We start from the raw sequence: 72,089 nt of genomic DNA on the forward strand, positions 1-72,089 counted from the left end.
GAGACTTTCCTTCACGTTGGTGCTGCTCATATTTGTCGCTATAAAGGTTAAGGGTATGTCTTTAAATCTGAACAAGGAAGGGAACATCAGTTTAAATGTGCTGTTTTATGATGACTTAACTTCATAAACAGAAAAGTTGGAGCACCTGACCAGAGAACTCTTACAATAATACCACAAAACATCCATCCAGCATGAACTGTAGGCAGAGTCTTAAGTCATGTGACTTGCAATATGTATACTTGCTACTTTTTGAAGTGTAAATAGATGTCCATTATGACTAATAAATATATCAGGAGAAATATTTCTACATTGGCTTGAACACATTCATATGCAGGTGTAATTGAAGGTATTGAATATTAGGTGGCAACAATGCTAGGTCACTTGAAATCTATTCTGATACTGAAAGGCTCCTGTTGTAAAATAATGTAGTGCATGTCAGGTTATTCTGTGTGACAGGCAAAGCGGTAGTTCGCCAGTGTGTTTACAAATGAGAATCACCTGGGAAAATTTGGAAGCACTGATGCCCAGTCTTCACCCCAAAGGTTCTGCTTTGATTGTTGAACCATGGGGCCTACTAGTTTCTCAAGCTCCCTGTACAGGCAGGTGGAGAGTCAATGCAATGAGAAAATGAATATTCTCTAGGAAGTGACTGAGAGAACTGTTAGACTTGTATATTGAGTTTACAGAATTCTTTTCAGAAGCATGCTATCTTTATAGGAATAGAGTACTCAAAGCACTTAAGAAAAATAAGGCCAGGCGCGGTGGCTCACGCCTATAATCCTAGTACTTTGGGAGGCCAAGGTGGGCGGATTGCCTGAGCTCAGGAGTTGATACCAGCCTGGGCAACTTGGTGAAATCCCATCTCTACTAAAATACAAAAAATTCTCTGGGCGTGGTGGCACAAGCCCGTTGCCTCCCAGCTACTCGGGAGGCTAAGGCATGAGAATTGCTTGAACTCAGGAGGTGGAGGCTGCAGTTAGCCAAGATCAGGTCACTGCACTCCAGCCTGGGCGACAGAGTGAGACTGTGTATCCAAAAAAGAAGAAGAAGAAATATAAACAAAAGTCACATTTCTTTTCCAGGTATTTGCAACATGGAGATTTACAGACATTAGAATTTTGATAATAGAAATTCAATAATTTCAGCTTATTATAAAGACATTTGAACTATTCATGCCAGATAACATCCTCCTCAAGTAAGAAGTCACATTGCAAAGTCTGAGCCCTGAGGTAGATCCCAGAACACAGTAACCGACAAGATGTGCTGGCATGGTATCCCAGGTACAGGTATAGAATACCAGGTACAGGTATAGAATACCAGGTACAGGTATAGAAACCTAGGTTGAATTTCTCTTTTTTTTTTTTTTTTTTTTTTTTTGAGACGGAGTTTTTTTGCTCTTGTTGCCCGGGCTGGAGTGCAATGGCATGATCTTGGCTCACCGCAACCTCCACCTCCACCTCCCAGGTTCAAGTGATTCTCCTGCCTCAGCCTCCCGAGTAGCTGGGATTATAGGCGTGCACCACCAAGCCCAGCTAATTCTGTATTTTTAGTAGAGATGGGGTTTCTCCGTGTGGGTCAGGCTGGTCTCGAACTCCCGACCTCAGGTGATCCGCCCACCTCCGCCTCCCAAAGTGCTGGAGTTACAGGTGTGAGCCACCGCGCCCAGCCCCTAGGTTGAATTTCTAATTCTGTGACTTAGAAGGTGTGAACACTCATAGTTAACTTCTTTATCTATAAAATAAGAATCCCAAAACCTACTCAGAAGGACTTATAAGCAGAGCTATACAACCAGGGCAGTTACATGACCATGCAGATTCCCACACTCACATAAGCCTATGTTTAGGGTTTAATGCCCAGAGGCCACTACCTTAAAATTCTTAATTTTGTTTGACTTTGAATTTTGTAAGTGAAGTCCTGTGGGACATGGAGCAGGCACTGGAGGCTTGGAGGCTTGACTCACATGGGTCCTGCCTACACATCTCCCCAGGATGAGATCTCAAAGATGTTCTCTTCACCCAGCAACCGCTGGTGCCCTCCACCCCTAGCTGAGGCCTGTGCAGGGACACAGAGAGGGGCAGGGCCAGAGGTAAGCACTCTGCTTGCCAAGTATCAAGGCAGGGCTCTGGGTTCCTGTGAGGGTTTGCACTCATCCTGGAAGTAGTCCCATGCCAGGCAAACACAATATTAAATAACAAAATTTTTAAAATACTATGACTGGTAGAGAAAAAACTTCAGAAATAGGAAAAAGCATTTTTCCTGCTTTTGGAACAAGAGGCCTGTGTTTTCACTTTGCACCGGGCCCTGCAAATTACATAGCTGGCCCTGCTTGTGAAACACAGATTTTTATCATATGCAATTTTTGCGCACACATCAAAAAGGAAATATAAGACAAACAGATTGGTTCTGTCAGAGTGGCAAGTCTAGCATCTAGCATATATTAATTTCTCAAAATGTTAGTTAGCTTTCATCTCTATCATTATGTCTTTCCCTTTCAGCAAAGCAAGTTGTAAAACTACTAATGAGCATTTACTGAAAACTAAACTGTTTCTATTCAGATGAATCTAAGTAGTTAAAAAAAAAAAAAATCCTAGAACATATCCTGGGTGCTCTTCTAATGCTTTCTATTTTCTAGAATCTTTGGATCAGGACCAAGGTCAGTCCCTGCCATAGCAATTCAAGTCACAGGGCCCTGTCGTATAAGAACCAATTTCTATGAACACTTTTATAAACAACCGAACCAAGGGATTTGCTCTGTAAACCACTGAAAACGGCACTTCCCTCTAGGGAGACTTATATTCAGAACAATTAGAAGTTTCCACTCGACAATGATTTGAGATTTTGAACTATATTAAATCCTTTTTTTAGAAATAGATGGAACATAAATAAAAAATGAATGTAATCTCCGTTAGAGCCATCTGGTGTTGATATTTCTGCTGTACCTCTGGAGAACTCCTAAGAGCCAAAAGGAAGTCATAATTCTGTTCACTGCAGCTGCTGAAGTTGTCACCAACTTTTTTCCTACATTTACCTATAAATGAGAACCAGCAGTCAAATAACACATTTTCTTAGTATAAATGGTTATTAGTCAAATAGGGAATGATTTACATTGTTATAACCCAATACTAATGACTTTTGGTCCTTTAAAGTTCCTGGATTTAGACAATGTAATTTCTCAGGTGTGGGCTAATAATGGGAGAAAAAATAGAGGCCCAGAGTAGTTTTGGTAAAGAACTGGCTTATTCCTAGTTCATATTTTAACTGCAGCAAACACATTTTTCCCTTAATCTTCCCTTTGCAGAGTAAATACAGTATTCTCAAATCTTTTCATTTTTCATGAGAAAGGCTTTTACTCTAATCTATGCTTATTGTCACTGATGTCTGCAAAATCGCCTCCAATCTGGGTCTTCCTTGAGTTTGTTGACTTAGAAATTATGTGTATTTGTCTCATGAAGGCAAATAGGCTATTTTGTGACTACAAAGTCTCTGCTTATGCTACTACTCTTGTTTCACTTATCATGCAAAAGAAATACAGTGAATAAAACAGGCTCCTCTGGGGCTACTGTGTCCAGAAGACCCTAGGTGGGCTGCTTAGTCCCGGGCTGTTGACTATGTGGTAAAACAAAAATAAAAATCTTCCCAGCTCTCTAATAATAATACCCCATGAAGCACCAAGATGTGTGAAAGTGTTCAGTTAGGCTTCATTTCTTTGGTCAAGCTGATCTAGGGCTCTGTACGCACAAAAATCCAAATATGCTGAGATAGAATACTGAGTGATGCTACTGTCTTTCCTAACTCGCTTTAAATAAGTTGATCTGAATTTTTTTCTAAGAGCAGCTGTGTCCCTGTGTGTGGAGGAGTGGGTGGTAAGAGAGGGGGAAATAATGATTAGATGCCACCAACGGGATTTTCTAAATAGCAAAGAATTTATTCTACTTCATAGTTTTCACTAGGGCTCATCACGCTGATGATACATTGTAAATTATTTTCATCTGACTTTCTTTTAGAAACTATAAGAATGCAATTTAGAGGGAAATGAAAGCAAAGAATAAAATAGTAAGGACTAGATCAGCAAAGTCCTTATCTTATAATGTCAAATCTTCCATCATATAGAATCTAAGACATCATAATTGTAAAACATGCCATAATGTACTAATAAAAAAGAAAAAAACAAACTATGATAGAAGGCTTTCCTAACACTAAGAATATTCATTTACACTTATTTTAAAAGTTCTTTTGCACTTAATTATATGTATATTTTTATTATACATCATTGTGTGCACATACCAAAAAAATAAGGTAAATAAATTGGTTACTTTTTTTCTACAATTTTTTACATCAAAGTCTACCTTTTGGGCTCAGTCTCATGTTTTAATTTACTTCCACAAAATATCCTCTGTTACATTAACTGCACTGGTGACACAGCATTTCATAAAATAATCTACCAAAGAACCAAAAGCCATTGTTGCTACTTGAGACTATGTAAAGCTGGCTGACATCCCTTTGACTCCCAATGCAAGCACATTGCAAACACATGTGACTCACCACCTCCTGTACCTCCTCCACAGCCATTTTGTTCCTATGGTTTAGAAGAGTGCTCAATTAAGAAATGATGAGAAGAAAAAAGATATTTAAGTGAGCACAGAGTTTCTTCCTACATGATACATGTTAATTACCAAAGGAAAAATAGTAACTACAGTGTGGAGGAACCTAGTGACGTCATGTTAACCCAGTGATCAAAGTGATAAGACAAAATGACATCATCAGGTAACTCCTAATATGCTACACTGAAAATGGTATCTGTGATTTTCCTGCCCCACCTCTCCTCCACCAAAAAACGTATAACCTGAATCTAACCATGAAGAAACATCAGAACAAACTCAAATTAAGATACATTTACAAAATAACTGGCCTGTAATCTTCAAAAATGTTAGGTCATAAAAGAGAAGGAAAGATTGAAGAATTGTTCAGATTAAAGGAGATTAAAGAGACAAGACAATTGAATACAAAATGTGACCCTGATGAGAATTATTTCTTTTGCTTAAAAAGGGCATCTATGGGGCGGGGAGCAGTGACTCATGCCTGTAATTCCAGCACTCTGGGAGGCCAAGGCGGGCAGATCACTTGAGGTCAGAGGTTCGAGATCAGCCTGACTAACATGGCGAAACCCAGTCTCTACGAAAAATACAAAAACAATTAGAAGGCTAAGGTACAAGAATGGCTTGAACCCAGGAGCCCGAGGTTGCAGTGAACCAAGATGGGGCCACTGCACTCCAGCCTGGGTGACAGACAGAGCAAGACTCTCTAAAAAAAGGCAAGGGAAGGGGAAGTGGCATCTGCGGGACAATTGACAAAATTGGAATGTCTTTAGATAGAATATTTTATCAATGCTAATGGACTAATTTTGATGTCTGTACTATGGTTATGTTGAAAATGACCTTATTTTTAGAATATAAACATTTAAGTACAGTATTATTTAGGTGTAAAGGCATTGTGTCTGCATGCCCGAAACTTACTCCTAAATTATTCAGAAAAAAAACACCACCAATATATATTACCTAGATAGAGACAGAATGGTAAAACGTGGTAAAATGTTAATCTTTGTGGAATCTGGGTCCAGCTTATAAAGAAATTATTTGCATCTTTTTTTTTCTGAAAGTATGCAATTATTTCAAAACAAAATGGTTGCAATAGAGCTCCATGATTTTTTTTTTCTTTTTTTTGAGACAGAGTCTCGCTCAGTCACCCAGGCTGGAGTACAGTGGCACGATCTCGGCTCACTGCAAGCTCCGCCTCCTGGCTTCATGCCATTCTTCTGCCTCAGCCTCCCGAGTAGCTGGGACTACAGGTGCCCATCACCACCACGCCCAGCTAATTTTTTTTTTTTTTTTTTTTTTTTGTATTTTTAGTGGAGACGGGGTTTCACTGTGTGTGTGTCTCCTGACCTCGTAATCCACCCGCCTTGGCCTCCCAAAGTGCTGTGATTACAGGCATGAGCCACTACACCCAGCCAATTTTTTCCGACATTTTCTTTGAAATAGTTAACACTCATTCTGTAAGTTTTGCTGACAATGCTTCTAGGTTCCAAAAAGAAGGGTAATGCCACTACAGCACCTTTGCCATCTGACCAGTAGCAATTGTAAGATGTCATTGATTCTAAGATGCATCTCAATTTCCAAGAGGTTAAAATGAACAAAATACACCACTTAGGATAATAAACACCTTGTAGTTGGAACAGACACATTTGCAGACCAGATTTGAACAATGATTCTCCCATTTAGTATCCACATTTGTTTCTTATTGCTGCTATGACAAATTAACACAACTGTAATGGGTTAAAACAAGATAAAAGTGTTGTCTTATGGTTTTGGAAGTCAGAAGTTCAAAATGGATGCACAGGGAGGCTGGAAAGGAAAATGGTTTTTCTTGTCTTCCCCAGCTTCTAGAGGCTGCTTGCATCCTTGGCGTGAGGGCCCTCTCCGTTATTGTTTTCCACAGTATCCATGATAACAAAACCTACACCTAGCTCAGATATTACATGTGCTATTCCTGGATGTCTCAATATCTTGCTTAAAGAAATATTGCTGTGCAAATATGGTCTTGTAATAAAAGGAAATTGTGACTGGAAAAGAGAAAAAAAAAAGTTGCTGATAATAAAATGTTAGGAAAACCTGGTCTTGGGAAGACAGTTTGACATTTTGACACAAATGTTTCTTAATTATCATGGGAACTCTGTTTAGGTTATAAGACTCTATTGTTATTGATGTTATTGTGGATTTTCTGGGGCAATAAGAAAACATGTTATCAAGAATTAATTACGTTTTTGCTTTTTAATCATTTTCTTTTTAAAACATTGACTGAGAGATACAAATTCTAGAAATTCAGGAATTCCAGAATTTTAAAATTGGGTTAAATATACCCAGAGCTGATAAAAACACTATAGACTGGCCAAAAGAATACGCTGTTGGTAGTCCTCATAATCAATATGACTTCCTGTAACTGCATTAAATTAATTCTCACACACACATATATACATATATGTATATATTAGAAGAGTGCTTGACAATTATATGAGTTAGCTATTATTACTATCTATTTATATTTCTATTCTTATATAGCAATTATTATGATCTTTCTTGGCAAATATTACTACTAGTTTGCACTGAAATTGCAATAAAACCTGGATCATATATGGAAACATTTTTATTCAGATTCCCTAGGTTGATACATGAAGCAAAATATGAAAACACTCACTTATGTGGATATGTATATATTTGTCTGTACACATTATCTACTTCATTAGTTGTTGGAGAGATTAAGAGGGTAATGTATTTAAGGCAGTTTGCCCTTGGCTGGTACATTATTTTTAATAATAAGTGTTACTATTTCTCAACTTTGAGAAACTTTTTAAAGGGTCTAGACAATGCTGAGTTTGGAAATGAGATAAGAAAAACAAGAGAGAAAGATAGCATGTTAGGAAGTGAGTAGAAAATTACCTCCTTTAAGTGAGATAATTCCCGAATCAAAAATATTGCCTATGATATTGATAATAATAGCTAATGTTTTTTGAGCACATATTATGTTCTAGGTATCATGATAATCACTTTCTACATATCGTCTCGTTAAAGTGAATGTTGTATTATCCTTATTTTGCCTAGAGATTAAGTAATTTTCTTAATGTCACAAATTAAATATAATAGTGCTGAATGATATCAAACCCAAGCAGTCCAAACCCATGTTCTAAGACACTGTGCTATGCTCTCTCCACGATATATGATTCTTTACTCCACAGACCCTACTTCATACCAGATTATTTTGCCCATGTTCCCCCAATGCTTGCTAACTGTGCTTACATTTTCTGTGTTTTGTCTCTCTAACCATTGCTACACTCTTCAAAGGCAGAGAAAAAGCTTTCTATTTCTTTTTTATTAATCCAAAAGCTTATTATTAAGGGCAGAACACAGACTGTTTCTAAAGAGACACCCTAGGCTCATGGCAGAGAGCAATGCAGATAATAAACACCAGGAGTACTATCTAAAACCTAAGAAACATCAAAATTATTCCCCTTCCTCACTTTTCTTAATCAATACTTTCTATTTATTCAGAGCCAGCTTATGAAGGGTGAAGGTAGACTTGATGAAGAGCAAGCCCTCTGGCTACTGATGCTGACATCTCGAAAAATCACTATGCTTGGATTCAATATTCTGCACTATAGCTCCCTAATAGACTCAAACAAATGGCAATGGATACACTCAGCCTTTTCTGAGCTTCTAGAAAACATTCATCTATTGCATTTCTCTTTAACTTCTTTTATAATTATCTGACTGCCTCTTACCTGAGCCCAGTAGAATTTTAAATATGAGAAAGGAATCATCAGAGAATAGGCTTAAAATGAAAAAAAGAAACAGGAAATTGTATTTTATTTGACTTTTTAAAACTCATCTACTTTCAGATTGAATCAGTTTGCTAGCTAAAACAAGATTTTGGGGTGAATAACTTCTACTAGACATACAAAGTGCGTTTTAACAATGGTCTACATTCACAAGTGGCCACTATTCTTGTCCAAACACAGTTCAGCTGAGTGATCCTAGGCTACCAAACCCAGAACAAAACAGAACAAAAGAAAAATATACTATTTGAAGTGTCTTGCTTGTGCTTTTCTAATCTAAACAGACTGCTCCCATATTAAGAAAATTACTTTAAGTGCAAATGATACCTCAAAAAGAAGTAGATAGATACACGCTGATTCTTTTTGACATTATAATTTATATCTAAAATTAATTTTAGACTAATTTTCCTCTTACTTAGAGCAAAATATTGCTAAGGGAACAGCCTGTCTTCATCTGGCTTATAGTAAACATTTGCCACTTAGTATTCTGGAGCAAGCTGGCTTTTTTAATCTTTGGCGATAGACACTAACATATCTTTTATGAATTATGACAAGCCAATAGGCAGAGAGAAACCCAGAGGGTGTAAAAGGTCTAACAATCAACCAGGGAGTACAGTGGGAATTGGTAACCATCAACTGCATGCCCTGAAGGCAAATTTTCCACAGCCTTCCAGATGCTGCCGTGCTGCCTCCCTCACTCCAGCTTTTGCCTCAGCTCTCCAAACTCAGCCCTGGGGAGTTGGTTCATTCAATCCTTCAAAGAAGTGCAAGGATAAAGAAACAGGGAACTAATTACCTCATGGTGTGATAAGTACAGGATAATTCTACAGAAAGAACACCTAATGTAAACCTAGAAGATCAAAATAAGCTTCCCAGAGCAAAGTGATGTTCTGACCAAGAAAAGAAGAAAAGAGTTAGACACTTGGGCCAGGCATGGTGGCTCACACCTGTAATCCCAGCGCTTTGGGAAGCCGAGGCAGGAGGATCACTTAAGGTCAGGAATTTAAGACCAGCCTGGCCAACATGGTAAAACACCATCTCTACTAAAAATACAAAAAATTAGCAGGGTGTGGTGGTGTGCGCCTGTAGTCCTGGCTACTCAGGAGGCTGAGGCAGGAGAATTGCTTGAACCCAGGAGGCAGAGGTTGCAGTGAGCCAAGATCATGCCATTGTACTCCAGCCTGGGCGACAGAGCAAGACTCCATCTAAAAAAAAAACCATGAATAATAAGAAAGAAAAACAGCCTTATTGCTGATATGGAGAAAGGTTTTAGTGGTCTAGGCAGAAGACTAAATCAGATTTAAAAAAAAAAAAGGAAGAAAGAAAAAGAGACACTTGAAGAAGAGATGGAAAAGCAACCTAGAAAGAGTAAAGTATTTGCAAAGGATGACAGATAAGCATGACCAAGGAATGGAAAGAATTTCAGTTTAGCTGCAGCATTTAATGAACACAAACACTTAGGGATCCAGAGTAATGGAGACAACATCTCATATCTGCAACAATAGAAACATCTCACTTTCTTGACCACAGCAGGGGAACAGACATCTGAATGACTTTTATATACTTCAGTCTAGAAGTGACACACATCACTTCAACCCACAGTCTATTGGTCAGCACTAGTCATACGCTTCTCCCACTCCACCCCCAAAATTATAATGACCTAGAAAATGTAGGGGCAGATGTAATGTTTAATGCATACCACTGTCTCAGGTGTAGGCATGATATTAATGGCTGTCTTACGCTATTTGTGTTGCTATGAAGGAATATCTGAGGCTGAGTAATTTATAAAGAAAATAGGTTTATTTGGCTTATGGTTCTGCAGACTGTACAGGAAGCATGGCACCAGCATTGGCTTGTGGTGACGATTTCAGGCCACTTCCACTCATGGGGAAGGCGACGGAAAGCCACATGCACACAGATCGCACGTGAGAGAGGAGGCCAGAGAGAAAGAGGAGGGAGGTGCCAGGCTCTTTTTGAATAACCAACTCTTTGGGAACTAATAAAAGTGAGAACTCACACAACCCCCACGCCATGCTGAGAGAGCATTAATCTATTCATGAGAGATATGCCCCCATGACCCCAACACCTCTCACCAGTCCCCACCTCCGATGCTAGGAATCAATGTCAACATGTGATTTGGGGGGACAATATTCAAACTATAGCAATTACTTTGTAAGTCATGTTTAAGGAGTTTGCTTTATTCTGAGGGCATCAAAGAGCCAATGAAGAATTTTAAGCAAGATAATTAAAGGACTGGATTCAGAGTTTTTTGCAGCTCATCAGGGTTTCCTCCCCTATTACTTCTCCTCACCTCTAAGTGGATAGGGAGTCTTTCAGAAAACTATCCATGAAAATAATGCTGTTAACAAATACGAGATAGTTAAAATCAACAGAATGATCCCTTGTCGCCCCCATCCCTCAATTAAAAGCATGTGCTTTTTTGAGTGCCTCATAGAGCAAATGCCCCCCTTCTCCTTCTTCTTTTTAAAAGCTCCTAGTTATGGTGTAGCAGCCTTGAGGAAGATGGATCATTCAGGCATAGTCAGGCAATGATATGTTTTAATAAACAGAACCAAGAGAAGCGGGTACCATGAGGCCTGAGCATTGAGAATGAGGAGACACTGCTGTTACTGGCACATCCTTTCATTCCTTCTAGACACAAGCCTCAGCAGACATCCAGTGCCATCAGATCACTCTTAAAGAAGGGCCTCAGCATAGCATCCACAGCTAGTCACAACTTCCTCAGGGATGACTTGCACCTGGGAGGAAAAATAGGAGAAAGGTGGAAGTACAGTTGATGCTATTTCTTTCTTTATCTGTATTGCCGATAAAATTGCCTTTTCAATTTCTCTCAGTGATTAATATCTGTATGATGTGTGTGCATCAAAACAGACTATAGCAGGTCCTCTTTGACGACCCTTGCTCCAGTGGTCAATAACTCAATGATTAGCAGAAGGACCTCAGAAGCTTGTTAAAAATACAGAGTCTTAGTTCATGCATTCAAGTTACTTAATCAAACTCTCTGGAGTAGGATCCATGAAGCTAGTTTTAGTTGTTTTTGTTTTTTACAAAAATTTTACAGGCTTGTAAAATGTTGCTGTGGTTAATGTAGAAGAAATCTGCCATAAATTTTTTTCTTTTTTTTTTTTTTTTTTTTTGAGATGCAGTCTTGCTCTTGTTGCCCAGGCTAGAGTGTAATGGCGCAATCTCAGCTTACTGCAACCTCCACCTCCCAGGTTCAAGCAATTCTCCTACCTCAGCCTCCCAAGTAGTTGGGATTACAGGCACCTACCACCACACCCAACTAATTTTTTTGTATTTTAGTAGAGTCGGGGTTTCACTATGTTGGGCAGGCTGGTCTCGAACTCCTGACCTCAGGTGATCCACCCGCCTCAGCCTCCCAAAGTGCTGGGATTAGAAGCGTGAGCCATCACACCCAGCCTCATAAAGTTATTTTCTAGCTAAAGATCTACTATGGCTTTTAGTCATTTGCAGGGTTTTGTTTTGCATTATTTAAATGTGTCTGTTTCAACACATCTCTCTCAAAAAAAGTTTTCAAAAAACCAGAGACCTTGTCTTCCTGCTGTTGAATTTCTGTGCCACTTTACACATTGGTAGGTACTTGGCAGACATCTAAAAAATAGAGAATAGAAAGCAATAAAATCAATGTGAATTGGTATTCTTGATGGAGATGAGTCTGCAGACGCATATTACAGGAAAGGAAACGGCATTCCTCCCTAGGGCACAGACCTATTTTTATGTTCAAGCTGCTCCCTTTTGGTAGACAGCGTCATAAGCATCACCAACTTAAATCTGCTGTTTGACAGGTGGAGTCTTATGTGATTGACTTGGTAACATTCACTTTCTGAACACATTTTTTTTTCAGCCTTCATAGAGAAGTTATGGAAGGAGCATTTTTATTGCCATGTTGCAGGTTAGCCAACAGGATAAAATTGTGTTCATTGTCGCATCAAAATAAAAAAATAGCTCTTTTCTTTCTTTCCTAAATTTTTGTGCTCTTTATCCTCACTCTAGATGCCATGAGTTGTATTTGCCTTTTATATGCATGTTTTTGCTTTGTATTTAACACAGGTTTGAATATTTCAGAAACTTTACAGAAATATGGAAACCCTATTCGGAATTCGATTTTAATTTGCAGAAGGAAAGTTCAGGAAAAAAAAATTTTTTTCAGTTAAGAGACAAGCAAATACCTATTAAAAGCGATGGGCCAGGCATGGTAGCTCATGGCTGTAATCCCAGCACTTTGAGATGCCAAGGCAGGTAGATCGCTTGAGCCCAGGAGTTTGAGATCAGCCTGGGCAACATGGCAAAACCCTATCTCTAAAAAACAAAATACAAAAAAATTAGCCAGGCGTAGTGGTGCACACCTGTAGTCTCAGCTACCCAGGAGACTGAGGTGGGAGGATCACCTGAGCCCAGGAGGTCGAGGCTGCAGTGAGTCATAATTGTGCCACTGCACTCCAGCCTGGGCGACAGAGTGAGACCCTGTCTCAAAGAAAGAAGAAAAAAATTTGAGAGAGAACAGCTTATGATGCAAAATAAAACATATGGATGTCAATTAATTTCAACTTTTCTGTAATCTGTATGCCAGTTTCATAAGGAAATAGTTCAAATCAGGGCACCCGAAGGAAGAAAGTAGTTGGTTGATGAAATTTCTTCCTCTGCTCAAAATTTAACCACCGCCCTTAAATTTCATCATGAAATACTTGACCTTGGTACTGAAAGAAAAGGGTAGTACTAAGAAAAGCTTTTTCTTCTTCTGTATATCTTACCCTTCTTGAAAATAACTTCTTATGAAAAGTAATATCAAATAGGCTAGCATTTCCATCATAAAAATTATCCAGTAGAAAGCCTTCTCAGTACAACTGGTTAATACCATTTAAAGTTATTGTTTCTGAAAGACCATGAATATCACAACTTACCTCATCACCACAAGTTTGCAAATTAACCCATTCATCTGGAAAAACTAAGTTAGATCAAAATGGCCATGATAACTATAATTACAATAAGAAATTATAATAAAATGCAGGTGGCTGCTTGATATTGCCGTTTCATCTTGTCCAACTCCAGACCCAGCAAGCAATGGAGCTCAGAAATTGCCCTGAGTATGGCATTATTCCTAAAAGCATAGTACCCTCTAAGGAAACTGAAATGTTTCTCTGTCATTAGTTGAATGTCAGCAAACAGTCACTAAGGGATAATATTGTTTCTTTAATTCCAAAGAAAATGTTCCTTCCTGACAACATGACAACTCTTAGTTAAACACTGTATCGCATTTGCACACTCATGCTGAACCTACTAGCACACGTATTAAATTTCCTGATAACTTAAAAATAAAAGCAATCCCCCAGGTGCTATTCTTCTTCAATCATTAAGGCTTCTCATTTTTAAGAGAAAACAGAAAGCTTAAAATAGGACCCTTGAATATTGTATTTCCTCTGCAAAATATATTATACTTCATAAGCAAGCATTTTAAAATAGAGAGAATGCCATCCAACTGAAGAGAACTTATGTTTTTATATAGACTTAAATATCTCTTTACTATAAATACTTAGTAGTAATAATATTTGTTTTAACAATAAAACCCTAGTTAACCAAAATTATTGGTGTATGTCTATAGTACATTGGATATGTCTTTATGCATCCTTTTAGACCTTCACCTCACCTGTCTTGCATTCTGGCTGCAGGTGAGGCAACCAGTCTGTGCACCTCCAACCACTTTAGTATAGGTTCCCCTTTACAGCACCTTGCCTCAGATCAGTCCCCAAGAGCCTCTCTTCTTCTGCCCAGGTGTTCTCTGTTGACCCCACTATGTGAGATGACACAGAAGCATGTTTTGCACCCATGCATGTGTTACCCAGGAGGGTAAAGCCAATCATTTGACCATTGAGAGGTAAAGGTTTCTCACTGTCTCAGAAAGACAGTCCTAAGACACATTTTATATGCCTGGGTGATTGAGAAGCTAGTTACCTGTAGAGATATACACTTAATAATACATTGTCATTTTGCATCTCTCTTCTGTTTGGCTCACCTTTGATCCCTGGACTCATACTTCACAATAAAGTGTTTTAAAACAAGACTTTGTCTCAAGCTGTGATTCCTGGCAAACCCAAGCTAAGATATAACTGTACAACATACACAAATATAATAAGAATTACGGTTGTCACATACTGTTAAGTTACAACAGTTCAAGAATGGGTAAAAGTCAATACTATTACCATTATTAGCCATGAAAAACACAAAAGAGATTATCTGGCTCAATGATCTTTCTAAGTTTATGTAAGACCCACATTCTAATTAATTAAATAGCTACAGGCATATGTATCTCAAATTCAAGAGACTGCTTAACCTTTCCTGCTTTTGTTCATATGAAGAAGGAAAACCTTAAGCACCTTTAAAAAGAGCAGATTTATTTATTTGTTTGTTTTTATAGAGACAGGGTATAGCTATGTTGCCCAGGCTGGTCTCAAACTCCTGAGCTCAAGCAATTCTCCTTCCTCAGCCTCCCAAAGTACTGGAATTACAGGTGTGAGCCACCATATCCAACCAAGAGTGGATTTTTTTTAAACTTTCCCAGTGACAGAAGGGAAGTCAACCAACTCATAGGTTCATACCCACACAAAATAGCACATAAACCTTGGTTAACCATTACACATACACATACACACACACTTGCATGAACATACACAGACCCAGGGGATCAATAGCATATTCACACAGGGATAAGAATATACCAGAACAGAATAGACTAAAACTTACAGATAAACCTTTTGAACAGGGCGTTTTTTTAATCCAGGTAATTACCTGATGATCATAGTGCAAATTACACCCTCATAAATAAAAATAAGACACAAAACAGATTATAGAAATTTTAAGTCTTTACTGAACTAACTTTCTCAAATTGTGCTGGACACAGATAAGTCATATACTAGATTCAATACTGTTAATTATATATTATAATAGTTTCTAACATCCATGTATTACTTTATATTTTAATAACTTTTTCACTGAGTTGTCTTATTTAATCCTCCAAATCTGTGAAATAATTGACTTTATCATTCTCATTTTACAAATAAAGATCAGAGAGGGTAAATAACTCATAGAGGATACAGTATATTGCCTGCACTGCAAAGTCAGAATTTATAGAACTATTTATTGAGCCGCTCTTTCAAACTCATTTTATCTCTCATTATCCATTAGTATTGTCTCCCATATACCAGCTTCTCTGCTAACCACTTCTCTAACTTGACATTCTAAAAGGATCTTAAATGTCTGGTTTCATTTCCCTAGATTTCACCACTACTTAGTGTATTTAAGATGGTCTCCTCTGCTTCTAAACATTTAGACCAACCCAAATCACCCATAAATCACAAACCTATGATGATTGTGCACACCAGTTGGCTGACTTCCTAGCAGTCCTCCCCAGTTTCTTCCATGCCTGAAGGGCCCTGATTTCATTTGATGCCTACCTCTCTTCCTGCTACAGAACCAAGGAGGGGTTACCCCATTTTCAGTTCCAAGAGTAAATCTTGATAGACCTATGCCAATAATTATGACCCCAGTTCTTTTTCTAAGGATTGGTGTAAGCATGATCACATGACCTAATTCTGCACAATGAGACACGAGGGGAGATGATATGGGAGAAACTTATGGAAAGGTTTTCTACTACCGTTATGAGCAGAATTATGTTGAATTCATATGTTGAAGCTCTAACTCCCAGGACCTTAGAATATGAATGCCTTTGGAAATAATGCCTTTTTAATTAATTTATTTATTTATTTAATTTATTTGTTTGTTTGTTTGTTTGTTTTTTTTATTTTCGAGATGTAGTTTCGCTCTTGTTGCCCAGGTTGGAGTGCAATGGCGCAATCTCGGCTCACTACAACCTCCGCCTCCCAGGTTCAAGTGATTCTCCTGCCTCAGCCTTCCAGGTAGCTGGGACTACAGGTATGCGCTACTACGCTCAGCTAATTTTGTATTTTTAGTAGAGACGGGGTTTCACCATGTTGGTCAGGCTAGCTCATCTCAAACTCTTTACCTCAGGTGATCCTGCCTCAGCCTCCCAAAGTGCTGGGATTACAGGCATGAGCCACTGAACCCAGCCAAGATAATGTCTATAAAGAGGTAACTAAAATTAAATGAGGTTATATGGGAAGTCCCTAATCTAATTTGACTGATGTCCTTTTCAGAGGAACTGTGGACACCTGAAAAGACACCAGGGATAAGTCAACAGAAGAAAGACCATGTGGGGACACAGAGAATGTGGCCATCTGCAAGTCAAGGAGGATGACCTTAGAAAAAAACAAACCTGTGATATCTTGGTGTTGAACTTTGAGCCTGCAGACTATGAGAAAATAAATTTCTGTTTTTTTGGAAACCCAGTCTGTGGTATTTTGTTATGGCAGCCCTAGAAATTTAATACAGTCATTTAAAAATGACATATAAATGAATTTTAAAATAACGACACCAGGAAGGAAGCACCCTTTCTGTTACTGGACATTTTGATTTCTGATTATGAAGATGGAACTGCTTTAGCCATCTTACACCTGTACAGAGAATCCATCTGAGAACTGGTTTCCATGTTGAGTATGGCAGATCTACAAAAATATATATAAAACAAAAATCTGTTTCTTAATGATGCTGCTGAACCACCGAATTAACTAAACTTGGATCACTCTGTCTTCAAATGTCCTCTTATATGAAAATATGTTTCCCTGATTTCTTTAAGCCGTGGTTTTCTATAAATTATAGCCAAAATCATCCTACTGATACAATCAATTGGATAAAGTTTAGCTATTGACAAGCTAACGCTGTTTCAGCAGTTACTCTAGACTTTACTCCTTCATTCCTCATCAGTTCTTAGTCTTCTTCCATTTCCAACTCTATACTCTTGGCTCTTTGCCTCCAACCTGTCTCAGAGCTTTTAACTTATCTCTAACTTATCCATAGTTTTCTAAGCATTAGACTCTCAATTGTCCGCTATAAACTTGCTTAGTTTCTCTTAGGTAGGAATTACAATCTTGGATCTATCCACTTAAAATGAAGTCCAAGGTCAGTTCCAAAATGTAGGCAAATTCAGAAAGATAAGCTAATAACCTATCTTTTAGTTGACATGGTCAACCCAATACATATATCTGTGTTATGCTGTTTATAAGTAATGGCAAATTCCTGAAGGACCGACACCCAATATTACATAGGCAAAAAGTCTGAGACCTCAAACCCAATTTCCTAACACCAAATACTTTACTAATTCCATTATTCATTATTCTAACCAATTAATAAATTTGATGTTAATATGTTGGGACCAGATAGTATTCACTTAACAGTTTTAAAAGATTATAAGGTGATAACCACTACACTACAGAAACCACATACAAAACTCACCATCTGTGCAAAGCAAATGCAGTTTGGGAGTCAGGAGTTCATGCTCTAATATTGCTTTATCAGTTTATTTCACAGATAATGGCACCTTAATTATTATCAATGACCTGCATGCCGTTGCTTACTATTCCTTCTTAGATATGTTTTTCTGAGTTATTCAAATTGTATTGGTGTTTACCAGTTTGACTCTTCTAGGAACTAATACCTACATTTCTATAAGACAGAAGAATTCTTCTACAAGACAGAAGAATTCTTCTACAAGACAGAAGAATTCTTCTACAAGACAGAAGAATTCTTCTATAAGACAGAAGAATTATCAGATTGATTTTCAGAAAATAAATTATATATGTCATTTTCTAGTAAGTTTTTGATAGTTTCAACTAAAAATAATAGATTCTAAAGAATTTTCTAAGTTAAAAAAGAAAACAGACAAGAAAATGTCTGGCAATGCTAATTTGGATTAAATTTGTTTAGAAAAAACACATTATACAATCTTTGAAATACAATCTATTATGGTTAAAGAAAAGCACTTGGATTATCTGGTTCTTAATTTGTATTTTAAACAAAAGTAAAAGCACACTTATTTTGCATACTTATTTAATTATGTCTATTCATTTTTCATCTTAGTCATGTGATTTTCAGAAGCGATTTCCACAGACATAAGTAGCTTTAATCTCCATACATTGAAATATCAGTGAGAAATAAACACTTCCCATTTAATGGCTTTAACTAGAGAAACGCTTATGTTGATTAATGTCTATCAAGTTTTCCTTAATTTACTTGGAATGTGTTTTTTCTACAAATGAATAAAACATTAATGACTCACAAAAAAAAGATTATAAGGTGAAAATGTAGAAATACATACAATTTCTCATTAACTTTATAAATTGCCAGAGATTTAAGGATTTATAAAATATTAAAAGGATTTTGGAATTGTAGACTCTTACCTCCCTACTTGGAAGTTTGATAGAATCTTTATAAGCAAGAGACTCTGTGATAGACCCCTTTGTGGATACAGGTAGAATGAATACATAGAGCTTAACCTATAATCCAAAATTCAGCAGGAGAAGACAGGCCATCAGGTAAACATTTTACTTTCTGGCCGGGCGCGGTGGCTCACGCCTGTAATCCCAGCACTTTGGGAGGCCGAGACGGGCGGATCACAAGGTCAGGAGATCGAGACCATCCTGGCTAACACGGCGAAACCTCGTCTCTACTAAAAACACAAAAAATTAGCCGGGCGAGGTGGCGGCGCCTGTGGTCCCAGCTACTCAGGAGGCTGAGGCAGGAGAATGGCGGTAACCCGGGAGGCGGAGCTTGCAGTGAGCTGAGATCGCGCCACTGCACTCCAGCCTGGGCGACAGAGCGAGACTCCGTCTCAAAAAAAAAAAAAAAAAAAAAAAAAAAAAAAAAAAATTTTTACTTTCTGTAGCTTAGCTACAAATACATTGACCTTAATCCAGCCATTGAGAATATCGTTGACTTCCAGAGTTTGGGGTTTTTTAAATTTTATTATTATTATTATTATTGCTTATTTGTTTGTGTGTTTATGGCTAATTCTCCTTATCTGATTCCCTGACCCTATTTTAGTAACCTGTCTTTCATATTTCCAATCTCATTTCCTGCTTTTTGCATCACTTTTCATCAGGTATTGATTTCTGTATTCCTAGCCATAACCAGCTAACCTAAATGTCATTCTTGACAATGCTTTGTATCTAATAATTCATTTTAATGGTCTTGGAACTGTACAATACTTTGATTATACACACAACATTGAAGTTCAACAAAAGAACCCATGTTCCTTTCCCTGACTCAATAAATAGTTAGATAGGGTAATCTACTGGGAAAAGAGTAATGTGGTTTCTGTAAAGGGATATTATAGTCGTCTAGTAGCATTCTTTGAAGAAGTAAATTAATAGATAAATAAGGGGCGGGCGTGGTGGCTCACGCCTGTAATTCCAACACTTTGGGAAGCTGAGGCCAGTATGGATCAACTGAGGACAGAAGGTCAAGACCAGCCTGACCAATATGGTGAAACCCCATCTCTATTAAAAATACAAAAATTAGCCAGGTATGGTGGCATGCACCTGTAATCCCAGCTACTCAGGAAGCTGAGGCAGGAGAATTGTTTGAGGCCAGGAGGTGGAGGTTGCAGTGACCTGAGATCACACCACCGCACTCCAGCCCGGGCAACAGAACAAGACTCTGTCTCAAAAAAATAAAAGAAAAATAGATAAATAAGGACAACACGCAAAGGTAAAGTGCCTAGACTTTAAATTCAGACCTTCAAACCAAAGATTATCTTAAAGGTGAATCACTCACTGTGGGATTATACAATTAGCAGCCCTCTGTATCCATGGGTTCCTCTTCCATGGATTCAACCAACCATAGATCAAAAATATTCAGGAAAAAAAAATGCATCGGTACTGAACACGTATCGATGCATTTTTTCTTGTAATATACCTAAAACAACACAGTGTAACAACTATTTACATAATTTACATATTACATATCTTTGCTGTGTTAGATTATAATGATTTAAGAGGTGATATAAAGTATACAGAAGTATGTGCATAGCTTACATGCAAATACTTTATCAGAGACTTGAGCCACTGTAGATTTTGGTATGCTCCAGAGGTCCTGAAACTAACCCCCCTACAGATACTAAAGAACAACTATATTCACAGAAAATATTTTATCATGGATTAAAAATATATATTAGTGCCAAAAATTAGAGCCTGAATTTTAGAGGAATCTATGCAATGGGAGAGATGTCACAGAGATCAGTACTGAGATTAACTTTGATCAATAATTTTTTTTTTGAGCCAGGGTCCCACTGCAGTGGCATGATCATAGCTCATGATCATTGCAGCCTCAATCTCCCAGGCTCAAGCCATCCTCCCACCTCAGCCTCCTGGGTAGCTGGATCTACAGGCATACCACCACACCTCGCCTGGCTAATTTTTTATTATTTATTTATTTATTTATTGAGTCAGAGTCTTGCTCTGTCGCCCAGGGGAGTGCAGTGGCATGATCTTGGCTCACTGCAACCTCTGCCTCCCAGGTTCAAGTGATTCTCCTGCCTCAGACTCCCGAGTAGCTGGGAATACAGGTGCTCATCATCATGCCCAGCTAATTTTTTTGTATTTTTTTTTTGTAGAGACGGGTTTCACCATGTTGCGCAGGCTAGTCTGGAACTCCTGACCTCAAGTGATCTACCCACTTTGGCCTCCCAAAGTGCTAGGATTCACGCCTGTAGCCACCATGCCCAGCAATAATTTTTGAAATAGAAGATGACTATAGAGTATCATTTCATAATTTAAAAATGACTTAACAGTGGTGAATTATGAAGATAAGGAAAAAGTTTAGGAAATTTCACAAGGTAGGCAGTTGGACAGAAATGTAAGATACCAGCTTCTTGATGAGAAAAGTAAGGTCCTATTATGAGCTAAATTGTTTCCTGAAGATTCATATGCTAAAGTCCTAACCCCCAGCTCCTCAGAGTGTGACCATATTTAGAGACAGCATCTTTAAGGAGGTAATTAAGTTAAAATGAGGCCAGTTAGGGTGAGCCATTGTTCACAGCAGAAGCCATGCTTTCCTTAAGGTTAAACACAGTTCCTTCAAATTTGTCTCTTTAACTTTTGGTTGCCACTCTGTGCTGCGAAACTGCTACATGGTTGCATTTCTTTTTTTTTTTTTTTTTTTTTTTTTTTTTTTTTTTTTTTTTTGAGACGGAGTCTCGCTCTGTCACCCAGGCTGGAGTGCAGTGGCCGGATCTCAGCTCACTGCAAGCTCCGCCTCCCGGGTTCACGCCATTCTCCTGCCTCAGCCTCCCGAGCAGCTGGGACTACAGGCGCCCGCCACCTCGCCCGGCTAGTTTTTTTGTGTTTTATAGTAGAGACGGGGTTTCACCGGGTTAGCAAGGATGGTCTCGATCTCCCGACCTCGTGATCCGCCCGTCTCGGCCTCCCAAAGTGCTGGGATTACAGGCTTGAGCCACCGCGCCCAGCCGCATTTCAATATTAAGTATGTAAGCCAGTGAGTAAACCAAACCATGGTATTTTGTGAATCTACTAATGTAGAAGATCATATCAGTACTATTATTTCAGTACAGAAATTCAAAGGTAATGCATACAGAAATAGAGATAATAAAATACAGTCATTTTAAATTACTTTTACACTAAAAACTAATTTAGTCATTGTGCTCCAGACATTAAGTGCATTAATAAGTACATGCTTCAAAGTTTTTCTCCTTTTTCTATTCCTTCCCCATCCCCCACAAAAAAAAAGTGAGAGAAAATTTTCTAGATCTAATCTGGAAAAGACAAGACACCTTTTGTGAATGCTAAGTAGGGAGACTTAGAAAATGAAGAAAGAAAAGACCCTAATGGTCTCAGAAACTGTATAAGAAATAATTCTACAGCTGAAGTATTTGGGCACTTTCTTTTTTTTTTTTTCTTTTTTTTTTTTTGAGACAGAGTCTCAGTCTGTCACCCAGGCTGCAGTGCAGTGGCGCAATCTTGGCTCAATGCAACCTCCGTCTCCCAGAGTCAAGCCATTCTTGTGGCTCAGCCTCCCAAGTAGCTGGGATTAAAGACATGCACCACCACTACTGGCTAATTTTTGTACTGTTAGTAGAGATGAGTTTTCACCATGTTGGTCAGGCTGGTCTTGAATTCCTAACCTCAGGTGATCCACCCACCTCGGCCTCCCAAAGTGCTGGAATTACAGGCGTGAGTCATTGTGCCGGCCGATTCCATAAATTTTGATCAACTATTATTTTCTTAGAATGCATGACCTATTGCCAAATTCACCACTTCATTGTCACATTTTTCTTTTTAATCAATAGGGAGAAGATTGTTACACAGGAATTGAATTTGTTTTACTGAAAATTGGAATTGAATTAGTTCAGATAATATCCTTAACTTTCTTATCTCTCTCCATTCACTTTCAATTATTCAAATTATAACAAGTTCCACTGGAAAAGATGCATACTTTTACCTTCTCTTTGAATTAAAGGTAATCTGAAATAAATTGATTGCTTCTGCTAAATAGACAAATATAATTACTAAGTATTATCAGGTTTCAAATAACACTAATAGAATATGTACACAGGTAAGACTCATTTAGTATTATTTAAAATCTCATTTTTAAAAAATATGATAATGGAGACAAATTTGCTATTAAATAATTTATTTGTAATGCATAAATGCCCTTAGCGGTCAATCCTATTTGGGTTTGAGAAAAACATGACATTTTCAAGTTATCTTAGTTGGTATAGGTCTAAAGATACGGAAGGGAAGTAAGAACCAAGAGGTTGTGTCTTAGCAACTACTCAGCGGGCAGCTGTAACTGTAGCTCATTGAGAACACACAATGCAGAGGACTGACAGCAGCTCTTCCACTCAACAGCAACATCTGCAAAGATCCATTCAGCAGTAAACTTCTGCAGCTTTCTATGACAAGGATTCCCAACTTGTAAGTGGGTTGATTTCAGTCTCTGCTTGTAACTCTGTATCCTCCAAAACTATTCTCTCCACTTGTCTTCTCTCCAACTCAAGGTCTGTGTTAGCTTTTACTGTCTTGTGACTTCTGAAACCTCAATGTGTCTCTAGTTTCTGCTCACTTAAGTTTCCCTCCAAACTCCCAAGGGAGATCTGCTTTATGGTTAGTCAACATCCAATATTGACCATTCTTGCTGGGCAGAGTTTAGTAACACTTCATGGGCTGATAGCTAGGGTTTTAGCTATCTTTGTCTCAAAGGTTAATCCTTGAACTGAGTCAGCTGACCCAGGAAAGCAGGAGTCACATGATGTAAAGCATAATGGCCCTAGGAGCAGAGAAACACTCAGCTGTCGTTCATAGATGAGGTCTTTGGACATGGAAGGACAATGGGCACGGGTGTACGCACAGAGCGACATGGTCTCCTCTCCAATGTAAGTCTTCTTTAGAGGAATCAATGATACGAACGTTTATTTTTAAAAATTATAAAACAATAATGTTGGTTTCATCCTCCATCCCAAAATTCCAAGTAATTATATTCAAGTACTGTATAACAACATTTTGGTCAACAATGGACCACATATAAAACAGTGGTCCCATAAGATTTATAATAGAGGAGGGGCATGGACCAGAAATCTGAGAGAGGTCAAAGACACCCAGGCCAGGTGCCCTGCCACAGGTACTCCGGTCCTGATATGCAGTAGGAGGGGCACAGTGTTAGAAGCCCCTTCCTCAGTGCTGCCAACCAGACACCCAGCCCATGGCGAACCCTGGCCTTGGGGCTGCTCCTGGCCCTGGGCCTGCCTCTGCTGCGGGCCTGCTGAGGCCCAGCCTTGAGACAAACCTCCACAGCAGGGGCCCCTTCTGTAAATGAGAGCAGCACTATTATGCCCACCAGGTCTAGCTCCAGTGGGGCCCTGTCTCAGGGGCATTACTGCTATCATGTGGACTTCTCCATCCTGACCACCCTGCTCCTGGCTGTGGGGCTGGAACTACCAGTGCAGAAGCTTCGGAAGAAGCACAGATGGAGGCGGAAACCTACCCGCCCAGCAGCAAGGAACAGGTGGGTGCCCATGTACCACAGACCCTCAACTTCAAGTTGCCTCTGGAGGAGTAGCAGCTCATCTGAACACTGGTGTCAGAGGCCTTTGAACCAAAGTGACTCCATCTTGAATAGGGGCTGCGTAAAATTGGTAAACGAGTTAAGAAGAAATTACTTAGGCAGATAATGAGGGTACGGAAGTCTTCGGGAAGGTTGTCCTTTTAATGAAAAGCAGCCCCAAATTACTTTTTCTTTCTAACGAAGCGCAGCCTGTAAAATCGAGCTGCAGACACAGATTGGCAGTTGTGCCAATCATGTTCAATATGGTGGCTCCATCTTCCCTTGTTTTTTTTTTTTTTTTTTTGAGATGGAGTCTCACTTTGTCGTCCAGGCTGGAGTGCAGTGGCGCCATCTTGGCACACCACAACCTCTACCTCCTGGGTTCACGCTATTCTGTCTCAGCCTCTCCTCCCCCACCTGTAGCTGAGATTACAGGTGTGCGCCACAAAGCCCGGCTGATTTTTTTTTTGTATTTTTAGTAGAGACGGGGTTTCACTATGTTGGTCAGGCTGGTCTCGAACTCTTGGCCTCAAGTGATCTACATGCCTCAGCCTCCCAAAGTGCTGAGATTACAGGCTTGAGCCACTGCACCTGGCCCATCTTCCCTTCTTCTGTACAGTAAGGAGCAGACAAGATGGCGCTGGTTAACTGGAAAGCCCATTTGCACAATAAGATTAGGATGGGGGCAACCAGCCTTACCACAAGCACTATGAAAACATCATACCTGATCGAACCAATCTGTGAGCCTTATGTAAATCAAACACTGCCTCCTCAAACCTGACTATAAAGTCTGGCCCATCCACTGCTGGCAGGTCTTTCTTCTCAGAAGTTCCCTCTCTCTCAACAGACAGAGCTGTTTTATTTTCTTTTCTTCTGCCTATTAAACCTTTGCTCCTAAACTCCTCATGTGTGTCTGTGTCCTAAATTTTCCTGGCACCAGATAACAAACCCCGGGTATCTACCGCAGACAATGTAGCTGCTTCAAAATGAAGCTGAGATCTACTGGGCTGCATTCCCATGAGGTTAGGTATTCTAAGTCACAGGATGAGATAGGAGGTCCACAAAAGATGCAGGTCACAAAGACCTTGCAAAATAAAACAGGTTGCAACTGGGCGCAGCGGCTCACACCTGTAATCCCAGCACTATGGGAGGCTGAGGTGGGCAGATCACCTGAGGTCAGGAGTTTGAGAACAGCCTGGCCAATATGGTGAAACCCGTCTCTAGTGAAAATATAATAATTAGCTGAGCATGGTGGGTGCCTGTAATCCCAGCTACTCGGGAGGCTGAGGCAAGAGAATCACTTGAAACCAGGAGGCGGAGGTTGCAGTGAACCGAGATCACACCACTGCACTCCAGCCTGGGCAACGGAGCGAGACTCTGTCTCAACAATAATAATAATAATAATTAATAATAAAACAGGTTGCAGTAAAGAAGCTGGCCAAAACCCACCAAACCAAGATGGAGATGAAAGTGACCTCTGGTGGTCCTCACGGCTCATGATATGCTAGTTATAATGCATTTATAATGCATTGGCATGCTAAAAGACACTCCCACTAGCATCACTATGGCTTACAAATGCCATGGTAATGTCAGGAAGTTACTCTGTATGGTTTAAAAGGGGGAGAAACCCTCAGTTCCAGGGGAATTGCCCACCCCTTTCCTGGAAAACTCATGAATAATCCACCCCTCATTTAGCATATAATCAAGAAATAACCGTAAAGATAACCACCAGCCCTAGGGGCTGCCCTGCCTATGGCATAGCCATTCTTTATTCCTTTACTTTCTTAATGAACTTGCTTTCACTTTACTCAATGGATTTGCCTTGAATTCTTTTTTGCACGAGATCCAAGAACTCTCTCTTGGGGTCCGGATCAGGACTCCTTTCTGGTAACACTAGGGCCCACTGCAGCCACTGCCACTGCCCAGGACTGCCGGGTGCTGGCTTCCTGTATACAGCAGCTGCCACCACCTCTGACAGCTCAGAAGGACTTGCAGGAGGGGCTGGGGGCACCCGCCTGGCAGGCACTTGGCTGTGCCTGCAGCTGAGGGTGTCAGGGCTAGGGATCCACCTCCTCGCTTGTAGAACCATCTTCCCTCTGTGTGCACTGCAGGCCTGACAACTCCCTCTCCTTTCTTTCAGTTCTCCCATGCAGTTGAGGCCTAGGTCCCTCAGGACTCCAAGAAGAAAAGTGTGGGGCTGTGGGGCTGCCTGCCCATCTAGTTCCCCTCTCCCCCATTTGTCCCACTTCATGGCTGTGTGACCTTGGGGAAAGGTAGAGCCCTCTCTGGGCAATCAGATCCACCCAATTCTTAAGAACAGCAGGGAAGAAGGTGTTTCAAAGACTGCTCCTGAGGGCAACGGAGGGTAGGGCTGCTAACTTTTTATAAACTTATATAAAATGAATAGTGAAGTATAATAAAGTTTGTTTGTTTTTGAGCTGGTGGAGGCATTAGCCAAGATGGAAGACACAAATGCAGAGGAATTGTAAGGCTGTAAGGATCCTAGAGTATTGGGGGGCTTTCTGGAACTCCCTTCTAGGAGCCAGTTAAAGAGGCTGCCCTTGGAGGGTGAGAGGTGGGTAGGTTGTGTTCCCCTCCAGAGAAAGGGCCTTAGAGAAATTCACCAGGAAAAACCAGCTTCTGACTCTTGTGGCTTTATTGAAGGACAGGAGTCTCCTCCTGACCCTTGATCCTTAACTGTCAAAGCACTTCAGATCAGCCACTCTGGGAGCTGGCTCCTGGCCTGGGGCTCTTGCTGGTTGCTTGTGGGTGACAGAATTCAGGCCTCCCATTTCTTCCAGTGACTGGAAGTGAGTGTGCTCTACTAGCAGGACCTTGGGAGGCTGGGCTCTGGGGTTCTCTGGAGAACTAGAATCTGGGGAAGGATCAAGAGGCTGGGCTGTCTGGGCAATATCAAAGTTGGATTTTGTGGGGGCTGGAATTTGGGGGCTTTCTGGAGGGCTGGGCTGGGTGGGCACAGTGGAGAGCCTGGAACTGGGGCTCACCTGGGCTCTAGAATCTTTGGCTGCCTTGTAGGGAGGGGAGGGATAAAGGATTAAGGACTCTGTGAGAGGAGAGTGTTCGGGGTCCCCTCCACTACTTGGGTCTGCAGGAGCTATTGAGGACTGAGATGGAGAAATGACTTCTTGGTCAGCCTCTAGGACAGCTAGGACTTGAGATTCCTTGAGGAGGAGCTTGTAGTATCCACAGATGAGGTATTTTGCAGAGACGGCAGGTCTGCAGGCAGGGACAGGGGCTGAAGCTCCTCTGGCAGTTTCTCATTGTCTAGTTGCTATCTTGCTCTTCCTGGTATGTTGGGCTGGGCAGGGTGGAGAGATAGGCAAGTTGTTGACCTTTAGATGGCAGAGGGGTTGGCAAGTTGGATAGACCATTCGGGTAAACCTTGGGGAGGAGGCAGGGCATCCACCAGGATAAATCAACTGTCTAGGTCCCCTCTGTGACAGCAGTTTAAACTCTGGCCTGGTCTCAGGCTGCCTGCACTCTTGGCTCCAACACTCCAACTGTCCAGAATCTCACTCAACAAATCCAGTTGTTCTCTAGACCTCAAGATGCTGCTGCCTATAGCTTCTTTTGCCCATAGATCCCCCTCATCCTCAGGACTCAGAGGAGGTGTTCTGGGTGATGATGGGCAGTCTTAGGTACTTGCCTGAGAGCCCCAGCCCTGGCCAGGCTGCTCTGGAGTTTGGGGACCCTTATCCCCATCAGTTGTGGCTCCTGCTTTCAATATTGGTGCTCCCCTTTAGATTTGCCCCTCCCTTGGCGGCTCAGAAGGTTCCTCTTCCAGCTGGAGTCTCCTGCTGGGGTGGAGGGGCTGGTTCTGCAAAGTGGGGGGAATGACAGGACCTCAGGAGCTGCAGAATCAGGGGGCTGAGGCTTGTTGGAAGAGGGCGAGTGTGAAGTGGGTGCCAAATATTAGGGTAAGTGATGAGGGAGGCAAGATGTCTGGATGGGGACTGTGGTGGGTGGAGGATTCAGTGATAATACCAAGTGTGTCTATGGCGGAAGGGGTGTTCTCACCTGTTAAAAGTGCTGAGTGACAGGCAGGTGCTGCTGCAGGTGATGTGAGTGGCTGGTGAGGGCTGGGCCCTCACCAAGCACCTCCTCTGGAGGCCAGAATCCCCATCTGAGGAAGAGAATGCCTGATCTGGGAGCCCCCCCCACACCCCCCAGACATTAGCCTTTGGCTGGTCTTACCTTATACATTAGCAGGCTCTGCATCCCCCTCAAGCTACTCTTGGCCTATGGAAGCACGAAGGGAGAATTACACCTGAGGCTGATTGGACCCTGGGCATTTCAGAGCTCAATCCTCTTATCTCAAAAGACAACTTCATCTTGCCATCTGTCCATCTCTGTGTCTCAAATATGTCCACAACCCTCCATGCACCATCTAAGAAATCAACACAAACTTTCACTCCTTTGGCTAATACAAAAGGAGTATTCCGGGAGGAAATAATCCCCACATAAAATGGAAAGTGGCAAAACAACATTGTACAAGTGTTCATGGCTCAAAGCCATAAAGTATAAAATCATGTGAACAATTTTGAGCTGCAAAAGTTGGCTCCAGGAAACTTGTGGGCTTGGGAGGAAAAAAAAACCCCACATAAGGGCAAAAGCTGGGATTATATGGTCCAAGGACAAAGGATGTTTGCCAGTGAATCTTGGTTGTCAATTTTAAAGAAGCAGGCTATGATTCTGACAAAAATGAGCATGATAAATGGAAAATAAAAGTGAGAAGACTTGTTAATAGAAAAAAAAAAAAAAAAAAAAAAGGCTGGGTGTGGTGGCTCACACCTGTAATCCCAGCACTTTGGGAGGCCAAGGAGGCTGGATCACTTGAGGTCAGAAGTTTTTGAGACCAACCTGGCCAACATGGTGAAACCCCATCTCTACTAAAAATACAAAAATTAGCTGGACATGGTGGCACACCTGTAATTATGCCTGTAATTACACCTGTAATCCCAGCTACTCTGAAGGCTGAGGCATGAGAATCACTTTAACCTGGGAGGCAGAGGTTGAAATGAGCCAAGATCATGCCACTGCACTCCAGCCTGGGCAACAGAGTAAAACTGTGTCTCACAAAAAAAAAAAAAAGAAAAAAGAAAGAAGAAGACGACGACAACGAAAAGAAAGCAAGAAAGAAAAGATTATAATGAAGCTGAAAAAAATTTATTGCCTAGCAATATCATAGCTGTCATAATGTTGCAAGGCAACACATTACTCGCATGTTTGTAGGGATACTGGTGTGAACAAACCTACTGCATTGCCAGTCATATAAAATTATAGTATGTACAATTATGTACAGTACATAAAACTTGATGATAATAAATGTTACTTATTTATATATTTACTATATTATATTTTTAATTGTTATTTTAGAGTATACTATTTATTAAAGAAAAAAGTTAACTGTAAAACAGATTCAGGCAGGTCCTTCAGGATGTATTCCAGAAGAAGGCATTGTCATCACAGGAGATGACAGACAGCTCTATGTGTGTTATTGCCCTTGAAGATCTTGAAATGGGAAAAAATGTGGAGGAGGAAGCCAATGATATCAATGACCCTGACCCTGTATAGGTTTAGGGTAATGTGTGTACTTATGTCTTAGTTTTTAACAAAAATGCTTTAAAAGTAAAAAATACATGTAAAAATAGAAAAAAAGCTTTTAGAATAAGGATATAAAGAAAATATTTTTGTTTGACTGTACAATGTGTTTGTGTTTTAAGCTAAGTGTTATTACAAAAGAGTAAAAAATTTGAAAAAATTATAAAGTTGATAAAGTACAAAAGTTATAGTAAGCTCAGGTTAATTTATTATTGAAGGAAGAATAATTTTGAAAAATAAATTTAGTATAGCCTAAATGTGCAATGTGTATAAAATCTACAGTAGTGTACAGTAATATCTTAGACTTTCACATTCACTCACCACTCACTCACTGACTTACCCAGAAAAACTTGCCTTTTTGCAAGCTCCATTCATGGTACCATTTTTTTTAATATACATTTTTTTCTTTTGAGATAGGGTTTTGCTCCTGTTACCCAAGCTAAAGTGCAGTGGCAAGATCACTACTCATTGCAGCCTGAACCTCCTGGGCTCAAGCGATCCTCAGACTTCAGCCTCCCAAGTAGATGAGATCACAAGTACATGCCATGACACATGGCTAGTTTTCAAAAACTTTTGTAGAGATAGGGTCTCCCCATCTTGTCGAGGCTGGTCTCAAGCTCCTAGGCTCCAGCAGTCCTTCTGCCTCAGACTCCCAAGGTGATGGGATTACAAACATGAGTTATCGCACATGGCTTCATTTTTTAAAAATATTTTACACCATATTTTTACTGTACCTCTTCTATGCTTGGATACACAGATATTTATCATTGTGTTACCATTGCCTATAGTATTCAGTACAGTAATGTGCTATACAGGTTTGTAACCTCGGAGCAATATGTTATACCTTATAGCCTAGGTGTGTAGCAAGCTATAGCATCTAGGTTTGTGTAAATACACTCTATGATTTTCATACAATGAAATCACCTAATGACACATTTCTCAGAATATAGCTGCATCATTTAGCAACACATGACAGTATTTTTTTTTTTTTTTTGGAGATGGAGTTTCGCTCTTGTCACCCAGGCTGGAGTACAGTGGTACGATCTTGGCTCACTGCAACCTCCGCCTCCCAGGTTCAAGCTATTCTCCTGCCTCAGCCTCCCAAGTAGCTGGGATTACAGGTGCCTGCCACCACGCCCAGCTACTTGTTGTATTTTCAGTAGAGATGGGGTTTCACCATGTTGGGCAGGCTGATCTCGAACTCCTGACCTCAGGTGATCCACCTGCCTCAGCCTCCCAAAGTGCTGGAATTACAGACATGAGTCACTGTGCCCAGCCATTATTTTCTATTTTTTAGTGATGGAATCTCTCTCTGTCATCCAGGCTGGAATACAGTGGCACAGTCGTAGCTCACTGCAGCCTTAAATTCCTGAGCTCAAGGAATCCTCTCACCTCAGTCTCTTGTGTAGCAGGGACTACAGGTGCATGCCATCACACCCAGCTTTATTTATTTATTTATTTATTTATTTATTTTATTTTGTAGAGATACAGTCTGGCTATGTTGCCCAGACTGATTGGTCTTGAGCTCCTGGCCTCAAGTCATCTTCCCATTTCAGCCTCCCAATACACTAAATTACTTTTAGGGTTTTCTTGTTCTTAACATAGACTTAATTCTCTGTTAATGTGTTTCTACATAATTTTGATATAGACTTCAAATTTACTGCAAAAATAGTCCTCATTTTGTTTATCTTTTAATATTCAGTATCATGAAGATGGCCTGGCATATAAAGGGTAATAAATACATGTTAGTTGAATCAAGTCCATGAAACAAGTAAATAATGACAGAGACATTTGTATTGATGTCACTAAAGACAGCCTCAACTTCAAGCCTGGTAAATGAGAAAACTTGGTTGGCAGGGGCAGGACCCCTGGGCATCTGGTCTACTGGGCAGGTGCACTGTTAACAGAAGGGCAAGAACATTTTCTTATAAGCTGTAAACTTCTTCAGGAGTCTAGGAAAGTGGGAGGGACACAGGTAGGAATATAGCAGAGGTCCTACCAAAAGATGGATAAAATGCACCTCCAGGACATTTAATGAGCAGGCCAGCTCGCTAGATAACCGTAGACATCCTCCTGGCTTAATGTAAGATGAAATACAGTCAAGGACTCCACATGAACATATGCATGCTCTGTCTTCTAAATGTGGTTTCTGTTAATGTTGCAATGTAAATACATGCATATCTCTACTAATCTTTAAGGTAATGATACTGTGTTTGGGGGCATTTCATATGGAGATTGCATCAAACTGGCATCATTGTTACCCAATCATCCAAAAAATAAATATTATGTACAATAAAACATAAATTCCAGCCGAGAGTAGTGGCTCATGCCTGTAATCCCAGCACTTTGGGAGGCTGAGGCGGGTGGATCACCTGAGGTCAGGAGTTCGAGACCAGCCTGGACAACATGGTGAAATCCTGTTTCTACTAAAAATACAAAATTAGCTGGGCATGGTGATGGGCGCCTGTAATCCCAGCTACTTGAGAGGCTGATGCAGGAGAATCACTTGAATCCAAGAGGTGGAGGTTGCAACGAGCTGAAATGGTGCCATTGCACTCTAGCCTGGGCGACAAGAGCAAGACTATGTTTAAAAAAAAAAATAATTCAATATTAATAAATATTTGATAAGCCCATTATTATAATGTAATCGGACTTTTATACCAACCTGTCATAAGCAAATTCAATAAATTTTTCTATACCTATGTCCTTCTTATGCACAAGGATAAACTCAGAGTTCTCCAATTATTAAGACTTAGTTATAAAACCAGTTTAAGCACAGGATTTCAAACCAGCCTGGGTAACATAGAGAGACCTCATCTTTGCCAAAAATTAAAAAAAAAAAATTTGCTGGGCATGGTGGCACATGCCTGTGGTCCCAGCTACTTGGGAGGTTAAGGTAGGAGGATTACTTGAATCCAGGAAGTCAAGGCTGCAATGAGCCATGATCATGCCACTGCACTCCAGCCCGGGCAACAGAACAAAAATGTGTCTCAAAAAAAAAAAAAAAAAAAAAAAAAAAAAGCAATTAGTTACAAAACTAAGGTACAGGTTAATTCAAAAGTGAATAATTAATAAATACAAAAATAACAAGTTTATAACTATCACAACATGTCCATTAATCAAACTAAGAATGACAAGGGCAGAAAATTTTGAGGTTATGTAAAAAGCAAACTACTTTGGAAGAATGCAACTTGCAAAAGGCAAAATTTAAACCAATCTATTCATGAATTGCCTAGCTGTAAGCGGGAAGGATCAGTAGGAATACATGCCATGATCTATAATATCAGCCATGGGCATGTAGGTGAAAATTGTGCCACGTCTTTCACCTTTGGCCTAATATCTGGTTTAGCTCTAGAGAAGTCTGTGTTAAAATGTATGCAACTGGAGCATACAGTGATGATGACAGGGCAAAAGGCTGATTTAAGATTTTCTATTGGTCAGGGTTACATAAGTAAATAGATGGCACACCCAAAGGTTTAATCAAAGAAAGCTTAATGAAGGTAGTACTTACCAACATGTGAAAAGGGATTAAGGCAACTGACAAGGAGGAGTAAAACTCCCAGTGACGAGCAACTGTAAGCAGCCATTACTACTGCTAAGCATGAAGGCGTGAGCAGCAACTAGAACTCTTGCTGCTAGCTGTAGAGGAGCTCTTGTTTTCTTGAAGACGTAGGAGGTGAAAAAATACTATGAGAGTGACAAGGTGAAGGTGGATGTGGAAGTTTGATGAGAGTGTATTTTTTTTAGTCAATTTAAAGTGAGAAATTTAGCTAATGAACGAAATACATAGCTGTCAGGCAACTGAAAACCATTGAGCCTGTTGAACATAAATTCTTAGTGAATTCTGCACTCTTGTGTCTTTTCTCCAGTAGTTTTCAGATAGCCAGAAGCAAGCTTGGAGAAAATATGTGGATTCACCCCATGTTGCTTTCACCAAGAAGATATGATGGAAAGATAGAAAAATAATGTTTAATATTTTTACAAGAGAGTAATTTAAGAACTTGACCATGACATCCAAGATAGATAAGGAAGAGCCCTGACTGATAGAGGAAAGAGTAAGAATCAAGGGCCTGAAGATTCTTATCTCTTCTAAAAACTTTTACCATAAAAGTACTTGAACACATAAGCTGAAATAATAAGGGACTTTGGTCAGGAAGTGGACTATTTGAATTAGTGACTTTGGAGTAGATCCTGCCTGGTGATTTTCAGGCTCTGAATGTAATTTTGGAATAGATATATAATTGGAGCAGGCAGGTCATTGGAAATGAGAAGTTAATAATTGAGCAATCTGGAAATTAGCTGGGTGATGTGACAATAAATCTCATGTGTCAACTTGACTAGGCCATAGTACCTAGATATTTGGGCAAACGCCAACCTAAATGTAGCTATGAAGGGTTTTTTGTTTTTTTTAAAGATGAGATTAACATTTAAATAAGTAGACTTTTGATAATGCAGATTACCCTCCATAATGTGGGTGGGGCTCATCCAGTCAACTGAAGGTCTTAGGAAAAAACTGAGGTACCCCAAAAAATAAGAAATTTTATTTCCAAACTGCCTTCAGAATCAAGCTGCAATATCAACTATTTCCTGGCTCCCCAGCCTGCCAACCTATCCTGTAGATTTTATGCTTGCCAGGCCCCACAGTGGTGAAGGCAATGAGATATACGTGTTTACATGTATCAGGTTACATGAGAGACTTGCTAGTCTCTCTCTTTCTCTCTCTCTCTCTCTCTCTCCATTGCTGGCTTTTAAGAAGCAAGCTGCCATGAGTCCTACAACCACAAGGAAATGAATTTTGCCAACAACCCATTAGAGCTTGGAGGAATATATTTCCCTAATAAGAATCCAGTCCTAGATGACACTTTAATTGCAGCCTGTGAGACCCTAAGCGAAAGACCTAGCTAAGCCATGCCCAGACTCCTAGGAGATGCTCAGAAACAGAGATAATAAATCTGTGCTTTAAGCCACTAAGTTTGTGGTAATTTATTACATAGCAATAGATAAATTATGTACAACTTAAAATGCAATCACGGACACTTTGATACAAATGTGTTAACTTAAATTTCCTCAAAAAATATGAATTACCAAAGTTTACTCAAAAAGAAATAGATAATATTAATATATGGAATCTACCAAAAAAAATCTAGAACTAATATGTAAGCTTAGTAAGATTTCTATTTGTGATAGAAATCTTAGTCTGTTCAGGTTTCTATTAAAAAATACTATCAAGTAGGTTATACACAACAGTTTATTACTCACAGTTCTGGAGGTTGATAAATTCAAGATCAGGATACCAGCAGATTCAGTGTCTGGTGAGGGACCACTTCCTTGTAGATGCACATCTTCTCCCTGGAATTCCATATAACAAAAGGGTCAAACAAGCTCTCTGGGGTCCCTTTTATAAGTACACTAATACCATTCATGAGGGGATCACCAAAGGCCCCATCTCCTAATGTCATAACCTTAGGAGTTAGAATTTCAACTAACTTTTATGGGGGAGACATAAACATCCAGTCAATTGCAATGATCAATATACAAAAAAAAATTTTTTTTTTTTAAGTATTTCTATATACTAGCAGCAAATAATCAGGATTAAGTATTTTTAAATATATTTGTTTTTCTTTGAGATGGAGTCTCACTCTATTGCCCAGGCTGGAGTGCAATAGTGCAATCATGGCTCATTGCAGTCTCGAACTCCTGGGCTCAAGTGATCCTCCCGCCTCAGCCTCCCAAGTAACTAGGACTATAGGTGCATGCCCAGCTAATTTTTAAAATATTTTGTAGAGACAGGATCATGCTATGTTACCCAGGCTAATCTCAAATTTCTGCCCTCAAGTGGTATTCCTGCCTCAGTCTCCCAAAACACTGAGATTATAGGTGTGAGCCACTGCGCCCAACCAAAAATATTTTTCGTAATATCATAAATATATGAAATATTTAGGGATACATCTCACCAAAGATGTTAAATATTTCTTTAGATTAATGTAATCTTTCTTTAGATACATTAATAACCACCAAATGTAATCTATTCAGTCTATTCAGGCTTTTTAAGATAGTTTTACATGTATCTAAACTTCTTGATTAAGTATTCACTTTACACAATTGTCAGAAACAACCAATTTATATTTTGCTAAGTTTTAATGATTTCTAACCATTATGGCAGTTCTTAAATACCAGATTTGGGGTCAGATGATCTTATTTTAAATTCCAGCTCTGATCGTTTATAGCTGTATAATCTAAGACAAAAATTCTGGATCCCAGTTCCCACATTTATAAAATTGGGATAATAATACTTAATAGCTCAGATGGCCTTGTGTTTTTATACAAACTCTGAGACTTTCTTGCTACATGATTTGGGTCATGTTAAATATTTATGGTCTTTAGGTATTACCTCAGCCAGGTGTAGTGGCTCACACCTGTAAACCCAGCACTTTGGGAGGTTGAGGTGGGCAGATCACTTGAGGTCAGGAGTTCAAGACCAGCCTGGCCAACATGGCGAAACCCCACCTCTACTAAAAATACAAAAATTAGCCGGGCGTAGTGGTGAGTGCCTGTAATCCCAGCTATTCAGGAGGCTGAGGCAGGGAGAACTGCTTGAACCCAGGAAGCGGAGGTTGCAGTGAGCCAAGATAGCGCTATGCACTCCAGCCTGGGCAACAGAACAAGACTCCATCTCAAAAAAAAAAAAAAAGTAAAATAAAATAATAAGGTATTACCTCATCTATAAAATAGTACCTGTCTCTTAATATGGCTATGAAGATACAATGACATAAAATATTTTAAAATGATTTAGAATAGTACCTGGCACTCAATACGTGTTAACTTTTATAATGTTCACAAAAACGGGTACAGGTTTGACACATATAAAGTATCATAATGTTGATGGCTAAGTCTTTTTTCCTATTATCTATAATTGGGCCATTCTAAACTCAGGAAAGTATACATATTTGTCAAAATGTTTCGACTTTTTGTAGACATTCATTTAATCAAAAGTGGGACTCTATAATATTATAAAATTGAGTAAAGTCTTCATGGAATGTTTATATTAACTTTTAATAAGACTCTGAAATGAGATACCTGAGATCATTAGTTTTTCAAACTTTGTTTAGCAGCAGAACCTTTTTTCAACTAAAGTCTTATTCAGAAGATCAATATATAAATATAAATCAACTGTATAAAGCCAATAAAAGTTTTTCAGTTGAACCCTAAACCCACAAGGCTAATACAATTTGGGCATTTATTATGTGCTAGGTGCAATTCTAAAATTATACCAACCCCAGTATTGGCTCTGGGGCTTCTTTCTTGGAACCATAAAGTGCAATGAACACAGTTTAAAACCTGCTCCTTTGAAATTGTTAAGCTAGTCAAGGACAAGAACCTATGACATGTGTTTTAACCAAGTATTTAGTATGGTATTGGGCACTTAATAGGTGTTGAAAAAAAATTGGTGGACTTGGGTAGCACAGAAAAAACTAATGAAATCTTAATGACCCCACATGCTGTTAAATGGTTACTGCCTCATGCTCCAAACATACCACTTCCTCAGAGTAAAACCAGTTTTTCTCCAATTCCTAAGCAATGAGGTTTGGCATAAAGCTAGGCCAGAAATGTCAGTCCAGACTATTTCCTGGGGATTTTTAGAGATGCCTATTGAGTTAGTAGGAAATGTAAATTGTGCCTAAAGTTATCTGGATTATTTTTCAGACACACAACTACAGTTCATCTCATCTCTGAAGTAGCCTCAGGACTCCAGAATTACTCCAAGGGCCTCTTCTTAAAATTGACTAGAAATTTTGCCAGCTCTCTAAAGAATAATATTGACTGTCCCAAAGATCTCTTGGTCAAAGTCTATATTCATGATTTGGAATTTTCCCAAGCACGAGGAATTACACTGTGAGCTAACATTTATGCAGAAATTCTCCCAGTTACTTTCAGTTTTTGGTTCTGTTAGTTATCAAGTAAAGGGGATAGCGGATAAGGAGAAAGTAGGCAAAGGCATCAGAGATAAGTTACACTAGGACGCAGCCTTGGCTTGTGTGTCCTCTTCTTTCTAAATGCCATTTCTCCTCCATTACTGAATTTTAAGATCTGTCCTTGAAGACAGAGACTTTGATCTATAGTTATATTGCACTGCTCACACTAGTAATGGTAATAAAAATAAAATGAACTTTTATTGAGGCCTTATGAAGTGCTTAATATTGTGCTAAGGCTAGGCATAGTAACTCACACCTGTAATCCCAGTACTTTGGGAGGCCAAGGAGGGAGGATCCTTTGAGCCGAGGAGTTTGAGCTAACCAAGGCAACATGGTCAGACTCTGAGTCTACAAAAATGGTCCCCCTGCACTCCAGCCTGGGTGACAGAGTGAGACTCTGTCTCAAAAAAGAAAAAAAAAAAAATTGTGCCAAAATAATTAAGCGCCATCAAATGTGCAAGTGTTCAATGAACATTTGGCAATTAAAAACTCTAAAATAAAATATCTTACATAGAAATATTTCTGGGTAAGCAAACAAAACAAGTAGAAATAAAATGAGTTTTTATTTCTTCTTATACTAAAGGTAAAGAGAAAAACTTAAAATAATGAATTTTCAGGATTGTTTTTAGAGACTTGAAATGATGGCAGGTTGGGCGAAGTGGCTTACACCTGTAATCCCAGCACTCTGGGAGGCCGAGGTGGGCAGATCACTTGAGCTCAGGAGTTCAAGACCAGCCTGGTCAACATAGTGAAACCCTGCCTCTACTAAAAATGCAAAAATTAGCTGGGACATGGTGGCACAAGCCTGTAATCCCAGCTACTCAGGAGGTTGAGGCAGGAGGATCACTTGAACCCTATGCAAACCGAGATCGCGCCACTGCACTCCAGCCTGGGCAACAGAGCAAGACTCCGTCTCAAAAAAAAAAAAAAAGAAAGAAAGAAAGAAAAAAGGAAAAAAGAAAAGAAAAGGAATGAGGGCAAGTTAGAAAGGAGAAATTAATCATAAAATCATTTGCTAAAATAAGTCAATAAAATGAGAACAATATAGGGGGTATCATAATCCCTATAAACCATTATACAAATCCTGAAAAAGTAAAAACAGTTTCTGAATTAAAGTACCAGTGTTGAACACTCATATTAATAAAATATAAAGCAACACCATACATTACAGAGGTTATGCATTATCATGGAGATCTGTGTAATTAATAATAATCTATTATTATTTGACATCTAATTTTAGAGACACCATTGAAGCTTTACAAAATTAACTCTAAATGCAATTTCATTCCAACCAAGGAAACTGATAATCAAAAATAGTTATATTATTTTCCTAAATTTATAAAACTTTTCTTCTAAGAAATGGATACATAATATTATGAAATTAGTTTAAAAAGAAAGATTGGTTGACATTTATTACATAAATGGTTGTTTCTCCTAATATCTAATTTTTACTCCTCTCTTACTTAACTAGATTTGTGACTGATGACATTGCTTTATGAATAGCATAAGCCCTGTTTTAACTAAGTGGATCATTGGGCTAGAAATAGAGATTCCTGTGCTGTATTTCTATCTCTGCGTAGTTCTGTGACCTTAGGCAAACTTCTCAGGAGGAATCTCAAATTATTCTAATTAAAACTAAAATGTCATTTTCCACCCACTATATGTATTGCATAAAGGTTGTGACATGATTATCCCTCTTTTTACAAATAATTTTTACTTCGTATAAAGGCAAAATGCCATAAAATTATTTCTACATTAATGTCACATTTAATAATCTGAAATGATTTCACCTTAATAGGATAAGATAGTGCAAACAGAATAGAGTTCTGATTATCCTTTAAAGTTAGTAATTATTGTTAGAATATATACTAGCTTTCGTGTATATATATAATTCATTTATGTTCAACTAAATCACCATGGCTATCTTGAATACTAGAGGCAAGAGAATTCACTATTATATTCACCAATATATTCAGTATCAGTGGCTGTTATTAAAGGCTTGGAATTAATATAAGGGGGCCAGTTGAGAAGACTGGCCACTGGAATCACAAACACTGCACTTCCTCTCCCATGTCCTGCTTCGTAACTATGATCAAGTCACAATATCTCAGCCTCAGACATGAGGATAATAATGCTGTCTTAATTTTGTTTTGTTTTGTTTTGTTTCAGGAGAGTTAAATGAGCTTCTGGGTATAAACTATCTGGCACAGGGCCTGATGCACCTGAGGTGCTAATTTAAAAAAGTTAGTCTTTATTCATTCAAGAAATCCTATGAGATCCTTGATCTTTTTGTTGTCACATATATCTGTAAAATATCCCATTTCCTTGAGAACCTGTCGTTAAATAGGTATAAAGTTTCAGTTATGTCAGATGAAAACGTTCCAGGAGCCTGCTATACATCATAATGTATATCATGTTGTAGTCTCCAAAATTCTTAAGAGAGTAGATATGTATTCTTTAGGGAAAAAACCCAAAGGGACACAATGAAACTTTGGAAGGTGTTGAATATGTCTATTACCTTGATTATGGTAATGCTATTGCCAGTGTTTGCATATGCAAAAACTAATAAAATTGTACACATTAAATATGTGCAGCTTTTTGTATATCAATTATCCCTTAATAAAGCTTTTTTAAAAAAATAGAAAATGTGCTAGGTGCAATGGCGCATGCCTGTAATTCCAACACTTTCAGAGATAGTTCCCTTGAGCTCAGGAATTCTAGACCAGCCTGGGCAACAGGGCCAAATCCCATTTCTACAAAATACACAAAAATTAGCCTTGTGTGGTGGTGTGGGCCTGTAGTCCCAGCTACTCAGGAGGCTGATATGGAAGGATTGTTTGAGACCAGGAGGCAGAGGTTGCAGTGAGCCAAGGTCATGCCACTACACTCCAGTTTGGGCTACAGAGCCAGACCCCCTTTAAAAAAAAATTAAATTAAATTAAAAATGAAAACTTTAAAAATTTAAAAATGGAGACTTTTTAAAATAAAGAATAAAATAAAATATTCCTATTAGTTCGTTTTCATACTGCTATAAAGAACTGCCCACGGGGCACAGTGGGTCACGCCTGTAATTCCAACGCTTTGGGAGGCTGAGGAAGGTGGATCACCTGAGGTCAGGAGTTCAAGACCAGCCTGAGCAACATGGAGAAACCCCGTCTCTAATAAAAATACAAAAATTAGCCAGACGTGCTGGTATGCACCTGTAATCCCAGCTACTCAGGAACTGAGGTAGAAGAATCTCTTGAACCCTAGAGGCAGAAGCTGCAGTGAGCTGAGATTGTGACACTGAACTCCAGCCTGGGAAACAGAGGGAGACTCCATCTCAAAAAATAAAAAATAAAAATAACTGCCCAAGACTGGGTAATTTATAAACGAAAAAAGTTTAATTGACTCACAGTTCAGCATGGCTGGAGAGGCCTCAGGAAACTTACAATTACAGTGGAAGGCAAAGGAGAAGCAAGGCACCTTCTTCACAAGGCAGCAGGAAGGAGAAGTGCCAAGGGAAGGGGAAAGAGCCCCTGATAAAACCATCAAATCTTATAAGAACTCACTATCATGAGAATGGCATGGGCGAAAGCGCCCTCATGATCCAATTATTTCTACCTGGCCTCTCCCTTGACTCATGGGAATTATGGGGATTATGAGGACTGTAATTCAAGGTGAGGTTTGGGTAGGGACAGAAAGCCTAACCATATCAATCCTCATTTCTCGAGATACCTAGAGTGACTTCCACGGCCTAAAAGTCAAAGAGCTTCCTCAATCAATTACGCTTTGCCACTTCATGAAGTTCTAAATTGTTGATGCATTTTACTTTGCACATTTTCCTTCCACACTCCTATAGAGGTTGAGTAAGTAGTGTTATGTGAACTCTCTTTCTTTAGATTCACCTGGGCATTTATTATTCTTTCATCTAATACCATCAAATACATGGAAAATGTATGCATTGGGAGGAGGCCATTCATTTGATCTAATAGATTAAATAAAATAAAACATCCAAAATGAAGCAAAATGTCCTCATTCCCTATTTTCCTGACCATTGAGAAGAAAGCTCATAAGCTCATAAACCTAGATTATTTCATCTTTATCTCAGATTTCATCTTTCCCTTCCATTTCCAAGGAAGATGCTTTTCTCCTTTTTTTTTGTTTTTTCAGAATATTTAGCTAAGGGTTGGCTCCATGGCTCATCTCTGAAAAAAAAAAATTACTTAGAGGTAGCATGATTCATTGCTACTGTCTCAAATGCTCCTAAGACAAAGAATCTTCTGCCAACATGGGCATACATGTTTGAACTAAGCATTCCCTATAGAAGTGAGCAGTTAATGGTCCAAGGAAACATCAGATGGCATTGAGGGCCAAACTGAGAAATAATGAATATGTAGATATATTTTTGATATCCTGTATCGCATCCTACCTCAAGTAACTCAGTCTTTCTTTGCACTCCTTACGCCCTTCAGGCTGCCACTAATAAATGAAATTTAAAATTCTTAGAGTAGCTGAATATGGGTTAAAATAAACTGAATCTGTTCATAAATAGAGTGGTTTACGTATTTTGTACACACAATTTATAAAATACGTAGTTTTTTTTTTTTTTTTTTTTTTTTTTTGAGACGGAGTTTTGTTCTTGTTGCTGGGGCTGGAGTGCAATGGCACGGTCTCAGCTCACTGCAACTTCCACCTCAGCAATTCTCCTGCCTCAGCCTCCAAAATAGATGGGATTACAGGCACCCACTACCATGCCCAGCTAATTTTTGTATTTTTAGTAGTGACGGGGTTTCACCATGTTGGCCAGGCTGGTCTTGAATTCCTGACCTCAAGTGATCTGCCCGCCTCGGCCTCCCAAAGTGCTGGGATTGCAGGCATGAGCCACTGGCCCTGGCCTAAGTAGATATTTAAAGGAAATATATATACATATATACACACACACACACACACTTTAAAAGTGTATGTACATACATATGTATACACACACACTTTAATGAAAATTGAATTTACAGAAAAGAAATAAAATACACAGTCCTCATCAAAAACAGATGTGAAACAACATGAAAATACCCTCTTCTTTAACCTGTTTTGTGATGCTGCACCTGGCACCCTGCAAACCACAGTTCTGCTTTGCCAGCTGACCCTTGAAGGCACTGAAGGGAGACTACAGGCTGGAGGAAGAAGAGACGTACTTCTTCTTGTCTGCTTCCCATTCCTATGAGAATCATTCCATTAATACTTCTTTCCCCCAGCTGCAGCAGTTCCTTTCCATGGCTGCAGCTGAATCTTGTGTGCAGTTTTTTTAACATTCGCAAAACCAGGCTTATCACACTCACACCCCTGCCCCACAACACACCAGCACCAGTCAAGTAGTGTCCTCAACTCTGTAGTTTGAGTTTCAGCTTTTCAGGGCCCTTCCTCTAAGATTCTAAGTTTCTAAGTTTTACTAATTCTCCTATCTTCTCTTTATTCTCTCAGTCTTAAGGGTGATAGCTGCTTCCTATAGTTGCTACCTCCTTGATGATTAGAATTCACTTTTTACTCTTTCAGTTACCTGGTTAACAACTTTATATTTTGTTACTAATTCTTCTGATTCTGTCTGTTTAAATAGCAGATGTGATTTCTGTCTCCTATCTGGACCCTAACTATTATATGGCTTAACACATATAAACTGGCATCACATAAACCGAGTACACCAAGATTGCTTTAAAATAAAACTACGTAAAAGTGTGGCAGGGAAAAGAGTAAAGTAAATGTGTAGCTGTTAGAGGTTGTCAGATGGAAGGAGGAGGAAAATGGTGGAAGAAAGGAAAGGAGGACCCATAGTACTGAGTGTGAAGACCTGCCCATGAATAGATACAGTGACCGTGTGACTGTAACTTGATGTTACACTGGTAAACCATAGAACTGAAGATTAATGATATATGCCAATAAGATTGAGAGAAGAATAAAGACGAGGGCAATGCAACCAAATTAAATTATTTTGTAACACAGCAGAATAACGTTTAGAGGTTATACATTTTAAAATAATGAACAAGTGCATTACCATATTTAACTATATGGAGATAAACCCCCAAATACCTGGAAACACATTATTACAGTGTTCTTCTCTAAGAAACAATACTAGACGTGTGCAGAAGTGAGATAAGGGTGTGCAGAAGTGAGATAAGGGTAATTGCCTTTCCCATAAATGTTTCCATTTAATTTTTAGTATTTTATTAATTTGATTGTTTAAATTTTAGAAATGCAAAGAAAAAGACGGTGACTTCTGGAATTATGTAGTAGACACTTTTTCATATTCCTCACACTAATGTCAACAAAAAACCCTAAACATTATATATAAAACAAACAGGAGAGGCGCAGTGGCTCATGCCTGTAAACCCAGCACTTTGGGAGGCCGAGGCGGGTGGATCACGAGGTCAAGAGATCGAGACCATCCTGGCCAACATAGGGAAACCCCGTCTCTACTAAAAATACAAAAATTAGCTGGACATGGTGGTGCACGTCTGTAGTCCCAGCTACTTGGGAGGCTGAGGCAGGAGAATCTCCTGAAGCCGGGAGGCGGAGGTTGCAGTGAGCCGAGATTGCACCACTGCACTCCAGCCTGGCGACAGAGTGAGACTCCATCTCAAATCAAAAATAAAAATAAAAAATAATGAAACAAACATAAAACTCTGGGAGATAGAAAGAAGGCGGACAGGCTAGGAACCTCAGGACTCAAGGGAAAATATAGTGATGACATCCCTGGATTTTCTTTTTGTCTCATGTATTCCAGATTTAGAGCTGAAGAAGTCAGTAACTGGGAAACACCAATGTGTATAGACTAAAAAGCCCCACAAAAGTCAGCTACTTCTAGCCAAAAAACCGGGAAAGGTGCAGCCTAGCAGGGTAGAAAACTTATAGAAAATAGCTATTCTAAACAAACCCACAGAAAAAGTTGTGCCCCACCCCTACTGTGCCAGCAAAGAAAGCTAGACTTTCCTCTTCATAGCGTGAGGGGAACTTTAACTCCCAGCCTAGCAGTAATGAAGCAACCTTCCCTTTCCCCACTGCGGTGGTGCCAGAGGATGCCCAGCAGAGTGTCAGGGCTTTCACTATCACCCACAGGCAATGAGGCCACACCTGCCATGGTGTCAGTAGAAGCCAAGTGAGGAGCACTGACTTCTTCAGCTCTAAATCTAGGATACAAGAGACAAAAAGAAAATCCAGGGATCTTATAACCGTATTTTCCTTGAGTCCTGAGGTTCCTAGCCAGTCAGCCTTCTTATTTCTACCTTCCAGAGTTTTATGTTTGCTTTACATACAATGTTCAGGGTTTTTAGTCGTCATTAGTGTGAGGAATATGAAAAAGCCTCTACTATAATAAACCACTAAGGCGCCTGGTTGCAGTCAAAATCCTATGTGTGATTTTTTTTTTTAGGCACAACCATAGATAATTACGAAGGCTTTACCTAGCAGGCCTCAAGGAGGAAAGATGCTCTCCCCACACCAGATTTGATGCACAACCAATACACTGCAAACTGTGAAGGGAATTAGAGCCAAGGATTCAATCCTCCCTGACCAGCCATGCTTTTATGTATATCTGCATTCCAAGCCCAGGCTCCTTCATTTTGAGGTATCCTTACCGAAGAAGCTTGAAGACATTTTCCTGCACTCTGCCTTAAGGGCTTGATTCGGCCAGGCACGGTGGCTCATGCCTATAATCCCAGCACTTAGCAAGGCCGAAGTAGGCGGATGCCTGAGCTCAGAAGTTCGACAGCAGTCTGGTCAACATGGTGAAACCTGTCTCTACAAAAAATACAAAAATTGGCCGGCCCTGTTGGTGGGTGCCTATAATCTCAGCTACTCGGGAGGCTGAGGCAGGGGAATTGCTTGAACCCGGCGGGGCAGTGGTTGCAGTGAGCAGAGATCGTGCCTCTTCACTTCAGTCTGGGTGAAACAGCAAAATTCCCTCTCAAAAAAGGTACTTGGTACTTTTTCACTCCTAGTCCTTTCCCTTCTGCATCCCCCCGGCCCCCTGGGCCCATAAAACTACAGTAGCCTTGAAGAGGTCCTTTACATCCCTTGTAAGTTGGATTCCTAGGTATTTTATTCTCTTTGAAGCAATTGTGAATGGAAGTTCATTCCTGATTTGGCTCTCTGTTTGTCTGTTACTGATGTATAAGAATGCTTATGATTTTTGCACATTAATTTTGTATCCTGAGACTTTGCTGAAGTTGCTTATCAGCTTAAGGAGATTTTGGGCTGAGACAATGGGGTTTTCTAAATATACAATCATGTCATCTGCAAACAGGGACAGTTTGACTTCTTCTTTTCCTAACTGAATACCCTTGATTTCTTTCTCTTGCCTAATTGCCCTAGCCAGAACTTCCAGCACTATGTTGACTGCTCAGTGAAATAAAAGAGGACACAAACAAATGGAAGAACATACCATGCTCATGGATAGGAAGAATCAATATCGTGAAAATGGCCATACTGCCCAAGGTAATTTATAGATTCAATGCCATCCCCATCAAGCTACCAATGAGTTTCTTCACAGAATTGGAAAAAACTGCTTTAAAGTTCATATGGAACCAAAAAAGAGCCCGCATCTCCAAGACAATCCTAAGTCAAAAGAACAAAGCTGGAGGCATCACGCTACCTGACTTCAAACTATACTACAAGGCTACAGTAACCAAAACAGCATGGTACTGGTACCAAAACAGAGATATAGACCAATGGAACAGAACAGAGTCCTCAGAAATAATACCACACATCTACAGCCATCTGATCTTTGACAAACCTGAGAGAAACAAGAAATGGGGAAAGGATTCCCTATTTAATAAATGGTGCTGGGAAAACTGGCTAGCCATAAGTAGAAAGCTGAAACTGGATCCTTTCCTTACTCCTTATACGAAAATTAATTCAAGATGGATTAGAGACTTAAATGTTAGACCTGATACCATAAAAATCCTAGAGGAAAACCTAGGTAGTACCATTCAGGACATAGGCATGGGCAAAGACTTCATGTCTAAAACACCAAAAGCAACGGCAGCAAAAGCCAAAATTGACAAATGGGATCTCATTAAACTAAAGAGCTTCTGCACAGCAAAAGAAACTACCATCAGAGTGAACAGGCAACCTACAGAATGGGAGAAAATTTTTGCAATCTACTCATCTGACAAAGGGTTAATATCCAGAACCTACAAAGAACTCCAACAAATTTACAAGAAAAAAACAAACAACCCCATCAAAAAGTGGGCAAAGGATATGAACAGACATTTCTCAAAAGAAGACATTCATACAGCCAACAGACACATGAAAAAATGCTCATCATCACTGGCCATCAGAGAAATGCAAATCAAAACCACAATGAGATACCATCTCACACCAGTTAGAATGGCGATCATTAAAAAGTCAGGAAACAACAGGTGCTGGAGAGGATGTGGAGAAATAGGAACACTTTTACACTGTTGGTGGGATTGTAAACTAGTTCAACCATTTTGGAAAACAGTATGGCGATTCCTCAAGGATCTAGAACTAGATGTACCATACGACCCAGCCATCCCATTACTGGGTATATACCCAAAGGATTATAAATTATGCTGCTATAAAGACACATGCACACGTATGTTTATTGCAGCACTATTCACAATAGCAAAGACTTGGAATCAACCCAAATGTCCATCAGTGACAGATTGGATTAAGAAAATGTGGCACAGCTACACCATGGAATACTATGCAGCCATCAAAAAGGATGAGTTTGTGTCCTTTGTAGGGACATGGATGCAGCTGGAAACCATCATTCTTAGCAAACTATCACAAGAACAGAAAACCAAACACCGCATGTTCTGACTCATAGGTGGGAACTGAACAATGAGATCACTTGGACTCAGGAAGGGGAACATCACACACAGGGGCCTATCATGGGGAGGGGGGAGGGGGGAGGGATTGCATTGGGAGTTATACCTGATGTAAATGACGAGTTGATGGGTGCAGCACACCAACATGGCACAAGTATACATATGTAACAAACCTGCACGTTATGCACATGTACCCTACAACTTAAAGTATAATAATAATAAATAAATTTAAAAAAAAAAAAAACTACAGTAGCCTTTTGTTCCGCAGTGAGACACCACCACTTCTGTGCTGGTCCACCTGGCCCTCAACTCATGTGCCCTTCTGAGAGGTGACAACGTGCTAGCAGCCCTCGCTCGCTCTCGTTGCCTCCTCGGCCTCCCCGTCTGCTCTGGCCGCGCTGGAGCTTGAGGAGCCCTTCAGCCTGCCACTCTGCTATGAGGGCCCCTCTCTGGGGCTGGCCGAGGCCGGAGTCGGCTCCCCCTGGTCGGGGTGGGGGGAGTGTGAAGAGAGAGGCGCGAGCGGGAGCCGGGGCTGCGCGTACCGGCGCGGGTTCAAGGTGAGAGGGCCTCCGCAAGCCCCCCACTCAGCGCGGCCGGCGCCAGCGCCTGCTGAGCTTGATCGGAGGCTAGGTCCTGTCCGTGGACTGTTCCCTCTTGGCGGGGCCGTTCGCCACGATGGCAGGTCTCAGTCTCTTTCTCATTTCCCCTCCTTTCCTCTTGGTTGTCTGGCACCAGCTCCCTCTGGGCTCCCAGTGCCCAGGCTAGGTGCTGCAAAGTCCCACGGCCAGTGCCAGTGAGAGGTGACGCCTGCTGTGCTTTTGGGACGGGTGGGGACTTGGAGAACTTCTGTGTCTACCTAAAGGTTTGTAAACGCACCAATCAGCACTCTGTCAAAACGGACCAATCAGCACTCTGTAAAATGGACCAATCAGCACTCTGTAAAATGGACCAATCAGCAGGATGTGGGTGAGGCCGGATAAGGGAATAAAAGGAGACCTGTGGAAGTAGGGGTAACCCGCTGAGGTCCCCTTCCACTCTGTGGAAGCTTGGTTTTTTTCACTCTCAGGATAAAACTTGCTCCTGTGTACTCTGGGTCCTCTCGGCCTTTGTGAGCTGTAACACCGCGAAGGTCTGCAGCTTCATTCCTGAGGCCAGCGAGACAATGAACCCACTGGAAGGAATGAACAACTCCAGATGTGCCACCTTTTAGAGATGTAAGACTCACGGAGAAGGTCTGCAGTTTCATTCCTGAAGTCAGCCAGACCATGAACCCACCAGAAGGAAGAAAATCCAGACGCACCATCTTTAAGAACTGTAACACTCACCGCAAGGGTCCACGGCTTCATTATTGAAGTCAGGAGACCAAGAACCCACCAATTCCAGACACAATTCCATGGAGCAAAACAGCCAGAGGAGGCAGCACTTTCTTTTTAACGTCTTGTCTATGCTAACACAGGAAGTGATTAAAGACTTGACTGTTACTTTCATTTTGGCTTGTTGCTTTAATTGACTACTCTAACATCTGTAAGTTCAGTACTCTTCAGCTCAGTTGGGCCTCTGATAGGTACTAATACTCCTTCCAGTGTGGGACGTATCATTAGAGGCCTAGTTAGGAGCCACAATTCACAGACTACCTGGCAATAACAAGGGGGTATTCCCTTCCTTTGCTGCAGTGTTATCAGCAAAAGCCAATTGAAACATAGGTTTCAATAAATCCAGAGTCTCAAAACACAATATTCAAAATGTCCAGGTTTCCATTGAAAATCCCTCATCATACCAAGAACCAGGGAGATCTCAAAAGGAATGTAAAAAAAAGATATCATAGATAATGGAACTACCTAACACAGATTGTAAAGCAGTTGTCATAAAAATGTTTCAATGAGCAATTGTGAACATGCTTGAACAATTTTTTTTTTTAATCTCAGCAAAGAAATCAAGTCTAGGTAAAGAAATGGAAGATAAAGAAAATGAAGAAAAATCAAATTAAAATTTTAGAATTAAAAAATACAATATATGAAACAAAACTCGGATGAACTCAATAGCAGAATTTGGTTTGGTGAGTCAGGTAAAAAAATGATTTAAAAGAAAACAACAGAATAAAAGGAACAAAGGAAAGAATAAGTAAACTAGAAGATAAAACAATAGAAATTATTCAATCTGGCCAGGCACAGTGGCTCATGCCTGTAATCCCAGCATTTTGGGAGGCTGAAGCAGGTGGATCACTTCAAGTCAGGAGTTCGAGACCAGCCTGGCCAACATGGCAAAAACCCACCTCTACTAAGAATACAAAAATTAGTCAGGCGTGATGGCACACACCTATAATACCAGCTACTCTGGAGTCTGAGGCACAAGAATTCCTTGAACCTAGGAGGTAGAGGTTTCAGTGAGCCAAGATCATCGTGCTACTGCACTCTAGCCTGGGTGACAGCGAGATGCTTCTTAAAAAAAAAAAAAAAAAAAAAAATTCAGTTGGGGTCAGGCACGGTGGCTCATGCCTGTAATCCCAGCACTTTGGGAGACCAAGGCAGGCGGATCACCGTGTCAAGAAATCGAGGCCATCCTGGCCAACATGGTGAAACCCCATCTCTACTAAAAATACAAAAATCAGCTGGGTGTGGGGCACGTGCCTGTAGTCCCTGCTACTCAGGAGACTGAGACAAGAGAATCGCTTGTACCTGAGAGGTGGAGGTCGCCATGAGTCAAGATTGTGCCACTGCACCCCAGCCTGGCGACAAAGTGAGACTCCATCTCAAAAAAAAGAAAAAAAAAGAAAAAGTAATTTTTCAATATGAACAATAGAGAGAAAATAGGGAAGAAAATGAACAAGTCCTTAGGGACCTGTGAGACTATAACAAAAGTTCTAACATTCTTGTCATCACAGTTCTGGAGGGAAAGAAAAAAGAAGGCATGAATGAAAAAGTAGTTGAATAAATAAATAATAGCTGAAAACTTACCAACTTTGACAAAAAAGATATACAAATTCAAGAAGCTGAGTGAACCCCAAATGGCACAAACCCAAAGAAACCTACAGGAATATACATATAATAGTCAAACTTCTGCAAATTAAAGATCAAAAAAAATTGTTTTGTTTTCTTCTTTTTGATACAGGGTCTTGCCTGTATGTCGCCCAGGCTGGAGTGCAGTGGCGCGATCTCAGCTCACTGCAACGTCTACCTCCCAGGTTCAAGTGATCCTCCCACCTCAACCTCTCTAGTAGATGGGACTATAGGCATGTGCCACCACACCCGGCTAGTTTTTGTATTTTTAGTAGAGACAGGGTTTCACCATGTTAGCCAGGCTGGTCTCGAACTCCTGACCTCAGGTTATCTGCCCACCTCAACCTCCCAAAGTGCTGGGATTACAAGTGTAAGCCACTGTGCCCGGCCCCCCAAAAAATCTTAAAACAGTAAGAGATGTAACAAAACATACCATTCTAATGTTCAATGTTGACAGTGGGTGTATATATGCAGTATATATGAGAATGCATTATATGAAAACTCTGTGCTTTCTGCTCAATTTTGCTATGAACCTATAAATTATCTAAAAGATAAATTCTGTGAAAAAAAAAAAAAGATACCCATTTACCTATAGGAGTAAACAATTTGAATGATGACATTAGTAGACTGAGATAAGTTATGTATATATAACATATTACCTTTCGCTCAAAGGTCTATACAAAGAGATACACATGAAAATACTATATATAAAGAAAACTAAAACTTAGAAATAAAAATAAGAAATAAATACCATAGATAATCAAAATAAAGTTCTAAAAATTGTTCAAGTAACCCCCAGGAAGACAGGGAAAAGAAAAACAGAGAAACAAAAACCAGAAAGTACAAATAAAAAATGAAAAAACAAAATGGCAGACTTCGCTCCTAATGTATCAATAGTTATATTAAAAGTAATTGGTTTAAATACCCCAATTAAAAGACAGAGATTGGCATAGTGGATTATGAAAACATAAACCAACTATATCCTATGTATAACAGTTTGAAAGTAAAATGATAGAAAAAATAGCATGCTAGCATTAATCAAAAGAAGAGTGCTAAACTAATATCATTTAAAATAGGCTTCAATCAGGTACAGTGGCTCACACCTGTAATCCCAACACTTTGGGAGGTCAAGGTGGGAGAATTGTTTGAATTTAGGATTTGAAGACCAGCTTGAGCAACAGAATGAGATCATGTCTCTACAAAAAATAAAAAACGAGCCAGGAGCAGAGGTGCCCATCTGTAGTCCCAGCTACTCAGTAGGCTGAGGTGAAGGGATTGCTCCAGCCAGAAGGTCGAACAGCAGTGACCTGTGATTGTGTCACTGCACTCCAGCCTGGGTGACAGAGTGAGACCCTGTCTCAAAAAAATAATAATAATCTGGGCGAAGTGGCTCACGCCTGTAAAATCCAAGCACTGTAAGAGGCAGGCAGATTTCATGAGTCCAGGAGTTCGAGACGTGCCTATGCAACATGACAAAACTCTGTCTCTACCAAAAAAAAAAAAAAAAAAAAAATAGCCGAGCATGTAGTCCCAGCTACTCAGTAGGCTGAGGTGAAGGGATTGCTCCAGCCAGAAGGTCGAACAGCAGTGACCTGTGATTGTGTCACTGCACTCCAGCCTGGGTGACAGAGTGAGACCCTGTCTCAAAAAAATAATAATAATCTGGGCGAAGTGGCTCACGCCTGTAAAATCCAAGCACTGTAAGAGGCAGGCAGATTTCATGAGTCCAGGAGTTCGAGACGTGCCTATGCAACATGACAAAACTCTGTCTCTACCAAAAAAAAAAAAAAAAAAAAAAAAAAGCCGAGCATGTAGTCCTAGCTACACAGGAGGCTGAGGTGGGAGGATCACCTAAGCCCCAGAAGCAGCGGTTGCAGTCAACCAAGATCACACTGCTGTACTCCATTCTGGGTGACAAAGCAAGACCCTGTATCAAAAAAAAAAACAAAAAAATTATGTCATAATAAAAAAGTAATCCACCAAGAAGAAATAATCCCAAATGTGCATATATCAAACAACAAAGTGCAAAATACTTGAAGAAAAAACGATAGAACTGATCAGGCATGATAGCTCCCACCTGTAATCCCAGCTCTTTGGGAGGCTGAGTCAGGCAGATCATTTGATGTCAGGAGTTCGAGACCATCCTGGCCAACATGGTGAAACCCATCTCTACTAAAAATACAAAAAAAAAAAAAAAAAAAAAAAATTAGCCGGGCATAGTGGTGCATGCCTGTAATCTCAACTACTCAGGAAGCTGGGGCAGGAGAATCATTTGAACCTGGGAGGCAGAGGTTGCAGTGAGCCAAGATCATGCCACTTACACTGTAGCCTGGGCAACACAGCAAGACTCTGTGAAGGGAGGGAGGGAGGGAGGAAGAAAGAGAGGGAGGGAGGGAGGAAGGGGAAAGGAAAGAGGAAGAAAGGAAGGAAGGAAGGAAGGAAGGAAGGAAGGAAGGAAGGAAGGAAGGAAGGAAGGAAGGAAGGAAGGAAGGAAGGAAGGAAGGGAGACTGAGTAAAATTCCAGCAATACTGACAAAGAAAATAAGAAAAAGACATATATTACCAATATCAGAAATAGGGGATTCACTATAGACATCAAAACTATAATAGGGAGCACTACAAACAACTGTATACATATAAATTTGAAATCTAGATAAAATGAATCAATTTCTCAAAAATAAAATAAATAAACTACCAAAACTCATCCAATATGAAAAGGAACATTTGAGTCTCCCTACAACTATTAAGGAAATTGAATTCATAATTTTAAAACTCTCATAAAAAGAAATCTCCAGGCCTAGATATTTTCATTGGAGAATTCTACCAAATATTTCAAGAAGAATTTACACTGATTCTGCACAATATCTTCCAGAAAATCGAAGAGTAAGGAACCCTTCCCAGTTTATTTTATAATGCTAGTATTGTCCTGAAACCAAATCCAGACCTACATACACATACAAAACAATGAAATCTATAAACCAGTACTTGCAGAATACATATCCAAGAAAGGACTAATATATAGAATATAAAAAGAGCTCTCAACATTAACCAGTAAAGACCAGGCACCGTGGCTAACACTTGTAATTCCAGAACTTTGGGATGAGGATTTCTTGAGGCCATGATTTGAAGACCACCCTAGGCAACATAGTGAAACCCCATCTCTACAAAAAAGTTTAAAAATTAGGCAGACATGGTGGTGCTTGCCTGTAGTCCTAGTTATTTAGGAGGTTGAGGTAGGAGGATCTCTTGAGTGCAGGAGTTCAAGGCTGCAGTGAGCTATGATGCACCACTGCACTCCAGCCTGGGCAAAAGAGTTAGACCCTATCTCCATAAAAAAAGAAAAAGAAAAAAAAATTCACCAGTAGAAAAATAATCCAATTCCAGAAAGGACAAAAGACGTAAGACATTCTATTGATGGCTATAAGCACACGAAAAGATGTTCAACATGATTAGCAATCAGGGAATTACGAATTAAAGCACAAGAGATACATAACTATCAGAATGGCTACAATGAAAAATAGTGACACTAAATGCTAGCAAGAATGTGGAGAAACTGTATCACTCACAGATGGCTATTGAGAATGTTAAATGGTACAGTCTCTGCAGAAGCAGTTTGACAGTTTCTTAAAAAGCTAAACATGCGACTACGATACAACCCAGCAACTGTATCCCTAGGCACTTATCCCAAAGACATAAAGACCAATGTTCATGGAAAAACCTGTACGTGAATGCTTATAGCAGCTTTAATTCATTATAGCTAAAATCTGGAAACAATTCAGCTACCTTTCACTGGGTGAATGGATTAAATAAATTTTGGTACATATATGCCATGGAATACTACTCTAAAATAAAAAAAGAATGGACATTTATACATGCCACAACTTAAATGAATCTCCAGATGACACTACTTAGTAGAGAAAAAAGCTAATCCCGAAAGTTTACATACTGATTCCATTCATATAACATTCTTGAAATGATAAAACTGTAGAAATGGACAACAAATCAGTTGTCGAAGTTAGGGAATGGGGGAAGGGAGAAGGGAAGTAGGTATCGACATAAAAGGCAACATAAGAGATCGTGGTGGTGTCAGAAATATACTGGATCTTGGCTGATGCCTGTAAATCCAGTACTTTGTGAGGCTGGGGTGGGAGGATTCCTTCAGTCCAAGAATTCAAACTAGCTTGTGCAGCATAGTGAGACCTCACCTGCATAAAAAATAATAAAAACAATAAAAGGAAATATACTGTATCTTGACTATATTAAAGCCAATAACTCAGTTGTATGATATAGTTATATTATATATATACTCAATTATAGTTTTGCAAGGCATTACCATTGGAGGGACCTGGGTAAAGGGTACACAAGATCTGTCTCTGTATTATTCCTTACAACTGCATGTGAACCTAAAATTATTCAAAATTAAAAATGGAATTTTAAAACTTTTTTTATTATACTTTATGTTCTAGGGTACATGTGCACAACATGCAGGTTTGTTACATATGTATACATGTGCCATGTTGGTGTGCTGCATGTAATGTAAATTGTCATTTACATTAGGTATATCTCCTAATGTTATCCCTCCCCCTTCCCACCACCCCACAACAGGCCCCAGTGTGTGATGTTCCCCTTCGTGTGTCCAGGTGATCTCATTGTTCCACTCCCACCTATGAGTGAGAACATGCGGTGTTTGGTTTTCTGTTCTTGCGATAGTTTGCTGAGAATGATGGTTTCCAGCTGAATCCATGTCCCTACAAAGGACATGAACTCATCCTTTTTGTGGCTGCATAGTATTCCATGGTGTATATGTGCCACATTTTCTTAATATAGTCTATCATTGATGGGCACTTGGGTTGCTACCAAGTCTTTGCTATTGTGAATATTGCCGCAATAAACATATGTGTGCATGTGTCTTTATAGCAGCGTGATTTATAATCCTTTGGGTATATACCCAGTAATGGGATGGCTGGATCAAATGGTATTTCTAGTTCTAGATCCTTGAGGAATCACCACACTGTCTTCCACAATGGTTGAACAAGTTTACAGTCCCACCAACAGTGTAAACGTGTTTCTATTTCTCCACATCCTCTCCAGCACCTGTTGTTTCCTGACTTTTTAATGATTGCCATTCTAACTTGTGTGAGATGGTATCTCATTGTGGTTTTGATTTGCATTTATCTGATGGCAAGTGATGATGAGCATTTTTTCATGTGACTATTGGTTGCATAAATGTCTTCTTTTGAGAAGTGTCTGTTCATAGCCTTTGCCCACTTTTTTATGGGGTTGTTTGCTTTTTTCTTGTAAACTTGTTTGAGTTCTTTGTAGGTTCTGGATATTAACCCTTTGTCAGATGAGTAGATTGCAAAAATTTTCTTCCATTCTGTAGGTTGCCTGTTCACTCTGATGGTAGTTTCTTTTGCTGTACAGAAGCTCTTTCGTTTAATTGGATCCCATTTGTCAATTTTGGCTTTTGTTGCCATTGCTTTTGGTGTTTTAGACATGAAATCCTTGCCCATGCCTATGTCCTGAATGGTATTGCCTAGGTTTTCTTCTAGGGTTTGTATGGGTTTAGGTCTAACATTTAAGTCTCTAATCCATCTTGAATTCATTTTTGTATAAGGAGTAAGGAAGGGATCCAGTTTCAGCTTTCTACATATGGCTAGCCAGTTTTCCCAGCACCATTTATTAAATAGGGAATCCTTTCCCCATTTCTTGTTTTTGTCAGGTTTGTCAAAGATCAGATGGTTGTAGATATGTGGTATTATTTCTGAGGGCTCTGTTCTGTTCCATTGGTCTATATCTCTGTTTTGGTACCAGTACCATGCTGTTTTGGTTACTGTAGCCTTATAGTTCAGTTTGAAGTCAGGTAGCATGATGCCTCCAGCTTTGTTCTTTTGGCTTAGGATTGTCTTGGCAATGTGGGCTCTTTTTTTGGTTCCATATGAACTTTAAAGTAGTCTTCTCCAATTCTGTGAAGAAAGTCACTGGTAGCTTAATGGGGATGGCACTGAATCTATAAATTACCTTAGGCAGTATGGCTATTTTCACAATATTGATTCTTCCTATCCATGAGCATGGAATGTTCTTCCATTTGTTTGTGTCCTCTTTTATTTCATTTAGCAGTGGTTTGTAGTTCTCCTTGAAGAGGTCCTTCACATCCCTTGTAAGTTGGATTCCAAGGTATCTTATTCTCTTTGAAGCAATTGTGAATGGAAGTTCATTCCTGATTTGTCTCTCTGTTTGTCTGTTAATTGGTGTATAAGAATGACTGTGATTTTTGCACATTTATTTTGTATCCTGAGACTTTACTGAAGTTGCTTATTAGCTTGAGGAGATTTTGGGCTGAGACGATGGGGTTTTCTAAATATACAATCATGTCATCTGCAAACAGGGACAATTTGACTTCTTCTTTTCCTAATTGAATACCCTTTATTTCTTTCTCTTGCCTGATTGCCCTGGCCAGAACTTCCAGCACTATGTTGAATAGGAGTGGTGAGAGAAGGCATTCCTGTCTTGTGCCAGTTTTTAAGGGGAATGCTTTCATTTTTTGCCCATTCAGTATGATATTGGCTGTGGGTTTGTCATAAATAGCTCTTATTATTTTGAGATATGTTACATCAATACTAAATTTATTGGGAGTTTTTAGCATGAAAGGCTGTTGAATTTTGTCAAAGGTCTTTTCTGCATCTACTGAGATAATCATGTGTTTTTTGTCTTTGGTTCTGTTTATATGCTGGATTACGTTTATTGATTTGTGTATGTTGAACCAGCCTTGCATTCCAGGGATGAAGCCCACTTGATCATGGTGGATAAGCTTTTTGATGTGCCGCTGGATTTGGTTTGCCAGTATTTTATTGAGGATTTTTGCATCGATGTTCATCAGGGATATTGGTCTAAAATTCTCTTTTTTTGTTGTGTCTCTGCCAGGCTTTGGTATCAGGACGATGTTGGCCTCATAAAATGAGTTAGGGAGGATTCCCTCTTTTTCTATTGATGGGAATAGTTTCAGAAGGAATGGTATCAGCTCCTCTTTGTACCTCTGGTAGAATTTGGCTGTGAGTCTATCTGGTCTGGACTTTTTTTGGTTGGTAGGCTATTAATTATTGCCTCAATTTCAGAACCTGTTATTGGTCTATTGAGGGATTCAACTTCTTCCTGGTTTAGTCTTGGGAGAGTATATGTGTCCAGGAATTTATCCATTTCTTCTAGGTTTTCTAGTTTATTTGCGTAGAGGTGTCTATAGTATTCTCTGATAGTAGTTTGTATTTCTGTGGGGTCTGTGGTAATGTCCCCTTTATCATTTTTTATTGTATCTAGTTGATTCTTCTCTCTTTTCTTCTTTATTAGTCTTGCTAGCAGTCTATCAATTTTGTTGATGTTTTCAAAAAACCAGCTCCTGGATTCATTGATTTTTTGGAGGGTTTTTTGTGTCTCTATCTCCTTCAGTTCTGCTCTGATCTTAGTTATTTCTTGCCTTCTGCTAGCTTTTGAATGTGTTTGCTCTTGCTTCTCTAGTTCTTGTAATTGTGATGTAAGGGTGTCAATTTTAGATCTTTCCTGCTTTCTCTTGTGGGCATTTAGTGCTGTAAATTTCCCTCTACACACCACATTAAATGTGTCCCAGAGAGTCTGGTATATTGTATCTTTGTTCTCATTGGTTTCAAAGAACATCTTTATTTCTGCCTTCATTTCATTATGTACCTAGTAGTCATTCAGTAGCAGGTTGTTCAGTTTCCATGTAGTTGAGCGGTTTTGATTGAGTTTCTTAATCCTGAGTTCTAGTTTGACTGTACTGTGGTCTGAGAGACAGTTTGTTATAATTTCTATTCTTTTACATTTGCTGAGGAGTGCTTTACTTCCAACTATGTGGTCAATTTTGGAATAAGTGAGTGTGGTGCTGAGAAGAATAAATATTCTGTTGATTTGGGGTGGAGAGTTCTGTAGATGTCTATGAGGTCTGTTTGGTGCAGAGTTGATTTCAATTCCTGGATATCCTTGTTAACTTTCTGTCTTGTTGATCTGTCTAATGTTGACAGTGGGGTGTTAAAGTCTCCCATTATTATTGTGTGGGAGTCTAAATCTCCTTGTAAGTCTCTAAGTACTTGCTTTATGAATCTGGGTGCTCCTGTATTGGGTGCATATATATTTAGGATAGTTAGCTCTTCTTTCTGAATTGATCCCTTACCATTATGTAATGGCCTTCTTTGTCTCTTTTGATCTTTGTTGGTTTAAAGTCTGTTTCATCAGAGACTAGGATTGCAACCCCTGCCTTTTTTTTGTTTTCCATTTTCTTGGTAGATCTTCCTCCATCCCCTTATTTTGAGCCTATGTGTGTCTCTGCACGTGAGATGGGTCTCCTGAATACAGCAAACTGATGGGTCTTGACTCTTTATCCAATTTGCCAGTCTGTGTCTTTTAATTGGAGCATTTAGTTCACTCACATTTAACGTTAATATTGTTATGTGTGAACTTGAACCTGTCATTATGATATTAGCTGGTTATTTTGCTCGTTAGTTGATGCAGTTTCTTCCTAGCATTGATGGTCTTTACACTTTGGCATGTTTTTGCAATGGCTGGTACCAGTTTTTCCTTTACATGTTTAGTGCTTCCTTCAGGAGCTCTTGTAGGGCAGGACTGGTGGTGACAAAATCTCTCAGCATTTGCTTGTCTGTAAAGGATTTTATTTCTCCACTTATGAAACTTAGTTTGGCTCGATATGAAATTCTGGGTTAAAAATTATTTTCTTTAAGAATGTTGAATATTGGCCCCCACTCTCTTCTGGCTTGTAGAGTTCCTGCTGAGAGATCTGCTGTTAGTCTGATGGATTTCCCTTTGTGGGTAACCTGACCTTGCTCTCTGGCTGCCCTTAACATTTTTTCCTTCATTTCAACTGTGGTGAATCTGATAGTTATGTATCTTGGAGTTGCTCTTCTCAAGGATTATCTTTGTGGCATTCTCTGTTGGCCTGCCTTTCTAGGTTAGGGAAGTTCTCCTGGATAATATCCTGCAGTGTTTTCCAACTTGGTTCCATTCTCCCCATCACTTTCAGGTACACCAATCAGATGTAGATTTGGTCTTTTCACATAGACCCATATTTCTTGGAGGCTTTGTTCATTTATTTTTATTCTTTTTTCTCTAAACTTCTCTTCTTGCTTCATTTCATTCATTTGATCTTCAATCACTGATACCCATTCTTTCAGTTGATCGAGTCAGTTACTGAAGCTTGTGCATTTGTCATGTAGTTCTTGGTTCTCGTGTCATGGTTTTCAGCTCTATCAGGTCCTTTAAGAACTTCTCTACATTGGTTATTCTAGTTATCCATTCATCAAATCTTTTTTCAAGGTTTTTAGCTTCTTTGCAATGGGTTCAAACTTTCTGCTTTAGCTCAGAGAAGTTTGGTCGTCTGAAGCTTTCTTGTCTCAACTTGTCAAATTCATTCTCTGTCCAGCTTTGTTCCATTGCTGGCAAGGAGCTGCATTCCTTTGGAGGGGGAGAGGTGCTCTGATTTTTAGATTTTCAGCTTTTCTGCACTGCTTTTTCCCCATCTTTGTCAGTTTATCTACCTTTGGTCTTTGATGATAGTGATGTACAGATGGGGTTTTGGTGTAGATGTCCTTTCTGTTTGTTAGTTTTCCTTCTAACAGTCAGGACCCTCAGCTGCAGGTCTGTTGGAGTTTGCTTGAGGTTCCCTCCAGATGCTGTTTGCCTGGTTATCAGCAGTGGAGGCTGCAGAAGAGTGAATATTGCTGAGCAGCGATTGTTGCTGCCTGATCGTTCCTCTGGAAACTTTGTCTCAGAGGGGTACCCGGCCATGTGAGGTGTGAGGTGTCAGTCTGCCCCTAGTTGGGGGTGTCTCCTAGTTAGGCTACTCAGGGGTCAGCGACCCACTTGAGCAGGCAGTCTGTCCATTCTCAGATCTCAAACTCCGTGCTAGGAGAACCACTACTCTCTTCAATGCTGTCAGACAGGGACATTTAAATCTGCAGAGGTTTCTGTTGCCTTTTGTTTGGCTATGCCCTGTCCCCAGAGGTAGAGTCTACAGAGACAAGCAGACGTCTTTGAGCTGCAGTGGGCTCCACCCAGTTCGAGCTTCCCAGCTGCTTTACCTACTCAAGCCTCAGCAATGGCAGGTGCCCCTCCCCCAGCCTTGCTGCTGCCTTGCAGTTAGATCTCAGACTGCTGTGCTAGCAGTGAGGGAGTCTCTACGGGCATGGGACCCTCCAAGCCAGGTGTGGGATATAATCTCCTGGTGTGCCGTTTGCTAAGACCTTTGGTAAAGTGCAGTATTAGGGTGGGAGTGACCCAATTTTCCAGGCGTTGTGTGTCACGGTTTCCCTTGGCTAGGAAAGGGAATTCCCTTCCCCCTTGCGCTACCCAGCTGAGGCAATGCCTCACCCCATTTTGGCTCTTACTCCACTGTCCTGCACCCAGTGTCCGACACGCCCCAGTGAGATGAACCCGGTACCTCAGTCAGACATGCAGAAATCACCCATCTTCTGTGTCGCTCATGCTGGGAGCTGGAGACTGGAGCTGTTCCTATTTAGCCATCTTGGAACGGCCCCCTCAAAAACTTTTTTTTTTTTTTAATGCAAGGAAAAGGACCACAAACTCAGTAACTTGACATGATAAGGAAATACTTGAAAAGGTGGCACACATTTTTCCAAATTATGAAGAGTGGTTGTTTTACATTGTATTTCATAAAAGATATTAACTGCCTAGCATCCAAGTTTTATGATCCTTAGAGATTTGCTTCTCCCTTTGGAATTCTGCAATTCTAATATAAATTAAATTTAAGCTGATCCAACTGGGAGTTGCTAAACTCCATAAACGCAATTATAGTCTAAAGAGATGCTATAAAAATTGATATTAGAACTATGCAACCCTCAACTGCTTCCCACCCTCTACCTACTTCACATACACACACAAACGAAGTGCTTGCCATTTTTCCTTGTGCCTGAGTATAATAACCCAGGTAACTGTAGGCTGCAAAATGTTATTTGTTTTGTTTTATTTATTTATTTATTTATTTACTTATTTATTTTTGAGAGAGTCTTGCTCTGTTGCCCAGGCTAGAGTGCAATGGCACAATCCCAGCTCACTGCATCCTCCACCTCCCAGATTCAACCAATTCTCATGTCTCAGCCTCCTGAGTAACTGGGACTACAGGCATGGTTCCAATATGCCTGGCTAATTTTTGTATTTCAGTAGAGACAGGATTTTGCCATGTTGGCCAGGATGGTCTTGAACTCTTAGCCTCAAGTTATCCTCCTGCCTTGGCCTCCCAAAGCACTGAGATTACAGGTGTGAGCCACCACACATGGCCCAGGTACTGATTTTAAATTTTCCTTTATTAGGTGTATGTCAAGAACAAACTATTATCTTGATATTCTGAATGACTATGGCATAAAACAGCTCATAAAATCAATGTGTCCTGTCTTTTCATCCTTCATATCTTGGACACAACAAAGGTCCTTTTATATTCATATAGGGATTCAAGACAATAAAAGAAATAACTAACTAATGACTGACACCCAGAAATTTACAGACCTTTCCCTTTTTTCATTTTTTTCTTTTTTAGACGGAGTTTCCACTCTTGTTGCCCAGGAGTGCAATGGCACAATCGCGGCTCACTGCAACCACCACCTCCCAGGTTCAGCGAGATTCTCCTGCCTCAGCCTCCCAAGCTGGGATTATAGCCATGTGCCACCATACCTGGCTAATTTTGTATTTTTAGTAGAGATGTGGTGACACCATGTTGGCCAGGCTGGTCTTGAACTCTTGACCCCATTTGATCCACCCACCTCAGCCTCCCAAAGTGCTGGGATTACAGGCATGAGCCACCATGCCTGGCCTCCCTTTTTATCATAGTTACTTCTTCCCCCCGACGTAATAAATATCATGGTCATTGTTATACTGCAAACTTGTATTTTTCCTTACTCGGGTGCTGGAAAACTAAAAATATAAGCAGAGGCAGATTATAGGGGGAAAAATAGGCTATTCCTGATCTGCCCTCACAATATAAAGTGTCTCAGTACAGATTCTCAATTTTTTAATGTGCTAATTTGAAATGTTTGGAAAACAAATACACAGCATAAAAATAGTTCACAGTAGTTTGCCAGTCAAATCAGTTCTCTTCAGTTTATACTCTAAGCCTTTTCCCAGCAATTCAGAGGTTTTTTGGTGACTAAATTATTATAAATCTGTTTTCTCCTTGTGGGTAGCTTAGTTAAAATAAGATTATGAACAGGGATACTCTTCTTGTGACCAGAGAACTATTATCATAATCGAATTATCAAAATGTTAAATATACTCTGGCTCCTTCAAAATTCTGCTCACATCTAAGAATCAATCTAAGATAATCAGTTTAAATAAAATGGTAGCCAACACTAGAAACCCATTTTCTTCAAGTTATTGATTTAAAAAAAAATCTATTAACAGGCACCTAATTATATATCCCAGTATTCAAAAAATAACACAATAAATACTAGCATAATTATTTTAATTCAATATATAATTGAAGGAAGCCACGGGACAAAACATAAATCACAGCATTTAAATTATGCTGTTTTTATCACAAAAGTAAATTGTCGTTAAAAATAAAACAGCTATATTTGTGATTTTTCTCATGCTGAGAGCAACATTCCAGTTGCTGTAGGTGTTTATTTTCTTCTAACCATACACTACTATTAATAACACCTCATAAAAATAAAACGTTTGCACAATAAAGCAGGTTCCCCAACCTACCTTCTTCCCTAATAAAATGCTGCTTGTGTTCCAGTTTGCAACCTCCTCCTTATTTAAGTAAAGCCACTTTTAGTTTTGTGACTGGAATATAAGGTATTTATTTTCAGAACTAGACGAATGAATACAGGCATAATTATTTATTATTTATTTATTTATTTTTGAGATGGGGTCTCATTCTGTCACCCAGACTGGAGTGCAATGGCACAATCTCAGCTCACTGCAACCTCTGCCTCCTGGGTTCCAGTGATTCTACTGTCTCAGCCTCCTGAGTAGCTGGGACTACAGGCATGCACCACCATGCCCAGCTAATTTTGTATTTTTAGTAGAGATGGGGTTTCACCATGTTGGCCAGGCTGGTCTCGAACTCCTGACCTCAAGTGATCCACATGCCCTGGCCTCCCAACATATTGGGATTATAGGCATGAGCCACCACACCCAACCAGGTATAATTATTTTAAATGAGCAGGACATTCCAGCACAGCCTTCACAACAACTTCTAGATAGACAATCTTGTGACCCAGAACTAGCTTGCCAATTAGCTGCTCCCATTTCTTCATTCACATTCAAAGAAATGTCCTTAAACATTCATGGCTTATAGGGAAATCAGGATCCCTGATGTTTCGGCTCTCATAAGATGAAATTTTCTCTAAGAAACTATGATGGAGAAAATTGTTCATTAAGAAAATTATAGCAGCTGGGCATGGTGGTACACACTTATAGTCCCAGCTACTCAGGAGGCTGAGGTATTCCTGAGCTACCCAGGAGTTTGAGGCCAGCCTGGGCAGCATAGCAAGATCCCAAAAAGAAAAAATTATAGCAAATTCGTGACCTTAACACCAACTCTTTGCTAGACATTACATGAGGCTTCAGCAGTTAAGCAGTCAGAGAAAAGCATGGTCCCATTAGCACAAAGTCTTCAATCTAACTGAAGACAACAAGCAGGTATGTCAAGTGAAAAAAGTGTGACAAAATTAGTAACAATAAGGTACTTGGATGTAAATCTCACTGTTTAAAATATTGGGACTGTATGAAACCAGATACCATATTTTTACTTCCTTCATTGAGAGAATCCTTTACTCTCACTATTTGGGCTATTTTTTAATAAGAGATTTTATTGTATCTCCTCAGACCAAATATAAACAACATCTATGAAAGAATTATGCTATATTATATACGAATTGGACCAGCCGAAAGTATATAGACTCAAAAATTTCTTAAAAATCAAGAAATCTGGGCCAGGTGTGGTGGCTCACGCCTGTAATCCCAGAACTGTGGGAGGCTGAGGCAGGCGAATCACTTAAGGTCGGGAGTTCAAGATGAGCCTGGCCAACACAGTGAAACCCCATCTCTACTAAAAACACAAAAACTAGCTGAGTGTGGTGGTGGGCACCTGTAATCCCAGCTACTCAGGCAGCTGAGGCAGGAGAATCACTTGAACCCAGTAGGTAGAGGTAGTGGTTGCAGTGAGCTGAGATTGCGCCACTGCATTCCATCAACAGAGCAAGACTCCATCTCAAAAAAAAAAAAAAAAAAAAAAAAAGAACTCTGAAGACAGGGATTACAGGCACTGACTCAGCTGCTTAAGAAGGCCACTAGAGACCCAGGCTCCTCCTATCATTCTGCTCCAACACACTTGACATGTTGTCCTTTTCCTCCATGCCTATTGCCTCATGACTGCAATATAGTTGCTGTTCTGGTCATCACATCCTCATTCATAGACAGAAGGTAAGGAGGAATAAAGGTAACTGTTCATCCATACCTGAGAGCTTTCAACAGGAAAGCCAAAATTTCCCAGAAATGCCTACAACAGACTTCTCCCTACATCTTATTGATCAGAATGATGTCAGATGGTGAGCTTCTTTGCCTTATGGCTTCTGGTCAGGTAAAATAAGAGACGTGAACAAAGATTGGAGGGTGTGTGTTGAGTGAAATCAGGGAATTTCTTCCTTGTTCCTTCCCATTGTCCCATTTCAGCAGAATTCTGGGACTGGTCATGTCCCCCATCACTACAGCTTCTTCTAGACACCCTTCTCCAAGGCTCCAGCCTCTCTGGACTCTGCTAACTTTCCATCTCTTGCTTTGTCAGGCCTTGGGGTGGAAACAGCTGGTCTCTGGGTGCTTTATTGATATCTTTAACCCTGCCACATCTCCATAAGTGGATTCATCATTAAAATATTTTATTTTATTTTATTTTATTTTATTTTATTTATTTTAGATGGAGTCTCGCTCTGTCTCTCAAGCTGGAGTGAAGTGGTACAATCTTGGCTCACTGCAACCTCTGTCTCCTAGGTTCAAGTGATTCTCCTGCCTCAGACTCCCGAGTGTCTGGGATTACAGGCACGCACCACCAATGCCTGATCACTTGTTGTATTTTTAGTAGAGATGGGATTTCACCATGTGGCTAGGCTGGTCTCAAACTCCTGACCTCAAGTGATTTGCTTGCCACGGCCTCCGAAAGTGTTAGTATTACAGGCATGAACCACCCCATCCAGCCTAAAATCTTTTAAATTTATCATTGGAGTGAAATTGTGTTCCCTGCCAAGAGTCCAACCAATACATATAGAAGTTTAACTGCAAAGGAGGCAGAACATCAGACAACAGGTGAGCCATGTCAACAAACAAATTATGATCCACTGCCTGAGGTCAGGCACACTGCCATCCTGAACAAATGTATGATTAGGTTAAAGAGATGGATATTTGGTGGGTGCTTTAATATTGTCTACCACATATGATTTATAATTAAGAGCAGTTTAAAAAGCAACCTGAATGGTCATGTATTATTCATTTTGTTATTGCCTTCAACTAACTCAGTGCCTGGAAAAATATGTCTACTAGTGAGTAAATAATACCTTACTCTTCTAAAAACTTTGTAGTCTACTAAGTGCTTTGATATACATTATCCCATTTGATCTTCACAGATAACCCTGTGAGCCCTGTGAGTAAGGCAACCCCAGCATTTCCATTCCCATTTTACAGATTCATAATCAGAAGTTGAGAGACAATAACCACCGTGCCTTGAGTTACCAAATGATTAAGTACTAGAACTAGAAAGTAAAGCCAGGTTTTCTGACTCCAAATTCAGGCCTTTCAGAGCCAAGCCTTGGCCAATGTACCTGCCTGGGTTCAGTACACAAAGCCAAAACTTGAGTGTTGGTTGGGGCCAGGCAGAAGAGAAAGAGCATTGTATTTCACAGTATCTCTGATCCCCAGATGTTGACATCTATCAGCAGAGAGAATGGAGCACTTCTACGAGTTTCCCATTGAAGAAACAAATTCTGCTTCCAACTGCATCAGTTAAGAGCATGAGTTTTGAAGTCATATAAACATGAAGTGGAATTCTAGCTTTACCACTTACTAGTTGTATGACCTTGGCAAATTACTTAACCCCCATGAGCTTTTATTTTTCCATTCTGTAAAATATAGATATTAAATATCTTTCTTATGAAATTGCCAAAAGTTTTAAATTAGATAATTTATGTTAAGTGATTGGTTTTAACTAACTAAATGTAACATCTTACATTCATGATTATTTCGACTATAAATTATCTTGGATTCTGCAACAAGCTTTCAGAAGTTTTGAATTTCATTAAGAAACAGCATTGACCGGGCACAGTGGCTCACGCCTATAATCCCAACACTTTGGGGAACCGAGGCAGGTGAATCACTTGAGATCAGGATTTCAAGACCAGCCTGCCCAATATGGTATAAACCCAACTCTGCTGGAAAAAAAAAAAAAATTAGCTGGGCATGATGGTGGTGGGCACCTGTAGTCCCAGCTACTCAGGAGGCTGAGGCAGAAGAATCGCTTGAACCCAGGAGGCGGAGGTTGCAGTGAGCCAAGATCATGCCACTGCACTCCAGCCTGGGTGACACAGCAAGACTCCATCTCAAAAAAAAAAAGAAAAGAAAAGAGACAGCACTAATGTAGTACAGAGAAAGCCAGCAAGTTTATCAAACAACTTCCAGATAGAAATAAACCTCAAAAGTTACCTGCAATTTCCAGTTTTCATGCCTTCTGTTCATTCACAAGATCCTGATAACTAACATTTATATAGGGCTGCTATGTGTCAGGTGTCAGAAATAAATTTTTCTCCACAGAGTTTTCTAGAAAAATTTACTGGGACTTAGGTTAAAGAACAGCCTTAAACCCAAAAGATTACTGAATAGATAATAAAAGATTTACCTCCCCAGAGGTACGTGTTTACACTTCTAGGAAAAGATAAGACCCAAAGACATAATGACATTCCAGGAGCTGTAAACCTAAAGACATTTGTCTTATCTTCCCTTGGAGACGGGTACTTACATTTTAAAAGATAAAAATCTATGCTCTTTACCCTTCTATTCCCAAAGAGAACTTCTTTATTGTAAGGAGCAAAAGTATCTCTCCCTTTCTCAAATAATGAAGGGACATCTCTTTCCTTTATAAATTCCAAGATTCATATTTCTAGGGCTTCTCTCCTACGGTAAACCCCAAACACGCCCATGTGTAAGCCTGTCCATCTGGCTTTTTTATCATCACAGTAGGGGGAAAGTTGGGGGGGTGGTAAATAACAAATAAAATTATTGCTCTAAATAATAATAATCAGTCTCTGTCCCAGAAACTTCCTGTCTACTTTCAGGATAATACAAATAGAGTAATTAAATACTTAGCAACAGACAATATCTTAAGGGCCTTAGATGAATTAACTCATTTATTTCTTATAACTATACTATGTTAGACACTTCTATTTTTCTTCTTTTAAGACAGGGACACTTGGCCGGGCGCGGTGGCTCAAGCCTGTAATCCCAGCACTTTGGGAGGCCGAGGCGGGTGGATCACGAGGTCAGGAGATCGAGACCATCCTGGCTAACATGGTGAAACCCCGTCTCTACTAAAAAATACAAAAAACTAGCCGGGCGTGGTGGCGGGCGCCTGTAGTCCCAGCTACTCAGAGGCTGAGGCGAGAGAATGGCGTGAACCCGGGAGGTGGAGCTTGCAGTGAGCCGAGATCGCGCCACTGCACTCCAGCCTGGGCCACACAGTGAGACTCCATCTCAAAAAAAAAAAGAAAAAAAAGACAGGGACACTGAAGCACAGAGATACCAACTTGCCTAATGTCTCCCAACTAATAAATACCAGAGGCAGGATTTGAACCCAGGAGCTCCAAAATCTATGCTCTAAATATGATTGCATGCTGCCTGTAACCAGTAATCTTTCTCACTGATTATCTGTGATTCACAGTGAATTAGTATTCAATGTGTCTCATAACTAGAAGTCTCTTATTCAATCACATCCCACTACTACTTTTGCCAATTGAAATAATTGTATAAGGAACTTCTTCCTAGTTGTGGATATATACACACAGACATTTAAGGCTTACTATAAACACTCTCTCTTCAAAATAATTCTACCAGTTCTGCTTAGAAGAGGTGCATATAGACCATGAGTATTCATGTGTTGATGGCCATAGACAAACGGATAGACTAATTTGAGAATCCCCTTTTCCGCTACTTTAAGACAAACTTGTTTCTGATATTTAAACAGCTTTAAGTATTTTCAGTAAAAAAGTTGTATACTTTCCCATCCAGCTCTCCCTGTAGAGGAACCTCTGTGTATCCAGTCATGGGACTAGCAGGTACCAAATGGAACAACTGAGGAGAGTTTAATAAAACATTTTTTTACAAAGGAGTAGGCAGTGTTAAGAGAAACAAAGGCTGGTGCAGCTCCCTGGAACCAAGAACAACTAGGAGCCATTACCATGCCTTGGTCTGAAAGGTCAGAGAGAGTTACTAGAATCCACTGAGAAAACTGTAGTTGTCACAGAGGGCTGCCCCCTCAGAAGTTGTGATCTGGCCCAGCACAGTGGCTCACGTCTGTATTCCCAGCACTCTGGGAGGCCGAGGAGGGCAGATCACCTGAGGTCAGGATTCCGAGCCCAGCCTGGCCAACATGGTGAAACCCCATCTCTACTAAAAATACAAAAAATTAGCTGGGCATGGTGGTGGGCACCTGTGATCCCAGCTACTCTGGAGGCTGAGGCAGGAGAATTGCTTGAACCTGGGAGGTGGAGGTTGCAGTGAGCCGAGATTGCGCCACTGCACTCTAGCCTAAGCAACAGAGCAAGACTCCATCTCAGAAAAAAAGAAGTTGTGACCTTTGGGCCAGGCACGGTAGCTCACGTCTGTAATCCCAGCACTTTATGAGGCCAAAGCCATCAGACCACCTGAGGTCAGGAGTTCGAGACTAGCCTGGCCAACATGGAGAAACCACATCTCTACTAAAAATTCAAAAAGAAAGAAAGAAAGAAGTTGTGACCTTTATCAGAGAGACAAAATTAATGACTGGCAACCTAACAAAAAGGAAGCTGGAGCAGTAAATACCCAAAACCGATTCCCCTCTCATTATCAGATCTCCACAGGTGTCTTCCACTGGCCAAACCCAACTTGAAACCAGAGGGGAAGGGAGCCTTTGGGAAAGTTCATAAAAGTCAGCCTCTCAGGAAAACAAAGCAGAGTGAAGAAAGGGGAAAAGGTACATCATGAGAAAGAAACAGAAAATACCAAGCACCCTCTGGGTTAAAAGAGTTCCATAGGAGCTTTTCCCTGTTATCTCTTCTTTGCCAAAGAAACTTCTCTCCTTAAAAAAGCAGTTTTCACATTCATTAACTACATGTATTCAGGAGCAAGATGTACACAATTAAGGGTTTCTCTGCTATCAACAGCAATAACAAAATTATCATGTGCCTCGAGCCATTTTATCAAGGACAGAAAGCCCTGACCCACCACGGAGATGCCATCTGAGTCAGAGGACATTGGCTGTGCAGGTGCAGATACAAGAAGATAAGTGTGGCATCAAAGGAACACAGCCTGAGGCCAACCAAGATTGGACAACAAAATGAGATTTGCAGAGAAACTGAACTCTGTTCAATCAACCTTGTTCAGCCAAAGAGAAGATTCCATTAAGGCTTGAGGATAGAGAAAATTGAAGTTTACTGAGCACCAATTCTTTCAAGTTTTGCATGTGTTAATCCATTTTAAGAAAACTATAAAACTTCTATATAAAAGCTAGTTGTTATTTTCCTATCCTTAACACACATGATAAAAGATGTTTGATGAATACTAACGGTGATAAGTAAAGTTACAGAAAGAACTGAACGGACGCATCTCCCAGCTTCCACCTTTGCCCCTCACCCACCCACCCAAGGTCTGTTATCCATACAACAGCTGAAATAATTCTTTTAAAATCATATGCTTAAAAAGCTCTAATAATTCCTTTTATATTTTCAATAAAATCCAAACCTTACCAATCAACAAAGCCTCATCAGAACTTTCCAAACTGTGAATCATGGCTCATTCATGGGTCATGAAATTAATTTAGTGTGTCACACTCAGTATCTTCTTGAAAATAAAATCAAATTGAATTGAATATTTAATATTGAATTGAATAAAATAAAAATATTAGAATGTATAGCAAATAAAAATAGTAAATGTTTCACAAAAAGTTTTCTTTCAGTTTTAAGAATATGTATGTGGTTATAGTATAAAAAAGTATTTCTTTGAGTCATCATCCAAATTTTTAAAAAGTAAAGAAAAACCACTATTCCCACTTCCTGACTTCATCATTAATTTCTGTCCTCTGGCTCACTCTGCTCCAGCCATCCTCCTCTTTTTTGTGTTTTTTTAAATCCTTGACTGGAGCACTTTCCTCCAAAACCCACAAAGTTCACACTTTACTTTCTTCAAGCTCAAATGTCACATTCCCTGGAAGAACGTTGCTGACCACCTCATGTAAAGTAGCCCTACCGCTATCTTCAGTCTCTTTTTCCTTATATCACTTTATTTTTCTTCAAAGCTTTTATTAGCAGATGAATTACTATGTACTTCTGTCTCTCTACTAAAGTGTAAACTTTATGAGAGCAGGGACTTTATTGTATTCACTACTGCAGCTCCAAGTCTAGGACAATGCTTAGCACATAGTAGGGACTCAAAAAAATTGCTAGTATATCCATTGGATGGATTGGTGAGTGGATGATGGAGAATAATGGACAGATGGATGGATAGATAAAGGAATAGGATGGTCCCTAGGAAATAATATGCTTAGAGGATCCTGAAGCTAACAAAGGAACCAGTTTTCGCTTGCCCCTTCCCTCCTCCACCTGTTCTACAGCTTCCTACTCAACCCCATACACACACATATATACGTGTGTATCTCCCTCATGGCTCTGCCTACTGCTAAAATCAAGAAAGGTTTTTGGCCAGGTGAAGCTCCAGCCAGTAGTGGTGGGGAAATGAGTATGGAGTATCTATATATCTGCTTTGGCCTGCCTAGATTGAACACACGCAGAGTGTTCCTAGAGCCTTCAGTCTAGGCAGGCCAAAACAGATATGTAGATACTCACTCCTTACTCTCTGTAGAAGGATCGTCTACAGATTTGGGCAACTCACTTTAAAAGCTGTAGCCAGCAAAAGCCTTCACTGTGATCAGCAAGAACCCCCAACTATTTCAGATCCTTGGCTCTAACCTTCACCTCTTCACAGTTCTCAGACTCATTTCAGCCTG

At 40.0% G+C, this 72,089-nt stretch overlaps 1 pseudogene; it reads right to left on the reverse strand.

The window, feature by feature from the left end:
- Positions 1-27,087: 27,087 nt before the first annotated feature.
- On the reverse strand, positions 27,088-49,080 carry LOC126953394 (DENN domain-containing protein 1C-like; annotated as a pseudogene).
- Positions 49,081-72,089: the final 23,009 nt, after the last annotated feature.

This window comes from Macaca thibetana, chromosome 4, assembly GCF_024542745.1.
Source record: "Macaca thibetana thibetana isolate TM-01 chromosome 4, ASM2454274v1, whole genome shotgun sequence".
NCBI lineage: Eukaryota > Metazoa > Chordata > Mammalia > Primates > Cercopithecidae > Macaca > Macaca thibetana.